Source organism: Ursus maritimus, unplaced genomic scaffold, assembly GCF_017311325.1.
Source record: "Ursus maritimus isolate PB19 unplaced genomic scaffold, ASM1731132v1 scaffold_8, whole genome shotgun sequence".
NCBI lineage: Eukaryota > Metazoa > Chordata > Mammalia > Carnivora > Ursidae > Ursus > Ursus maritimus.
This window is the reverse complement of record NW_024426996.1, coordinates 70734111-70805312: the sequence shown is the minus strand read 5'-3', so window position 1 is coordinate 70805312 and position 71202 is coordinate 70734111. Positions and strand designations below refer to the sequence as shown.

At 45.9% G+C, this 71202-nt stretch overlaps 2 protein-coding genes and 1 pseudogene across 5 annotated transcripts in view; 2 read left to right on the top strand and 1 right to left on the bottom strand.

Moving 5' to 3' along the window:
- BST1 (bone marrow stromal cell antigen 1) overlaps positions 1-18259 on the top strand; it is a 52995-nt gene extending 34736 nt beyond the window's left edge. For 2 of the 4 annotated variants that reach the window (XR_005833387.1, XR_005833386.1), the window contains one exon: positions 15483-18259. The gene's annotated coding sequence lies outside the window, so the exon portion shown is untranslated. Of the gene's footprint in view, positions 1-6807; positions 6892-15482 lie in introns of those variants that run through there. The other 2 variants (XR_005833384.1, XR_005833385.1) reach the window with 2 other exon arrangements.
- A 7093-nt stretch (positions 18260-25352) lies between these two features.
- Positions 25353-63819, top strand: CD38 (CD38 molecule). The gene is made up of 8 exons (XM_040624960.1): positions 25353-25768; positions 46501-46630; positions 48199-48334; positions 54350-54435; positions 57541-57614; positions 59092-59184; positions 59539-59625; positions 62432-63819. The coding sequence occupies exons 1-8, from the start codon at positions 25521-25523 to the stop codon at positions 62487-62489; spliced, it is 912 nt and encodes a 303-aa protein (XP_040480894.1). The 5' UTR covers positions 25353-25520; the 3' UTR covers positions 62490-63819.
- A 6750-nt stretch (positions 63820-70569) lies between these two features.
- LOC103658317 overlaps positions 70570-71202 on the bottom strand; it is a 3099-nt pseudogene continuing 2466 nt past the window's right edge.

The window sequence follows — 71202 nt, the reverse complement described above, 5'->3', positions numbered from 1 at the left end:
CCAAGAGTGACTTGACAAGTTTCAATTACATGGATCGAAAATGACGTTGCTAGAAGTATGGACTTTGATGACCTCATCAGTGAATTTCCAGAGAGGTTGAGGCATGAGTGCATTTGGGCTGTTGTAGTTGTGCCGGCCCAGACTCTGCATTCAACAGTCCTCAGGAGATCTGAGTATTTCCATTCGTCTGACGTGCAGTAACTCAGATGAATGTCCACAGGTCCCTTTGAGAACAGGTCAGGGAAATCACTATTGTTTATGCTTGCTGTGGCATGATGGGCATTTCCTCCCCCTAAAATGATTGGAAGTGGGTCTGAGATTCCGGATACAGGCCTGGGAACCAGGGGGTGGGTTGTGATCTTCCATGGCCGTAGCTGACAGCCTTTGGCTCACTTGTCTTGATCACTTTTGATGATAAAGGTCAAACACATCTTCAGTGACTGCCTGTCTCTCTTGCTGTAAGGAGCTAGAGGCTCTACTAGGCTCTGTCTCAGCTTCCTGCCTGTCAGGCTCCCATCTGCCATGTTGACTTCGTTGCCATTATGGCGATCACGTATGTCCTGCCTATGCTAATTAAGTGCTGCCTCCCAGGCTCCACTACTTCCTCTTGGCACTAGGAAGCCCTGTCTCGTAACTGTATCCCCACCATCATCCCTGGCTTTTAGCATACAACCACTTTTTTTTTTAATAGATTTTATTTATTTATTTGACAGAGAAAGACAGCCAGCGAGAGAGGGAACACAAGCAGGGGGAGTGGGAGAGGAAGAAGCAGGCTCCCAGCAGAGGAGCCTGATGTGGGGCTCGATCCCAGGGACCTGGGATCACGCCCTGAGCCAAAGGCAGACGCTTAACGACTGTGCCACCCAGGCGCCCCTAGCATACAACCACTTCTGAGCTTCTCCATGAGGCCAGTATCCTCATTACTAGCACATTCCTGACTGTTTTAATAAATCATAATAGTCATATTCTTTTGAGCAAGCCCATCTCTCTGAGCCTCTAACCCCATCCACTCTCCCCCCCCCACTTTTTTTTAACTGTTCTGACAAAGCAGAGTAGTAAATAAATTTTATTTACCTCAAGGCATCTTTTTTTCTAGTTTTCAACAAACCATCCCAACAGTTTTATTAAGACTGGCTCTAGGTGTCCTTGCTGGGTTGTTAAATTTGAGTGGTGGGACAGTGCCCCTTTATAATATATATTCTTTCTTATCCAGCCTTCTGTGTTCCGTAACACCATCCCCAGTCCTGCACCATGCTCAGGCATGTTTTCTCGGTTCCTGGCATACATATTAGGTAGATCTGTAATTTTCCTGGTTAATAATTCCTTTTCTAAATGAAGGAAAATATTTCCCCCAGGTGCATACTTGAACCTAGTTATCAATCTAGAAGCAACTAAGGAATGTAGGTCCTGAGGAGAACAAGCATCATCTTGCAATGTAAGGGCTGTGCTGGTGTCCAGGCAAAGGGAACTGCTATCTTCCAGTAAGAAGGAAGCGTAGGAATTTGGGAGGGGGGTTCATGGGAATCTGGGGGTTCAGGATTTCCAATCCCATGTACCAAATGTCCCCATCCCAAGTCTCAGGGTCCTACACCTTCCCTATCAGGGAAGGATATCTACCAGGCTATGGATTAGGACTTCTTGTCACTCTGCTCTGCTCACTCACGTGATGTTCAGCACAGTCTGTCCTGGGCTACCCTCCTGAAGGCGGTAAGGATTTCCTTAAAAGCACTGAAGAGGTCTTCTGACTTCACACCATGCCCCAAGTCAATAGCTGGCTGACCTGATTCTGTCATTTTCTTCCCTCAGTACTCTGGTGGTAGTGGAAAGCAACAACCAACTCCACATTCCCCAGAACTGCCATTTTTACTTCCCTCTCTCAGTCGCTCAGACAGTGTGTAAGTCAACGCCTCCTTCTCCCCCAGCACATCACAGTTCCCTCAATGAGCGTCTTAGTGATGTGATGCCACAGTGTACCAGGGGAGGGGAGATTGAGACCAGAGAGGAAAGAAGCCAGTGGTGGGTGGATTGCCTGGCAACATGTCACTGAGGGCAACCAGCACTTAACCCTGCAGGGGGTTGTGGGTTGACAGGGTGTACTATTTCTGAGTTATCTAGGGGAGGTATATGAGAGTTGTGGTCTTTCTCCCTCATTCCTGTCAGTCATTGGTTGAGGGCTGCTCCCAGGGAGGGTATGAATTTCTGGGCTTGTACAAGCCGCCCTGTGTGGGGGCAGAGCAGGTTTTGAAGTCAGAGAAGGCTCTCAGGCCAAGGGTTACAGGTGCTTCTTGTTGGAAGTTGGGTAGGTTTTCCCAGACATGGTTATCATCAAGGGGATAAGAATGAGGAACGAGCATTTTCTGTTATGGTCAGATTTTTTGCCACTTGATTTAATGCTTCCCAGTTAACAGTTTGGGTTTTATTAAGTTCTTTCACTTTATTCAGGGCTTCTTCTGGGATAATTTCAATTTTGCCCACCTCAAAATTCTTTCTTTTTACACTTCTGCCTAAATTCACGACAGACTTCCAACTCTATCACTAGTCTGGTCACTTCCTTATTTTTTCAAAACAAAGAATACCTTTGGAAATAACTTTCTTCAATTAGAACTAAAGAACTTCCTTGTTGGGATGCCTGGGTGGGGCTCAGTTGTTTAAGGGTCCGCCTTTGGCTCAGGTAGGATTCCAGGGTCCTGGGATTGAGTCCCACGTCGGGCTCCTTGCTCAGTGGGGAGCCTACTTCTCCCTCTGTCTGCTGCTCCCCCTGCTTGTGCTCTCTCTCTCTCTGACAAATAAATAAATGAAATCTTTAAAAAAACGAAACAAACCATATGAAGGGCACAGGGAAGTTCGTTACTGGTCTACTTCTGTGTGTGTTTTAAAACCTAACTAAAAACTGCAAAGAAGCAAACAAACTCCCTCCCACACACACAAAAAACAACCCACCAAACACCAGAGCAAAATAAAACAGCAACAACAAAACCCCAGTGGAATACTAATTACGATCCTATGACCCCCCATTGGTATAAATAAAACAGCAACAACAAAACCCCAGTGGAATACTAATTACGATCCTATGACCCCCCATTGGTATAAATAAAACAGCAACAACAAAACCCCAGTGGAATACTAATTACGATCCTATGACCCCCCATTGGTATAAAAATCCCAGCCCACGTTCTCCTCAAGGATTGAGGATGTGCGAAAAGATCACAGATGACTTGCTGATATTAGCTAGTAAGGATGGAGAATTTGCTGTGTGCCTGGGGCAGTTCTAAGTGTTTTCCATGCATTAACGTTTCTGGGCTTCACAATGCAATTTGCAAGGTAATATCCCATCCGCAGTTCCCAGGGACAAAACTCAGAGTGATAGAGCGGGAAAATAACTCAAGATACCGTAGCTTGGGACTTAACAAAGCCAGGACTCAAACCAGGAGAAATGACCCCTTAGTACTTGTACCTTAACCACGATGCTGGACCATCCACATGGTTACTGGGCCACATCATCATCATCACCATCGTCTTCTATAGGCAAGGTCTAATTACTGTATCGCCTTTAATTACAAAAAAATTAAGAAATGTATTATGTGAAATTACCTTTCCCAAACGTCATGCCCCACAAATAACTGGCCTGAATGTGGTACACAGTGTTTCAGAGGTTTTCTATTTAGGCATAGCTTATATTTCCGTGTTTATGGGTGCCAGGCAGAGTTCTAAGAGCTTTTCAGATACTCATGCATTGAATCCTCACAACTGAATCCTGATTCTAGGGGAGAAGATCACAGACTATTTCAAAACTGAGCAGTCAGCATGAATATGGCTATAAGCGTTCTGTACTGGGGCTCACGTGCTCCACAGCAGCCCTGGTGGGACACCGGGTGGGGTGGGGGCAGGGAGGACTCCCAGAGCCTCAGAAGCTCCTCCCAGAGCCCCTAGGCACCAAGCAGCCCTGTGTCCTCAGCTCTAGATTCCTGATTTCAGGCGTTTCCTTTTAAGCAGTGAGAATGTCTTAAATAAATAACTCACCAGCGTTCTGGGAGAAGCATCTGACCAGTGACAAAGACGTTCTCCTTGATCTCAACTTATTCAGGCCCCTCTAAGCCCTGAAGTCTCCATCTCACCTCCAGCTCTGTCCTTGGTGTGTTGAGTCTGGTTTTTGGAAAGGTTCTTGCTAACACAGAATCCTGCTGGTCGGGTGAGTGAAAATCTGCCACCCTTGATGTACGACTTAGTTCTTTATCCTCCACCCTCAATATCTCATCACCTTGGCCTGTGAAGGGTTGCAGAATAAATCAACCCCAAAATAAGGCTCTTTGGCATAAGGATTACTTTCAGCTAATTATTTTTGAGAAACAGAAGACACAGGAAAGAGAAGCTCTGAAAATTGGGAATTAGTTATCCTTTTTTAAGGGCAATTTACAGTTATAAATGAAATCTCCACGTGTGAGGTATCTCCCTCTTTGTACCAGGAAGGATGGTACGTATATCTTTGGTTTAAAAGAAAGAGGATAAAAAATACTTACAAAAAAAAAAAAAAAGGAGTTTAATACTGCCAGAAATATTTACTATTTACCTCAGCTGAAATCTGATGTTATTTGAAGGGTTTTTTTGTACAGATTTATTTATTTATTTGAGAAAGACAGAGAGGGTGTGAGCAGGGGAGGGGCAAAGGGAGAGGGAGAGAGAGAATCTTAAGCAGACTGACTCCCCGCTGAGCATGGAGCCTGATGCAGGGCTCGATCTCACACCCCTGAGATCATGACCTGAGCCAAAATCAAGAGCTAATCCCATAACAGATTGAGCCATCCAGGTGCCTGTGAAATAATTTTTTTTTAAGAGTTCTATGATCAGAAGTTGGCCTAATTGGAAGTTGGTACTCAGAGCCTGATAGGAACTTTTTTTTTTTTTTTTAATTTATTCGACAGAGATAGAGACAGCCAGCGAGAGAGGGAACACAAGCAGGGGGAGTGGGAGAGGAAGAAGCAGGCTCACAATGGAGGAGCCTGATGTGGGGCTCGATCCCATAACGCCGGGATCACTCCCTGAGCCAAAGGCAGACGCTTAACCGCTGCGCCACCCAGGCGCCCCTGATAGGAACTATTTTTTAATACCTGTTTTTTTTTGATCCTGTTCCTCACGTGGGGACTTCTCCGTCAACTGAAACCCCCTTCGCAAACTCCTGCTGACTCTATGCACCATCAACTCTGTCCACATCCTTGTTGGTGTGGTGTCGTTGAGGATTTCTTTGGCCTCTTTTGGAAAGTTAAGATCCCCCCAAACTGGCTCCTCCTTGTTGTTTCTGCCCCTCTTTGTCCTCGTGACCCCTTCGATCTTCCAGTTCCCGGGAATCCTTTGATCCGTCCCCCTTCAGCCCTCGCCCCCTCCATCCCTCTGTCCATCCCTTCCAGATGCTTCCCTCCCCGCTTCAGCTGCTCAGCTCTCTAGAGTCACCAAAACTTCTGGCCCCTTATCTTCCACCACGGACCCCCTAGGAACACAGGGACCTCCAAAAGGAGTTACCTGAGGCTGAAAAGAAAAAGGAGCTCTTTGGAAGCTAGGCCAGTGAAAAATCCTAAAAGTTCTTCCACAGATATTAGGAAAAGGCTTTGGCCATCTGAGCAGGTGTTCTGAACAAAAGATTTATGACAGCCATGTTTTGGTTTTGAAAAGAAAAGAAAAAGTTATTTTTATTATAGAAACCTAGTAGAAACAGAAGAGGAAAGGAATCTACACATAGATGAGGGTAAAAGTAGGCAATAAATGAGAATAAGGCAAAGTTCCATCAAATCAGGTACTGACAATGTCCAACCGCATCAGCTGGGGTGGCCCCGTGGAGACGGCCAGGCTGGAGTCCCAGTTGAGAGGCCTGGGCAGTGTCCTCCCCTCAGGTGAGACTTCCAACTGACCATCCCCATGAGGGCCATATTTATAGGACAAATGACAGGGTTTGAAGGTAAACACTTGTTCGTCTATGTGCAGTTTGGAACGAGCTGTGTTTTTATGTTACCATGTTTTTATATTTTTAAGGCCCCTGGGCTGTATCTGCCTCCCCTCCCAGATTCTATTCCGGGGGACCAGCCCAGCCTGGGGCAGGGTGGGATATGAGACAAGATTTGTAGCTCTTGGCATCCAGAACAGAAGGGCCAGTTTTGACCTGGAGGTCAGATCATATATTTCAAATAACCAGGCTCCCAAGGTTAGTCACACAGCATGAGTCCCACAAACATCATTCCTTAGGCTGCCTGCGTGTACGCAGGTCTAGGTGGTGGGTTCTGTGATTCTGGGGGACACATCACAAAGACATCTATCATATGGAACAGCAGGTAACCTTAACATACTCCATCTGTCGGAAACACCATGTGGATCCAATTGTTCTTTTATTTTTAAAAAATTTTAAAAAAGACTTTATTTATTTGAAAGAGAGCGTGAGTAAGCACGGGGCGGGGGGGCGGATAGGAGCAGAGGGAGAGAAAGAAGCAGACTCCCCGCCGAGCAGGGAGCCCAATGCAGGGCTCGACCCTGGGACCCTGGGACTCTGGGACCCTGGGACCCTGGGACCCTGGGATCCTGACCTGAGCCAAAGGCAGACACTTAACTGACTGAGCCACCCAGGCGCCCCCAACTGTTCTTTTATAAACTGATGAGCTTTGTAGTATCGTATGTGTCTCAGCTAAAATTTTAGAATGAAAGCTGTAAGATCTCTTTTTGTGTCTGTCTGTGTGGTTTATATATGTTTATATATGTATGTTATAGATGGGTGGTATTTTTCTGCCTCCGCGTGGTATTACCAGTTCTTTTTTTTTTTTTTTTAAGATTTTATTTATTTATTTGACAGAGAGAGAGACAGCCAGCGAGAGAGGGAACACAAGCCGGGGGAGTGGGAGAGGAAGAAGCAGGCTCATAGTGGAGGAGCCTGATGTGGGGCTCGATCCCACAACGCCGGGATCACGCCCTGAGCCGAAGGCAGACGCTTAACCACTGTGCCACCCAGGCGCCCCAGTATTACCAGTTCTTGTCTGTTTTGTTTTCCAGAGTTAAGGTAACATTTTCTTTTCTCTTTTCTCTCAAGCTATCTGTAACTTACCTTAAATTGGCAAATTACACCACTGTAAATAGAAACAAAGTAGAAAAGTGGTTGCCAGGGGCCGCAGGGAGAGGCTGGGAAGAGGGTATGAACTTTCAGTTTCAGGATGAATGAGGTCTGAAGATCTGATAAACAACGTGGGAGCGTATAGTCCATAACACTGTTTTGGGCAACTGAAATCCGCAGAGAGAGTAGAACTTAAATGTTTTCACACACAAAACAGGTAACTCTGTGAGGCGATGGGTGTGTTAACTCACTCCAGGGGGGAATCTTCACAATGTGTATGTGTATCAAACCACCACCTGTGTACTTTAAATGCCTTCTGATTTGTCAATTATATCTCAGTAAAGCTGAACACAAAATCGCAAGACAATCTGACCAATGGGGGGAAAACACTGACTTAAACCTGCATAGCAAACTTTGCCCTTATTTACTGTGCTTTCCCTGGTAACCTCCCATAACTGGCTTCCTCCCTCCCCTTTCCCCATTAAGATAGTATTTTATCCTGAATTCTGAGCCCCCCACCCCAGGAAGTTAATCTTTTTCCCCCTGGGTATCTCCCATGTACAAATGTGGTATACAGGTTAATACAACTGTTAATTTCTCTCTCTTTTATTACAGGGACCTCAGTCAAAAACTCAGAAAGGTAGAGGAAAATTATTTTTCCTTCACTGTACCAGCCTTTAGCAAGAACCCCAAGTTGGTTTAGCCAGAATCCCCCCTTGCCCGTGATGTCCCTCTGAGTGGTCTCCCACTCACGGACCTCCCCGCCGTTGCCCCTTGGCTATGAATCCCCCCTTGTCTGTGCTCTGTCGGGACTGGAGCTCAGGTCTCTACTCAGGGCTCCTGCTCTCCTATCGCAGTAGTTCCTGGATGAAATTTGCCATCACCTCTTTACCTGTGTCTGATTCTGGTTTTCTTTGACCCCAATAACATCTGGAAGTACTCGCTTTCCTTCTCGCCAAGATCCGCTAATCATCTTTTTTTTTTCTCCTGAATTTGCTTATTTGACTCCTTTTATTTCCTCTCACTCATTCAGCAAATGTGGTCCATTGGGAGGAAGAGAAGCAATCCCTCCGAGGGAGGGTAGCGCTGGTGCAGCAAGTGGGGGACGGTGGGCACACCGAATAATACACCCCCGTGATGCTCGCTCTGCCTTAAGCAGGTCACGCTCTTGTCCTTGTCTCTCCTTCTTCATTACAGCGCGTCCACTCTAGCATTTCTTATTTTTCTCATATCGTAACTGAGTTCCTCTTTTATAGTAATTCAATGTAATGGGGAAGTTGGCTGTGTCAGACCAGAAAGTAAATTGCTGACAGTTTGTAACTATGCTAAAGGTGCTTTAGTTTTGTCCTTAGAATATCTGGGAGCTATTGACTGAAACAGTCTGACAAGGGAGATGTGTGGTCACATTTCTGCTTCAGTCACGAAGTCATTCAGCAAATACCACGTGTCTGTGCATTCCGAGCATTGTTCTAAGCGCTGGGATTCCTACAGCCAAGGGACAAAAAGCCGTGCCTTCTTCGGGCACCCAGTCCAGTAGGTGGTGGAGAGAAGCAGTACGCGGCTCGTACGAAGTGGTAAATTGTATTTTAGGAGGTGATGCATACTATGGGGAAAATATAGCAGGGAAGCACACAGAACGTGTTGGGCAGGGCTGTGGTTCGAAAGGGTTCACAGATGACACTTGAACAAAGACACAGATGACACTTGAACAAAGATTCGAAGTTGTGGAGGGACCGAGCCACGCTGATATCTTTGGATATCAGGTATTCAGGTAGAAGGAGCAGAAGCAAAGGCCCTGGTGTGGCCACACGTCTGAGCTATTCAGCAACAGCTGGGGGCCCGGCTGGCAGGATCGCTGAGGGGAGAGAAGACTGTGGCTGAGGAGGTCAACCAAATATAAATCACCAGGAAGGTAAAGTGCCATCCTGTGAGCATCGTATCCGGCAATGGATGAAACTCTTCTATATCCAAAATATCCCACGCTGTACTCTTCTTCTAAAAGTCAGACTGTCTCTGGGGCTCAGATAAGTCTGGGTGGATGGCATGGGGGCTTCCAGAAGTCCATTTGTGGGAGGAACTGTCAAATAGCAAAGGAGGTCTAGAAAGTGGAGAAGAATGAAATGGTCGTCACATCTAGTGGAGATTGGTCTCCATGTGCGTGTGCTTGTGTGCGTATGTAAACGCCCAACTTCCTGGTCGGTGTCTTTTGCTCTGGTGTAATTATTATTAGCATCCCTCTTGTGAGAGAGGGCCCCAGGGAGAGAGAGCACTGTGAGACATGAATGGCATGGTGGAGGGACCTAGCTGTCCAAAAGTGACCTGGCCACGGCAAAGCTGAAGATTCCCAGCGAAGGTGGCCACCAAAGGCAATGATGGGACAAAATCAAACTGCTCTGCGGAAAGGACCAGTCCATATCATTTAGGGTCCTAGCAGGACACGGAGGACACACTCAGATGAGGATACTTTGAAGAGCTCTGAAGAAGGGACCCTTTGCAAAGGCGCTGAGAGTTTGCAGGAGCATACCAAGGCCTGAAGGGACAAGCAGACAGAGTGGCTATAGGCATCAAGGGTCCCATGGAGAGGCCGCCTTGAGGGGAGCAGTGCCCTATGTCGATGAACCCAGCAGGAGTGAGGCAACCAGCAGGGAGGAAGCCAGCTGGGGAAATACTATGGTCTGAGTGTTTGCGTGTGCTACCCCCAACGAATATCTTGAAATCCTAATTCTGGAAGACAGCGGTATCGGGATGTGGGCCTGTGAGAGGTGCCTCAGTCATGAGGGTGGGGCCTTACGAATGGGTCCCTCAGAGATCTCTCACCCCTTCCACCGTGTGAGCTCACAGCGAGCAGGCGCTAGCTGTGTACCAGGAGGAGGACCTTCATCAGAACATGACCGTTGCTGGTGCCTTGATCTTGGACTTCTCAGCCTCCAGAACTGTGGGAAAGAAATTTCTGTTGTTTCTAAGCCACCCAGTCTTTGGTATTTTGTGATAGTAGTCCTAATGGACCCACTGTCCTTCCTCCCTCTGGGGAAGCCTGATGGGACAGATAGCCCAATGAAGAAAAGTGAAGAATCTAGAAGGCCAGGGACGCCTGTCTGGCTCAATTGGTAAAGCATGCGACTCTCGATCTTAGGGTCATGAGTTTGAGCCCCACATTGGGTATAGAGATTACTTAAAAAAAAAAAAAAGAATCTAGAAGGCCAAATGGAAGGTGTGCAACCTGCAGTCTCTTCAGCCTAGTCACCAGCCGCTGATGGAGCAGGAAAGGAAAATCGTGGCGGACACCACAGGGCTGTGCGAGCAGAGATGAAACACGCCCCATGGGGACCTGCAGAAATAATGAAGGGGGGCTCTTTGGAAGGGGCTGATGCTCTGTCAGAGGAGTGGAGGTTCAAAAGCCTCTGAAATACAGTTTTTTGGAGTCATTGGGACCACATCGTGAAGGGCCTAAAGGGACCCAGGGAAATGGGGATGTTTAGTTGGAAACATTTCTGAATTTCCAAATAGTCTTCCCTCCAGGCATATCCATATTCATAGGTTCTCCTCTCTCTGGACCTTATGATAAAATTTTGCACTTCCTGTCTGGAGGCTGTGTTCTCAGGGCCCCTGGGGTGGCTGCCAAAGGGTCAGGGCGGGACAGAAGGATGTTGTCATTAGCTTTGTGTGGTTTTGAATCGCATGAAGAAGCGAGAAAAGACGCAGCTGCACATAGGCGGGATTCTGGTGGTTTCTCAGCTGCAGGTGTTTTGACAAGCATGGCTGATAAGCTGTGAGAACCCGGCTGCCCCTCATTGTTCAGTTTTGTAATATAAATAATTATCTTTGGTTTAGATGATATTTGGTGATGTTTATATTATTTCTGAACCATATAGACACGTGGTTCAAAACTGAAAATGATATCAAAAGCCTCCTTTCCACTGTACCATCTTTCGGTTCTTTCCCCTTCACGCTGATAACCTCTTCTTCCTTTGCAGAGATACAAATAAATGTTATGACCCCCTATCTTTCCTCACACAAAGGGGAACATTCAATACACAATACTTTGTATCTTGCTCTCTTTCTACTTACTAATATATGCTAGAGATTGCTTTATATTAACACATAGAGAGATTGTCGCCTTTTTTTTTTATAGCGACACAGTATTCCTTGGAAAGAGGCTACATCTTTACATGATTTAATCCACCCCGTCTAAAAATTCAATGCCTTCAGTTTCCCAATCTGTGCGATGAGTGTAGTACTAGTACCTGCCTCTGGGGGGTGTTTTTAGGATTTCAGAACGTGATGCGTCTAAGAGCCCAAAGGGTGTTTGGCACTTGCTTAATTATCGGTTAACCTCTCCTCTTCCCCTTTTCTTTCTCTTTCCCTTCTCCTCTACTTTCTTTTATTTATTTATTTTTTAAAGATTTTATTTATTTACTTGAGAGAGAGAGTGAGCGAGAGAGAACGCACACACGTGGGGGCAGAGGGAGAGGGAGACACAGACTCCCCACGGAGCAGGGAGCCCTACGTGGGGCTCAATCCCCAGCACCCTGGGATCATGACCTGAGCCGAAGGCAGACGTTTAATTGGCTGAGCCACCCAGGCCCCCCTTCTCTGCTTCCTTTTAATCCTCCTTTTTTCCTTTTTCCTTCCTGCCTTCTCCTCCTAACAGCAGGGAAACACAGCATATGAACAGTTCTGCCCACGGAAATAATTTTCCCTGTTTCCAGGTCCAGGAAGAGTTACGGGGTGTTGGATAGTACCAAAAAGCCACCATGGTGTTGGATAGTACCAGAAACTAATACGTGCTAAATATACCTCTTTCCCCTTGTCTCTTTTTACCCCTTGGTTTTTTCCCCAGTGGCATCAAATATGAAATGGGCTGTCTTCATATCAGATCTAGGAGAAATGGGATGGAGTAGCATTAGAGAATGTAAGCTCCGTGAGGGCAAGAATTTTATTAAAAAAAAATTTTTTTAAAGATTTTATTTACTTGAGAGAGAGAGAGAGTTAGAGAAAGAGAGCATGAGAGGGGGAGTGGGGGAGCCAGGTTGGGCAGAGTGAGAGGGAGAAGCAGACTCCCCACTGAGCAGGGCACCTGATGTGGGGCTTGATCCTGGGACCCTGAGATCAGGACCTGAGCCGGAGGCAGATGCTTAACCAACTGAGCCACCCAGGCGCCCCAAGGGCAGGAATTTTTAAAAACATTTCTATTGAGATATAATTCATGTACCATAAATTTCATCCTTTTAAAGTATATGATTCAATGGTTTTTAGTATATTCAGTTTTGTAATCACCACACAATCCAAATTTAGGACATTTGAATCAACCCAAAAAGAAACCCCATACCCATTGGTCCTCACTCCTCATTCCCCAAACATGCAGCCATAGGCAACCAGTAATCTACTTTCTGTCTCTATAGATTTGTCAGTTCTAGGCATTTCATATAAATGGAACTATATAACATATGGTCTTTTGTGGCTGATTTCACTTAGTATAATGTGTGCTAATTATTAATTTTAATATTAACAATGAATTATTAACCAACAAATTATTAATAAATCCAACCAACAAAATATCAACCATCTATTAATCAATTTAATTATTAACAATAAATGATGAATTGATGAAAGATTAGTAATTAATTAAATAATTATACTCAGTAATATAATTAATAAATTATTCATCAAATATTATTACATTATTAATACTAATGACTTTGCTTCTGAGTGATGAAGTTATGAGTAATGTAATTTTCTTCTTCATACTCTTAGTTTTCTTTTTTTTTAATTGAGAGAGAGAGAGAGAAAGTGTGTGCATTGGGGCGGGGTGGGGTGTGTGGGGTGGGGTGAGGGAGGGTGGAAGGGAAGAGGGAGAGGGAGAATCTTAAACAGATTCCCTACTCAGGGCAGAGCCAATCTCCAAGCTCCATCTCATGACCCTGAGATTATGACCCAAACCTAAATCAAGAGTTAGACACTTAATCCACTGACCCACCCAGGCGCCCCTATACTCTTAATGTTCAAAATTTCATCTGAGCACGTGATTGATATTATAACTTGAAAAAATTACGTGTAGAGCTGTTACTTCGCAAGAAGGGATATCTTTCTGAAATAAATGTTTGAATTTCACTTTGACTACTAATTTGACTACTAATCACTTAGTAAAATTAGCAGAATTTTAAAACTCATGTTGAAAAAAATGTAGTTTCAGAAAACACAACAAAAAACCCAAAATGTCCTGTAGTGAGTGAATGGATAAGTAAACTTTAGTACATCCAGACAATGGACTATTATTCAGTGCTAAAAAGAAATGAGCTCTTGAGCCGTGAAAAGGCATGGTGGAAACTTAGATACATATTACTGAGTGAAGGAAACCGATCTGAAAGTCTGCACGCTGTACGATATTAACTATATGACATCTTAGAAAAGGCAAAATCATGGAGACAGTATAAAGATCAGTGGTGGCCAGAAGTTAGGGGGAAAGGAGGGATAAACAGAGGGGCACAGAGGATTTTTTGGGCAGTGAAACTATTCTATGCGATACTGTAATGGTGGGTATGTATTACGTTCATCAAAACCCACGCAATGTACAACACTAAGGGTGAACTCTAGGTAAACTATGGGCTTTGGGTGATAATGATGTCAGTGTCAGTGCATCTGTTGTAACAAGTGTACCAGTTCGGTGGGGGGGTGTTGATAGTGGGGAGGCTGTGCACGTTGGGGGGAAGTGGGCCTACGGTCCCTTTGCATTTTCTGCTTAATTTTGTTGTGAACCTAAAACTGCTCTAAAAATTAAGTTTATTAAAAAAACAAATCAAAATATAAAAGGCAGTGAATGATATTCAGCACCCTTACTCTCAATGCATTTCATTTGGGGCTTTGAGCTTTTTGTTCGTTTCGTTTTGAGCCTGCTCCGAAGAACACGGTTGAGAACACATTGCACAGTTGCCTCTCAGATATTCAAGAATGTGTTCCTCCTCCCAGCTGAGATATTTGACCTTTAGCCTCTTTGTGTTGGAATTTAAGAATGGAGAACAGAAACAGGAAATCAAGAAACATCTTACAAGAAAATCTGTTGAGAAAGTTTTGGCGTGAATTCTGGGTGTTCCGGGTGGTTTGAAAAGCATATGTGACTCATCTATAAACTGACCACGTTGTTAGGAGTGGGCTACGTCTGACATCGGTCAGTGCGCTCTGCTTGTTGTTTTTGAAATTTGGCCTCTTTTCACTCTTCTTCTGGTGAGATACCCTGACTTTCCTCTGGGGAACTTGCCCTGCTCTGCTCTCAGCCCAAGTGGGGCTGCACCCCCACTCAGGTCAGGCAGGGGGAGACTCAAACTTAATCGAATCAGAGCTGGCCAAGCCACAGGCGACGGTGATTGGCTCAGCGCTAAAAGCAATGATTTTCTTAAGTGACTGGCCTGATGTGGGGTGTGTGTTTGCTTGGCTAACAAGCAGCCCAGTGTAGCGGAGTAGGTGTTCTGGAGCTCACTGCGCAGGTTTAAATCCCAGCTCCCCGGCCCTACCACGGGCTAGCCGGTCACCTTGGGTTAAGTCGCTCATCCTCCATGAGCCTCAGCTTTACCCTGTAAAATGGGACCAAGTATACTCCCTCCCTTGCTGTTATGGGGATTGCGGGAGTACTCGCTGTAAGACCCAGCCCAATCTTTGCCTCCCCATTTTCACCGGGGTGTGCGGTAGGCATCTCAGATTTAACGTGCCCCAAATGAATTATCTTTCATTGTCTCTTCCTCAACTCAGCTAATGACAACTCCCTCCTTCTGGTTGTCTCAAGTCCACACCCTTGGAGTTGCCTTTGACCTCTCTTATTGTCTCTTTATAAACAAATTCTCCCAGTTCTACCTTTCAAATACATCCAGAATTCCACCACACCCACCGATGCCAACCCGGTCCCAGGCTCTGTCATCTCTTGTCCGGATTATGGCACCATGGCCTCCTGAGGGGTCTCCGTGCTTCCGCCTTTGCCCTACGTCAGTTTCTTCTCAACAAGGAGCCAGAGCGAGTCTGAGAAAAGGCAAGTCAGAAAATGCCGTCTCCTGCTGCCCGCGCATGCGCACTGCTGCCTCTGTGCTCAGCTCCTACCTCCTTCCTCCTTGCTCCTTCTGCACCATGCCTCCCTCTTTGACCTTTGCTCTTCTTTCAACACACCAGATGTTCAGCACTTGCTCGTTTCCCTCCTCTCTGCTGGAATTATGACCCCAGATGTCATACAGTTACCTCACCTTCCTCAGATCTTTCCTCAGATGTCACCTTCTCAGTGAGAACATCCTGGCCCTCCATCCGATGTCGTAACCCTCCCCCCAGTCCTGATCCCATTTCCCCCTGTTTCATTTCTTAGCTCTCAGCACTGCATGGCATACACTATGATTTACTTCTTTTATCTTGTCTATTACAGGTCTGTTACCCGCCCCCCATATAAGCTCCATAAGGACTGAAATTTTTTTTTAAGTTTATTCATTTTATGTAGTCATCTCTACAGCCAACGTGGGACTCAAACCCACGACCCCGAGATCAAGAGTCACTCTTCCAACTGAGCCAGATGGTTCCAAGACTGAATTTTTGTAAATTGTTGTATCTCAGTACCTAACACAGAAGGTGCTTAGTGAGCATGTGACACCTGAATGGAAGAATAAGTGAATGAAAGGAAAAGATTTGCGTTAAAGTCTGATATTCATCAGCACACAGTTCTGCAGGGTCTCCTGGGTACCAGGGACTTGCTAGTCAGTCATACTCAAGAAAAAGACTGTTTCAGAGTCCACTTACAGTCTGTGCGGAGCAAAAGGAGTTGAGGAAACTATCCAGATCCAAAAATAAAATCAGGAAGTATAGGGTGTATGAAAACCTTAGGAAGGACAACAGTGAGAGAGCTTATAAAAGTGTCCAAGGCGTGGGGTATCTAAGCTGTGCCCTGGAAGTTCAGGAAGAGCAAGTAAAGGTGAAGAGGTGAAGAGTGACGTGGGGGGAGGGTGGAGAGAGCCAAGAAGTCACTGAATCTGTGAGGCTGAGGTTAGCCCGAACCGAGGGAGTGGCTGACAAGTTGACTTCTGCGCTCAAACCTCTACCCAGATTAACTAAACAAACAAGCCAGTGATGACCAGTGACGCCCAAGTGAATGAAAAGCATTTCAAGGCATTCTGCACAGTCCTACTAATTCTTGTGTCATTGAAAATGTAGAATAAAGAATGAATACAAGATTCAGCTCTGCTCAGTTTCTGGAAGTAGGAGGAGAAATCATGCAGCTTTCCTTTTCACAAGACTCCTAGAAGAAAACAGATCACGGGCTACGTCAATGAGTGTGCCTTTCTGTTGTTTTTGATATTCAGCAACGAATCACCATTTTTCTGGTGAAAGTTCTCTAATTTGAGGAGGTACAAAACACGTTGAGAAGATAAACACCCTTCTGGGAGAACAGGTCCACTCCAAGCTTTTCAGTGATGCTCAGAGCCTCATGGCTGCCACTGACCCATGCCCAAGGCCATGTTTCCAGAAATTCCCACTGTAGATCACATATCCACCTCCAGAACAGGTCGAGTCTGCCAACTCTGAGCCAGCTCATCGTGGGTGTCCATTACCTAACTGTTGCCTAATTACGTAGAGGTAGTGTTGCCTGGACAGACTTGAAATGAGATTATCTGGGTTCAAAACCCTTCTTGACTAACTGAATTTTGTCCAAATTGCTTACCTTTCTAAGCCTCTGGTTCCTTGTTTGTAATACAGAAATGAGAAACTCTTTCTATGATGGCGATGTTACAGGGCATTTGTCAAATACTTTGTCAAACCCTCAGTGTTGTTAGCAATTATTGTTGAAGGAGGGAAAAGAAGAATTATGTGATTAATCAGAGCCTTTCCCCTTTCTCCCCTCAACACTGAGCTTCGCTACTCCACAGATGAACAACAGATGCCGATGGATGGGTTTTAGCTGGTGAATCTGTTGAAGACCCTGGACCTATTGGTTTCTCCATCTGTGGTGGGTGATGAGTCTGTTGTCACTGGGCTCGTGGGAGAGGGAGTTCTGCAGGCATTGCTTAAGTGCCAACTGCATACTAGGCATTGTTATGGTGGTAGGGGCTCAGTGGTGGAGAGAGATGGGGATTGGCCCTGTTCTCATGGAGCCGACCTTCCATCGGGAAGTGTGAGGAGAGGAAGAAGCATCATTACTAAAAGGTTGTGCCAGGGCTGTTCTTTAGTGGTTCTTACAGGCAGCCTGAGACACAGGGATTTACAGGACAAGATACTCAGCTCAAATCTACCAAAGGGTACAGAGTTGGGATTTGAGCCCAACTCAGTGTTTTGGGAGAGGAGACATGACCTGGCAGGAACCATGTATGTACAGTGAAGTGGAAAGAGCAGAGATTTAAAAATGTATATATGTATATATAAAATATTAAATAGTATGGAGTATAACTACTTTTAAAGCCGTCAAAGATTAGAATAAAGGCTGGAAGGAAAGATAGCAAATTGTTAGGTAAATGGGTTAGGGGTTGAAATGGGGGGCGGGGCATTTTCTTCTTTTCTTGTTCCAATTTGTAAAACGTGATTGTATTACTTGAGTGATTTAAAGATGGCAAAGGAAGTTGACCAAGGAAAGAAGAGAGCTCGAAACCCACATGCTAGGACCCGCACTTCCATGAACCAGCTATGTGGCCCAGAGGTAGCCATTCCTCTGGTGCCCCAGACATTCCAGTATCCACCCTGCAGTGCTCCCTACAGTTCTGTTTGAATGCCTTTCCCCCCCTTTTTGCTTGCCCTTCAACAGCTTGATCTAGTGTCACTGTCTTCTAAAGCCTTTCTAGAATCTACTGACTCATTGGGATCTCTCCAAGTCTGCACGTAGCCATCGCAGTACTAGTCCTGCGGTCCCCACTTATCCAGTTTTACTTTCCATAGTTTCAATGACCTGTGGTCAACCATGGTCTGGAGGCAGATGCTCCTCCTGTGACAGGTCGCCAGAAGGTCAATAGTAGGCTAGGGCTACGTCACAATGCCTGCATCATTCACCTGCCTTCATCTCTGATCTCAAGGCATTTAATCACCTGATATCATCATCACAAGAAGAAGGGTAAGGTCAACATAATCAGATATTTTGAGAGAGCTAGATCAAATTCACATGACTTGTATTACAGTATATCATTGTATTGTTCTATTTTATTATTAATTATTGTTGCTAATCTCTGACTGTGCCTGATTTATAAATTAAACTTCATCATAGGTCTGTATGTATAGGAAGAAACACAGTATATACAGGGTTTGGTGCTAACGGCATCTGCTGCGGGTCTTGGAAAGTATACCCTGTGGTTAAGGGGGGACCACTTAGCTGAGTGTCTGGGGGGCCAGACACTCAACTAAATGTCATCGGATTCAATCTTCAAAATAATTCAATGATGCCCGCAGGTATTTTCCAACCCACTCTACAGAAAAGGAACTTGTCCTTCAGAGAAGTTTTGTTACTTGCCCAAGTGGCCCAGCCCACTCAGGTCTGCCCAACCAGAAAGGCTATGTCCTGACTGCTCTACCCAGGGATTCCTCAGGGTCAGCTTATTTCTGCGCCTTCAGCAAGCTACCATGGTGCCTGGCACGTGGCCATTAATATTGGCTGAATGAATGAATGTCAGAATATGCCATTTTTGGAGTTTCAGTGCATTGGAACAACGCTCAAATAAGTTCACAACAACATTACCATGTGTTGAGTGCCTGTCCTGTCTTAGGTGTGTCTGTTATCCCAGTTAATCCCCATTTTAACCTGACAAATAGGCATTACATTGTGCCCATTTTACAGAGGAGGAAACTGAGATTCAAAAGTGCAACTTGCCCCGGGGTGCCTAGGTGGATTAGTAGGTTAAGTGTCTGACTTCGGCTGAGGTCATGATCTCAGGGTCCTGGGATCCAGCCCCATGTCCGGCTCTGTGCTCAGTGGGGAGTCTGCTTGTCCCTCTCCCTTTGCCTCCCTCCCTGATCATGCTCTTTCTCTCTCTCGAATAAATACATAAAATCCTTAAAAAAAAAAAGTGCATCTTGCCCCAAATCATACCACATTTAGATGGTGTACTGGGAGGGTGGTCACTTTTTTGGGCATTTGTGATCTTCCCCAAGGGCATACCAGAATGTCTGATGTTTGTAGCCGAACATCTTACTTGCAGAAAAAGAAATACAAAGTGAGAGAGTACACAAACCAAATGACTTTGCAGAAACAAAGGATTACAGGGTCCTTTTAGATTTTATTTTCCAAGGGTACATTACACTTAACAGATGGAGAAACTAAAAGCTGAAGGTCTCCCAAGTCAGCCCTGATTTATAATTAGAAATTAAGACAAAGCAGATCTGAAAGTGTAAATGCGTGGATGTGAAAAAACCCCACATTCTCGGGGACTGTTGTGTAAGTGCCAATTGGTACAACCTCTCTGATTGAGAGTATCTAGCGAAATTCTAAATGTCTGGGCCCTTTGACCCAGGAAACCTACTTTTAGGGGTGTATGTACTTGGATATGTGAAAAAATTTGCTGACACAAGAATATTTATTCCAAAATTTAATGTCAAACCAAGGAATAGAAAATCTAAGTGCCCATCAGTATAGGTCTAATTAAACAAACTTTAGTAGGCTATACAATGAAATACTAGAGGTCATTTAATAGAATTAAGTAGAGCAATGTGTGGTGATGGAGAATGTCTTCAACATATCTTACGATGTGAAGGAAGCCAGCTGTACAACAGGGCATGCAGGATGCTGTAATTTCTATGAAACAGTGAAAACTTACTTCTCTGTATCTGTGTATAAGTATGAATGCTGCCTGCTCCTTACCATAGTAGGAGGAAAGTCCAGGGAAGGAGAAAGAATGATTTTCTACACGTAGCACATTGTTCTATACTTATTGTATTTTTATTATCAATAAACAAATACCCCTTTTAAAGGGGTTGTTTTATGGCTGGTCTTTGATGTTTTACAAGTCAGAATAATACCAGTCTGTTCAGCTGAGTGAGGAATGCATGCCAAGCTCTGTTACACATTAGGTGATTTTGGACCTTGCACAACATCCAATATAAGAGAAAGTTCGTGCCCAGGATGAGGGGGTGGAGATGGACGCAGCAAGTTGAGAGAGCAGATAAATGAACCCCCGGCAAAACCAGAGTCTCTCATCCCACTTCCACATAATTTTGTTTAGATCTGGGATTGTGAGAATAAGTCTGTGAATTCAGTTTGGAAAGGGTGGAATTATGGGTGCCAGAAATAAAACTTTGGTTATCATTCATTCATTTATTCATTTGACAACCACTTGTGGATGCCACTTTGAGTCCTGGGCTACTAAGAGAATAAACTTCAATTCCTGCCAACCTCGCCCTGAGCAAACTCCTAGTCTAGTTGGGAGAGGACATCTAGAAAAAATTTTTAGAGGATGTGTTCCAGGACTGGGCTGGCCGGACCAGAGCTTTTGAGATCTGTATTGTCCCAGCAGGATTACTGGCATCTGCCTTACTCTGCTAGCAAAGTGTTCCATGTGGAGATTGACCCCAGTTTGGTAGCTACATGGGATCAGAAAAGGCTTCTTTCCTGAGGACATCCCATAGAAGGAGACCTCTAGGAGTTTGGAGGAAGAGAGAATGACATCTCTGAAGGCCTTGTGCCAGGGAAGAGTTTGGGCTGGTTGGGGACAGAGAGAAGGCCAGCAGGTGTGGAGTGCTTTACGGTTGGAGAGAGACATGGGCTGGGGGAGTAACCAGGGGCTTACATGCTTGCTTGCTATGTCTTGAGCAAGTAGAGAGGGGAGGTAATCAGAATTATATTTCAAAAGTTGCTTCTTTACAAAGGTCGGTTTACAAGGAAACTACCACCCTGTCTGTGGTGGAGAGAATGGATGGGGGAGGTAGGGAGGTGGATTTGGGGAGAATGGTTGGAAGCTCTTCGTAGGTGAAAAAGAGCATAGACTTCCTCTTGGACTAAGCCAGTGGTAGTAGAGATGAACAAAGTGGATACTTGATAAATAATTTTTAGGCAGAAGGAACAACTTCTAGGTGGATGTGTGGGACAAAGGCAGGGGAAGGAGCACAGAAGACTTGGGACATTTCTAGGTTGAGCAATGGGAAGGGGATGTCAGTTCTTTTTACCAGATTTCAAAAGATCAGAAAAGAAGGGGTCCCTGGCTGGCTCTGTCAGTACAGCATGAGACTTTTGATGTCAGGGTCATGAGTTCCAGCCCCACATTGGACACAGAGTTTACTAAAACAAATGAACAAACAGAAAAGAAGCTGGTTTGAAGGAGGAAGATTAATAGTTGAGTTTTGGATGGACTGGTGTGTAAGCAGCGATGTTCCCTCCTCTAGCAACACTCTGCTGAGATTGACTCTCATCTTTTCAGCATCTCGGATCTTCCTTCTGCCCTTCAGTTTGTGGGGGACTTCGGTGTGATGGCCCATTATTAAAATCCCATCTTTGCTTCCTTCTTTCCTTTTCTCTTCCTCCATGTACTTACCTGGTGTGATGGGCTGAACGGTGCTGTCCCCATTCATATGTTGGAGTCCTCACCCCCGGTACCTCAGAATGTGACCGAATTTGGAGGCAGGGCCTTTAAAGAGGTAATTAAGTTATAGTGAGGTCATTAGGGTGAGCCCTAATCTGATAAAGCTGATGTCCTTGTAAGAAGAAGAAATTGGAATGGAGAGGGGCACGTGGGTGGCTCAGTTGGTTAAGCGTCCAACTCCTGATCTCGTCTCAGATCATGATCTCAGGGTTGTGAGATCGAGACTGAGACCTGTGTTGGGCTCTGCGACGGGTGTGGAGCCTGCTTAAGATTCTCTCTCTCCCTCTTCCTCCGCCCTTCTCCCCCCAACCCACTAAAAAAAATAAAAAGCATAAAAAAAAAGAAATTGGAATGGAGATATGGGGACACACAAAGGGAAGGCCATGTGAGGACACAGCGAGAAGTCATGTTGGGGTTAACGTAGAGCATGAAATCAGCCATAATACCCGGCTCGCTAAAAAATGTAACACAGAGGCCGCTGAGGGCAGGGAAGGTTTCGGAGAAGGGGTAGGCCTTTGGAAGGCCGACGCCTACGTGACCACTGTGCCTTTGGAATGCCACGGGGAGTTGCCTTCCCGAAGCTTTCCCAGCCCAAACAGTTGCCCAGTGGTCTAAGACATGTAGGCATTGTCCCTTAGGCTATGTTTAGCAGAACTCCTAGACTACGCCCAAATGAGCATATCGTATCTTCCGGGTAAACAGATCCTCCCAGTTTCAGTAAGACCCCTCTTCACACATCACGTGCTTGAGGAACAGTGATAAAGGATTTGTGATTATCTTGAAGGACCGATAAAAGTGGGAGCAAGAAGAGCAAAAGGTCTTCCCCTCTGAGCGTTGACCCCCTTGCCCTTCTCCTCTCTTCACGGCAAAGTTTGGCGTAATCTTTTGTCCCTCGGTACAGAGATTGCTGGCCATTCCCGGCAAAGGCAGCCATCCACAAGCCTAGGAGAAAGGCCTCAGAGGAAATCAGCCCTGTGGATATCTTGATGTCAGCTTCCAGAACAGAGAGACAATAAATTCCTGTTGGTTGAACCACAAAAGACTGTGTGGCTTTGTTATGTTGGCCCTGGCGAATCCAGCAAACCCCAACCTCCTCAAATCCCACTCTGCCTACTTTTGCCCTTTCTCCTAGGCCGTTCTCCCAGCCCTCATTCACTCTCTGTAAATGGATGACCTCATTTCACCGAGGAGCAGTCCAAAGAGGATGTCCACATGTCACTGTCCACCCACTAACCTAACCCCAAATTCATGGTCTCCACCTTCCTTCCGTGAGGCAGTAGCACTTGCACACCCATGCCCCTGTGCCCCGGGTTCCTCTCACCTACACGTGAGCTTTTCACAAATTTTAAGCTTTTTCCAGCAATTTCCCCCTTTTCTGTATTATCGGCTGTTGCCTGTCTCTTGGGCTATCCAGTCATCCTGCAGACATAACGCTATAGGTCTCTCCTCAGAGAGGTGAGACTGCATGGTGTCCTCTTGCTATATCTTCATTTCTCTACTCTTTTGACAGAGAATCTCCAAAACAAGTCATCTTGCTCACTGAGACTACATTATCTTCACACACACTCTCACGAATCGACGCCACATTCCTTGTCAAGAGCACCAATAACTCCCTGTCTGGTCCCAGCCTCTTGTCTCAGGCGTCACTCTTGTCAGCTCCCTTTGCTGGAGCTCTTCTCATCGCTCTGACCTCTGCTACAGGCACACTCCCTGTTTGAGTCTCTGAAACTGCTGTTTCTGCACACATTCTCTGTGCGATCTTAGTGATCCACTTGGCTTTAAAAACACCCTGCGTGATAAAGCCCCCATATTTATGTTTCCAGCACTGACCCCCTTGAATTCCAGATCTTTATACCCAAGTAGCTGCTTGATGTCTTCTCCTGGGGTCTAATAGGCATCTTAAACTTACCTCCAAAACCAAATTTTTGTTTGGTGCCTTTTCCCCTAAACCAAATCTCCTTCACCCCCAGTTTTCCCGTCACTATACATGGCAATGCTGTCCTTCCTTCCTTTGGTCAGTTACTCAGACCAAAATTCTTGAGTCCTCTTCGACTTCTCTTTCTGGCAAACCCTGCATCCAACTCATCAGCAAATCCCGTTGCTTCTACTTTCAAAATACACCCAAACCGGACTGCTTGTTTTCTTTGTCACTTTTGTTATGTCTTCCCTGGTCAAAGTCAGCATAACTGGTCTCCGCCTTTCCATCCTTACTTTCCTACAATTTATTCTCAATGCAGAAGCCAGATTGAGCCTTTAAAATGTCATGCCTGGGGCGCCTGGGTGGCACAGCGGTTAAGCGTCTGCCTTCGGCTCAGGGCGTGATCCTGGCCTTCCAGGATCGAGCCCCACATCAGGTTCCTCTGCTGGGAGCCTGCTTCTTCCTCTCCCACTCCCCCTGCTTGTGTTCCCTCTCTCGCTGGCTGTCTCTCTCTCTCTGTCAAATAAATAAATAAAATCTTTAAAAAAAAATAAAATAAAAAAATAAAATGTCATGCCTGATCAAGTCACCCAGTGACCTCGAATGGGTTAAAAACATAATTCCCTGTCCAAAAAGTCCTTATCCTGTCCTACAGGGCTATTAGTGATCTGGCCCTCTGCTACCCTCTGAACTTCTTTCCTGTTCTGCCCGCCTTAACCATGCATTCCAGCCCAATGGCCTCCCTGCTGCTTCTGGAACAGGCCAAGGGCCGGTTTGTCTGTCTTTCTTTCTTTCTTTCTTTCTTTCTTTCTTTCTTTCTTTCTTTCTTTTTCTTTCTTTCTCTCTCTCTCTCTCTTTCTCTCTCTCTCTCTCTCTCCCTCCCTCCCTCTCTCTCTTTCTTTCTTTCTCTCTCTCTCTCTCTCTCTCTCTCCTCAGAGAGGTTTTGTTTTGTTTTGTTTTTTTTGCCTCAGCCATGATTTCTGCTATTCTCTCCATTTGGAAAACTTTTGCCCCAGGAAGTCCTGTGGCTTGATTTTTCACTTTCCTTAGGTCTCTGCTGAATGTCACAGATGGTCCCAGTGCTAAGGACCCTTGAGAGAGGACAGGCAGGGGATGTCTGAGACCAGCCACTGGATTACTTATTGAACCACCAGTTAGAGCACTTGCTGCAAAGCAGACACCTCTCCAAGCACAGCCCATGGATTCTAGAATTCGCCGTGGCCTCACAGAGCAGGTAGTAATAGCTAATATATATTGAGTACTTATTATGTGCCAGGCATTGTGCTAAACACATTGTAAATATGATCTCTCTTAATCCTCATCGTACCCCATGAAGTAGGTACTGTTATTATCCCTGCTTTATATCTGAAGCACAGAGAGGTCAAGTAACCTGCCTCATGTCACTCCAGCAGTGGGTAGCGGAGCTGGGTTTGAACCCAGGCTTAACTACTGATGTCACCTGAGTTAAGGGGTGAGGGGTGAAGCTTGAGTGGAGCTTCTGAAGGGGGTTGAGCAGGCATTTGTCCAGGCTAAGAAGTACAGTTAGCGCACCCTCTCCCAGGTTCAGACATTGCCCGCAGGCAGGTGCCGAGGCGGGCCGCTAGACTCGACACTTTCCAGGATCAGGTGTGGATAGAGTGTAAAGGGCAAGGCTGGTAAAGGGAGCCCGCGGAGAAGTATAAAGAAATACTGTCTGTTTTTCTGACACCTGCAGAGAAAGCTTAAGGCCGGCAGCTTTTCCTTAGAAACGCTTCCGCTTCAGGAGTCTGGAAGTGAGTGGCTGCAGTGGTAGAGGTCTTTCAAGTTCTTTTAAGTTCTTATTGGTCCGCCCCGGCCACGAAACTTTGGAGGAGAGGGTGGGGGGTGGGAAAGGAAACAGAAAAGACAAGCGTAAGATAAGGGGGAGGTGCAGTTTCAGAATCGGGCTAGCTCTCTCCTCTCTTCCTGACCGGCCTCTGGCGGGTCTCTCCTCCAACTTCGCCCCGCCGACCCTCAGTGGACCCCAATGGCCAGCCACAGATTGTCTTCCGTGTCCGAGGAGGAACCCTGCTGCGACATTTCCAGGAAAACCAAGATCTGTCTCTGCGTCTTTTTTGGTCTCCTGATCGCGGTGGTCATCGCGGTGCCCGTCGGGATCCTGATGTGGCCCCGTCCGCACAAGGAGTGGAAGGGGGAGGGCACCACAGCCCATTTTTACGAGATCCTCCTGGGACGGTGCTACACCTACACACAGATCGTGCGACCTGAGCTGGGGTGAGTGGGCGTCCGTGGCGCGCGGCTGGGCACGGCTGGGCACAGCTGGGCACAGCTGGGCACCGCGCGCGAAACAAAGCATCTTCTATTGGGGGTCAGCAGGGAGCCGGCTGGCCAGTGCTGCGTAGCGAGCGCTGGCCTTGCGATTCCGCGCCACTCGCAAGAGCGCCTGGCGTGGGCACCGAGCGTGCGGACGCGGAGCGCGGGGCTCGCTGGCGCAGCCGGCTCAGCGGCCGAAGCCCCGGCGGAGATGCCCGGCTTCTGCGCGAGGTGCACGTAGCCGCGCAGGGCTGCTAGCTGTCGCGCTGCTGGAGCGACGGTAACGGGGAGGGGTGTGTGGGGTGGAGCAGGGAGGATCGCTGGCGTTTTCTACTTTGAACGGGATTTCTGTTCGCTGTCTCTGGCCCAGAAGTGCCTAGGCAATTAGAGTGACCCCTGGTTAGGTGGCTTGCGGAGCCTGCAGGGTGTGGGGGAGCATCAGAGGGGCCAGACCACTAAAGGGACTTTTTTTTTTCCCATGAATATAAAACAGCACTTCTTGCGCGCCCGGAGATGGAGGGGACCAGAGAACTCAATAACAAAACCAAATCCTAACAACTTTTAAAATTGAGATAAAACTTACACTGTGAGGTGCATCCGTTTGATGAATCTGTACAGACCGTGAAAACAACCCCACATCGGTCTCTGGAACCTTTCTGGACGGTTCCTCGTGCTTCCTGCCGGCTAGTTCCTATCTCCCCGAAAGGGAAACGCTCGCTTTCTTGACTTCCATTCCGAGGGTTTGATTTCACCCAGAGAACTCCTTTTTGAAGTTGTACATAAACTGGAACCAGCCGGATGTAAAAAGCGGTCCCCCAGGCTGCCCAAGGCGAGCACCGGGAGCCAGGGTTTCTGCTCTGAGTTTGAGACAGCACAATTCATTCCGCCAACTCGGGGAGCTGAGCGGTAAAATCCGCTTCGCAACCCCCCACCCCGCCCGCCTCCCCGCGCGTTCAGCCCATCGACTCTGCTGCAGATCCCGGAGGTTTCAGTTCCACAGTTTGCAAGGCCGGGGATGGCCAGGGTCCCTTAAGTGCTGTGTTTCCAAGTCATTACGTAGTTTGAGAAACCAGTTGAGGCGTTCCTTCGGGTCACACTTAAAGGCACTAAGATCAAGCGCTGTCCAGTCTGACACGGTAATGATAAAAGCGGTCTTCTAACTTTCATCTGAGTGTAACCGTTTTAAAATTTTTGTTGTTGCCCCATCGTCTTTGGTAAATTCACACTATTGGTTAGATCATCACCACCGAATAGCAAGCAAGGTGCATTACAGAAACCACGTGGCTTTCTAATGCTTGTTAGGGCACTTGCTCAGTATTAAGCACACACACACACACACACACACACACACACACTATAGAAATAGGTTAGTAATTAATATGGTCCTACATGCCAGGCACTTAAGAAATATCAAATCATTGAGTCCTTCCACAACTATATGAGGCACTACGACTGCCATCGCCATTTACATATGAACAAACTGAAGGAGAGAGTTTGAGTTAATTGCCCACATTTTGGTTCCAGAAACTGAACTCAGCCGCTACACTATGCCTATGCTGCTTGTATACGTGCTGTAGGTAGAGTGACCATAAAATGTATTCACCATTTGTGGGACTTTTTGAAAAGAAAGGGGATGCTGTTAATAATTACGCGGAGTGAAGAGACTTTACACCAGGACATGCGGTGGGTTTATCCTTGGGTGGTTTAGGAGCACAAAGTCTGGAGTCGCACTGGTTGGGTTTAAATCTTGGCTCTGTCACAGTGTAATTTTGGGAAAATGACTTCCTTTCGCTGTGCTGCGGTACTCTCAGCTGTAAAATGGGATGATGGTACCCACCACATATGGAAATTCTGAGGAACAATCCTGATGTGTAACTGAGTGCTCACAGTGCTATTGTTTTCTGAATCGCAGTATCACGGACATCGTTCAACAATAATAAATACAGATCAAGGCCAACATCAAAATGGATACCTAGTATTCAATTTATTTAAATCCCAATCCAGTAAATCAGTCCTCCGATGATGGAATTTATGTTGTTCCTAATTTTTTTTTACCGCCCTTGTTTTTTATTTTTTATTTTTATTTTATTTATTTATTTTTTAAAGATTTTATTTATTTATTTGACAGAGATAGAGACAGCCAGCGAGAGAGGGAACACAAGCAGGGGGAGTGGGAGAGGAAGAAGCAGGCTCCCAGTGGAGGAGCCCGATGTGGGGCTCGATCCCATAACGCTGGGATTACACCCTGAGCCGAAGGCAGATGCTTAACCGCTGTGCCACCCAGGCGCCCCGCCCTTGTTTTTTAAATTAAACACATGGCCTTGGAGATCTTTCAGTGTTAGTACAGGTAGATTTACCACATTCTTTTTAACGCTCATGGTATTCCACAGGGTAGAGGTAGCTATTTGGACAGAAAATGAGTTGCCGATTTTCAGTCCCGGTCATTCGTCCCGCGGTACTCACTGAGCATCTGCCGCCGTCCACGATCTACTATTGACGGCACAGGAGTGGATGACGGACGAACTTCCTACTCTTAAACGGAACTTGCGTCCTGGTTGGGAGTCACATGCTTCAACGTCTTTGTACATATATTTTTGTGCGCTTACAGGAGTGTTTTTGTAGGATGGTTTTCTGGCGGTGGAATTGCTGGATCAAAAGGAGGATCACACATATTTTAAATTTTGATAAGAATTTCTAAATTCCCTCCGAAATAACAGTACCGTTTTAGGCTCCCATTACCATCACAGGACACAGTTTCCATTGCTCAGCAGTACCAACTTTTTTTTTTTTTTTTTTTACTTATGAGAAAAATAGCACCTAATTGTTTTCTGATTATCAGAGGGTCTTAGTATGTTATATCTATTTACTGGTCATTTATATTTTTATCTGTGAATTTTCTGTTCAGATCCTTGCTAATTTCCACTGAGTTGCTTATTTCTTTTCTTTCTTTCCTTTTTTTCCCCAAGATTTTATTTATTTATTTGACAGAGCGAGAGAGCAGAAGCACGGTGAGCAGGGGGAGCAGTAGAGGGAAAGGGAGAAGCAGGCTCCCCGCTGAGCAGGGAACCGGATGCAGGGCTTAGTCCCAGGATCCTGAGATCATGACCTGAGCCGAAGGCAGATGCTTAACCATCTGAGCCACCCAGGTGCCCCTGAGTTGCTTCTTTCTTTCTTTTTAGGGGGATTCTTTATATATTGTAGATCCTATATATGGCATTTTCTTTCTGTCTGCTCATTGTCCTTGGAACCCTTGTCATTTCTGTTGCCCCCCCCCCCAAGACTTTAACTTCAAGGTTATGACTCTTTGATCAATAATCTCTTTCTTTCTATGTTGCTGCAAGTCTGGCATGCTGGCTGGCTCTCTTCTAGTCACACCCTCCTAGCATCAGAGATCTTTTCCCCGGGGCACCTGGGTGGCTCAGTTGGTTAAGCCTCCCACTCTTGGTTTCCTCTCAGGTCACGATCTCAGGGTCCTGGGATGAGCCTCCTGAGTCGGGCTCCACGCTCAGCAGGGAGTCTGCTTGAGTTGCTCTCTCTCCGTCTGCCCCCCTCCCTGCACCTGCCCCCCCGCCCCTCCTCCTCCATCCACATGCCCTCTCAAACAAACAAACAAACAAACAAACAAATATCTTGAAAAAAAGAAAAATATTTTCCCTGACGAACTCTGAAATCATTCCTGTGATCCTCTTCTCACATCCATCCCTTGCTGGGTCACTGTCTCCGGCTTTGGCCTTTTGCATGGGGCCAAAGCATTCAGTTATGTCAATTACTCAACCCTGTAATTCCACTTTGACCTGGTATTTCCAGTTCTTCTTACCTCTGTAAGTCTTCATTACAGCTCCATATTGACACGCACGAATTTGACATGTTATGTGATACCAGGCCAAACAAAACCAGTACAAATAACTACGCATATAGTAATTGTAATGATGCAAAACTAAATATAAGTGAAAAGAGGTAGTGAAATGTGGCACTGCGGGGGTAATGGAATCATTAACCACTGATGATGATTCTTCCATCCCTGATTTTAGGCCATCAATGAGTTTATTGTAGATTTCTTTCCTTATTCTTTCCTTGTTAGTCTTCAGTTTCCAATGATCTACGATTGGCATTTTGCGCATCTGTTACTACATCATAAACCACCCTAAACCCTAGTGGTTTAAAACATAAAACCATTTTGTTACTTTACTTGACTCTGTGGATTGATTGAGCTTAGCTGGGTGGTTCTTCTGCTCCTTGTGATACGGGCTGGGGTCACTGGGGGCTCAACTAAGCTGGAGTATCCGCACTGGATGGGACGTCACACCACAAGAACGGCACTGAGGTCAGCTGAAAGGCTGCCATCACCTGGGACGCTGGAAGGGCTGAGTATCTCAATTTTTCTGTGCCGTCTCAGAGCCTCGGAGTCATAGGCCTGAGGTCTTGACCCTCTGAGCACCTTTTACAGGCAGCACCCTGGATATGATCATTGCCTTGAGACCATTTCTTACTTTGATTACCGGGAAAGACTAGGAACGAAAAGCAGTTTTATTTTCCAACCCAGCCAATCCTGACCTGGAAATGTGTGCTCATGGTTCTGCCTAAAAAATGAATCCGTACCTCATCGTACACGGCTAAAAGAGACGAGCTGCGCTTCCGACATTCTGCCTGGAGATCTCCTTAGTCAAATTCCCAAATTCTTCTGGTAATTCTATTACTGCAGGGGACAGTGTTACCCCCACCACATATCCTGGGTCGCCTTTTCCCTAGGCTCCAGTAACAACGTCCTCCATGCCTGTCCGGCCTTCACGAACAGTCTCCTTGAGGTGTTTCTCACCTCAGCCTGCCACTCACTCCCACTGCTGATGCCACACTGGGTAGTCAGGGCTCTCCAGGGGGAGAGAGGGGTGGGGAAGGGCAGACATGGGGGAAGAGGAGATGTTTCTTTTAAGACATTGGCTCACATGCTTGGTTCAGAATCTGAAGCTGGGCAGACAGGCTAGAGACGTAGGGGAGAGTGGATATTGTAGCTTCTGTCTGAAAGTTATTTGCAGGCAGAAGTCTCTTCCCTGGGAGAGGGCAGTCTTTGCTTAAAGGCATTCAGCTGACGAATGGGGCCCGTCCACATTGCGGAGGGTGATCTGTCTTACTCAGAGTCCATCCATTTAAACACGCCATGCACATGTGTCGGTGACCACATATCTGGGTACCGTGGTCTGGGCACGTTGACATGGAGAATGAACCCTCATACACATGTTTGAGGTTCCAGCGACAAAGCACCTCACTTCCCAGTACCACTTTCTGTGTGGGTTCCCTAGTGCTGATAGACGACCCTAACCCGCAGTGATGGAAAACAACAGCCAGTTAATCCCTTTTACTATTCGGTGTCCTGTCTAAGTTCAGTTGTATGGTCTGCTTCACTGATGCCAGCTGGGGCTGGAGTCATCTGGGGGTTTGACTTGACTGGAACCCCCCAAACATTGTACTGACATGATGGGGCCACGGTGCCTGGGCTGCTTTTTTTCTCTGTGCCCTCGGAGGGCCTCTCCTCGATTTCTTCAGAGTTCCTAAACTCTTTAAAGTGGAGTCTGGCAGGCCTTTTTTTTTTTTTTTAAATTAAAGTCAATTAATTAGGGGCACCTGTGGCGTGGTCGTTGGGCGTCTGCCTTCGGCTCAGGGTGTGATCCCAGCGTTCTGGGATGGAGCCCCACATCGGGCTTCTCCGCTAGGAGCCTGCTTCTTCCTCTCCCACTCCCCCTGCTTGTGTTCCCTCTCTCGCTGGCTGTCTCTCTCTGTCAAATAAATAAATAAAATCTTTAAAAAAAGTCAATTAATTAACATATAATGTATTATTGGTATCAAAGGTAGAGGTCAGTGATTCATCAGCCTTATATCATACCCAGTGCTCATTACATTCCATGCCCTCCTTAATGTCCAGCATCCAGTGACCCCATCCCCCCACCTCCCTCCCCTCCAGCAACCCTCAGTGTGTTTCCTGTGATTAAGAGTCTCATGGTTTGTCTCCCTCTCTGATTTTGTCTTGTTTTATCTTTTCCTCTCTACCCCTATGATCCTCTGTTTTGTTTCTTAAATTCCACATATGAGTGAGATCACATGATAATTGTCTTTCTCTGATGCTGGAGGGCTTTCTTAAGGTTTTAGACCCGTAACTAGCACAGTGTCCCTTCCCCCACATTCTACGGGTAAAATAGTCAACAGGCCTGTCCAGCTTCAAGAGAGAAAACAAGCTCTACCCTGTGATGAGAAGAGTAACACAAATTTTATGGACAGTCTTAACCCTTCGTGTATCTTTACCTTAGCTTATATATGTTTATTTTCTTCTTGTCTGTTTTGTTTTTCTGTTACATCTATTGCTCTTTATACATTATTACCTTTTATTAGCTAGATTTAATAATGATAAAAATCTGATACATGCCTCCTGGAATATAAGCTCATTGAGTCTAGGGACTTTTTGTGGAGTGATATATATCGAGGACCTAAAATAGTGCCTGCAAATATAATAAACAAAAATAGATAGTTGAATTAAATGAATGGTATAGAAGCCAGTACGTTACAAGCAATAAAAACAAACAAAGCTTTAATACATACACCTCTCCAACAAACTTTTCCATACCGTTACTCCCAAATCCATCAATCACTATCTTGGGCTTATAGGGTGCTGATTTTTCTCTTATGTAAATAGCTTCTCAGTATTTCTTTGTAGATCTTAGGACTTTATGTTCTTTATATATTCCTTTTCCTTTGTTTTCCTTTTCCAAAATCTCTTACCCCCATAGAAGTTACTTTTGCCAGTCTTTGAGTGTAGGTAGGCGAGCACTGAAACTTGTCCCTGCGTATCAAGCTGGCACATTCTGAAGTTCAGCCAGGAGCTCTCCCAAACAGATGACACCTGGTTCTGCTGTCTGCTGGGTCGAGATCACATCCAGGAGCTGCACTGGGTCGTAAGATGGCCCTGGGCTTGGGAGACCTGAGGGACATGTGGCCAAGACTCACCAGAGTGTCAGCAGATGGTTAGTGCTGTTGATACTGTGGGAGAGGGTCATCTGTCCGGGCAATATTCAGGAGCAAGGGAATGTGGGAAGGCAGAGCAGAGCTGCAGGAGGAAATGGAGAGCCACCGCATCCAGGGTAAGATGGGGCTCCAGAGATTCACCGGAAGTATGTTAAACAGTTCCAGGAAGCTTCTAGCGTTGGGGAAAACCAGCCTTCCATTTTGGCCATGCATGATAGCTGCTGGCTGTTTAGGGACAGGAGTGGGCACTCCTCTGACCAGTCTCTCCATCCCTGCCCTATACAAGCTGGTTTTCCCAAAGAGAGAGACTGTTTTATTCACCCCTGCACCCTCTGTCGTCCAGCACATGGTCCCTTAGCAGATGCTTGCTGAGTTGAGCTCAGTGAAGTCCACTGTGTCATGCTGGTGGAAACATAAACATCCACAGTGAGAGTTAATAGAGAACATTCCTCATCTGTCGTTCTCCTTGTGCTGCTGACCACAGGCAGCTGGGTCATCTGCCCTGGGGCACGACCGATGGCTGTTTCTGATTCCTTTTTCTTCATTTCTCATTTTCCTTTTGCTTCTCCTTCCTCTTCAAAATTTCTAGCAAGATTCCTAGGGGCCAGTTCTTCATTTTTACTTCCTCAGGCCAATGACTTTAGCATTTCAGTCACTTCTACACAGTAAAATTCATGAGTTCAAAATGTACAACAGCAAATTCCTACAAACACATAGTGAAGAGACTTCGTGCGCCCGCTGCTCCGGCTGCTGGGGGGTGGGAGCGGGGGCGGGGCGCTTCAGAGAGGAAGAAAACGCCAGTCCTGCTGTCCAGGGTCCTGCGGGGAGATCTGGGAGAACTGGCCCGGAGACAGCGGGGCAGGGCAGTGTCATCTGTAACAGCACATGGCTGAGTTCATGGGCAAGAGGGGCCCCCACTGAGGGTCGGGTGTTTCCGTTCTCTAAGCCCTTTGCCAGATTCCGTAGGGGGGTGTAAGATGTACTCAGGTACCTAACAAGAAAAGATGGGAATCGCTGTGAGCAAGGTTCCTGCACCATGCTGCAGATTCAGAAACGAGCGCCACCCCCCTGATGGAGCAGAGTCAGGAAGGACTCCATGAGAGAAGCAGCATGTGAGGCCTTCCCTTTGACCACAGAATTTCAGCAAAGGGTGTTCTGAACAGTGTGTGTTAACCTGTTGAATGAATCTGGGAGACAGGTAAGATGCTACTCCTAGGGGAAGACTGGCCAGTCTTCAAGATCAAAACTCTTTAAAGGGTGTGGGACCTTGGCAGGACCCCGCTGGCCCACCCACAACCTGAACCTTCTCAGTGTGTGAGAGAGTGTGAACGTGACCGTATTTGGACAGGACAGAATTCTAGCTGTTTTCCCTGTGGGTGGTGGAATGACCATTTACTCAACATCTGTATTCCCAATGAGACCCTGAACCTCATTAGAGCAGTCAGATTGATGGCCTCACATTCACCTGTGTGTCCTCAATGCTTAGTACTATGATTATCAGGCTTTAACCCCATCTTTCATGCTGGGCTCCAAGGTAGACCAGTGGCCAGAGTCTTTGATGCAACTGACTGAATATGGAGGATGAAATAGGGTAAGTGAAACTGGTTTCCCAAGCGTGGAACCTGGGTGCAGCTGTGATTACAAATGGGGAAGTTGGGCCATGGAGCTGAGTTATCTTTGGAAGGAAGGGTGGAGCTCACATGTAAGTCAATGGTGTTTGGGAACTGCTAAGCTTGAGGTGCTACCAGGACGCCTGAGAGAATGTGGCTCTGAGGTAGACTCTTCTAGAAGCAGAGGCTACTTGAGATCCCTGGGAGCACCTCATATGGCTGAGTGGGGGAAGGCAGAGATAAGAGGAGAGGGAAAAGGAGAGATGCTACTTCTGAATTTCGCTTCAGAAGTTCCTAGAAAGGTCGAGTGCTCAGTGCTGATGTCCTGCCAATGCTTCTTGTTCTGGTATCATTAACAGCTGAGGGAAGTGGTGGTGTTCCGCCCGGAAAAAACCTTTGTTCTCTTGCACAATGAGCACTCATGACTTTCCTGCTTCCCCCTTTCCTCTTTGGAGAGAAAGCCCTTGGAAAACGGTTGCCAAAAGTCCATTTAGAAATACTGAAGAGAGACAGGTTGGAAATCAATGCTTATGGGTTGTCTGCAATGAACTCAGAACTTTATATAGTTGGCTCTTTCATCAGAATCCTGTCAGAAGAGTCTCTGGACACATCCTGTGGTGGAGGAAATGAAGCCTGAGAGAGGTTAAATAATTTGGCTTATCCTACAGTCAGTCAGAGCAGGCTGGGTAATCTGTGGGGCCCAGTGCAAGATGAAAATGTGGGACTCTTTGTTCAAAAAGCAGGAGAAAGCATTTACTTTCCTCTGAGGTCTTGTCACCAGCTGGCTGGTTTTTACTTGTATTTACTGTTGAGTCCCTTTGGGCACCGGGATTCTTGCAGGGACAAAGCTGACCCTCACAAGTGCCTGGGGCCACCTCCACGACTTGGCACGTGGACAGGTGCACCCGATCTCATCACCTGCACTCACGTGCCTGCTGGGGGCGGAGTGTGGTGTGGCAGCCTGAGAACCCACCCCAGGGAGGTGTGAGCCAAGGCTTCAAGCCCCCAGTGCAGGCTCCAGTGTCCCATTGGCCTCTCACAGGACACAAAGCAAAGATAAAATTATGAAGAATTTCCAGACAGCAGCTGCAGAGCATTAAACTCCAAGCGTGGAAACTGAGCCCAGCCCCCCCCCCCCCAGCTTCCAGAATAACCCATCCTCCTGCTTTTTGTCCCACATTCCAGTCTTTGTTGGTTTTTTCCTCCCAGCGTCTTCTGTTGGATTGCCTCAAGGCTAAATCCTTGGTTGTCTTCTGTTCTTTGTCTTTTGGAGCTGATCTCAGATCGGTTCTTGGCTTTATTTCTCCTGAACTTCAGACTCATACACCCCCCCTGATTATTCCACAGCTTCACTGGGTGTCTTATAGAAATTTCAAATCTGGAGTGTTCAGAGCAGAGCTGATCAGTGCCACCTCCACCCAAGCCTTGTCCCATCCCAGGCCTGGGCAACTCCATCCTTCCAGGGGCTCAGGCTACAAACCTTGGAATTACGATCAGCTCCTTATTTCTCTAACACCACACATCTCATCCATTAGGATAGGCAAGGCAAATCAGAAGCTATCACTTCTCACCATTTTCATTGCTACCAGCCCGGTGCGGATCGCCACGGCACTTGCCCAGATTACTGGTCTACCTGCTTCTGCTCTTTCCTTCCTTCAGACTAAACTCAGTGAGGCGGTCAGAGAAATCCTTTGAAACCTAAGTAATATCGGGTGCTTCTTGAGCTCCGGATCCTCTACGGCTCCTCAGTTCTCCATGTGTAGAAGCTAAATTCCCGACAAGGGCTTGGGAAGCTCCCCCAGTCTGCCTTCACCTCCATCTGCTATCCCCCTGGCTTTCTCTGCTCCAGCCACCAGCCGCACTGGCTTCTTTGCCGTTTCTTGAATCCGTCAGGCATTAGGGCCAAATTAATGGGATTAATGACTTTTTGATATTCTTGATCCCGACTCTGAGATCACGAGACCTGTGCTCTACCCACTGAGCCAGCCAGGTGCCCCAAGAGTCTTAAGCCTTTAAGACCCTACTTGGAAAATCCTGACTTCCTTAAAGAATCTTGCCAGTTGCTCTCTTTGCCCACAAGGTGGCAGTCTTCACCTTCAATATAGGCTCCTCCAGCCTTAAATTTGAGAAGGAACCCCTGACTTAACCCACTGTTTTCCTTGGGCCCAGACACAATGCCCTGCAGGACCTGACAGCACGAAAAGTCATAGAATGAGTGTAATTACCCCTCAGGGTCTAAGTGCTTTTAGGGATGAGAATTTAGGGTGTGAGAGCTTTCCCTGGGGGAGCAACGCATTAGGAAGGTGATGTTGCTTTACAGAGGTGGGGGGGGGGGACACTTGGAAATAAAACTTATTCATGGGAAGGGTGACAACACATCCTGAGAGGTGGCAGCACAGAGTTAGGTAGCGTGAAGTAGGCTGAGAACATATGGATATAACCACCAAATCTACCTGGTTTTCACCTTGGCATAGGACTTTAACTCTATGCCCATCCCCTGGACCCCACTGGTTCTGTCCCATCAACTGGGAAACATATGCCTTGTTCTGGTCTTCAGCTTCTCATGGGATCTAGGGAAAGGACAACCCCTCTGGGGTCTTAGGTCCCCACTTCTGTTAGAAACAACTTCGTTTCCTGTGGGAGGCAGCATTGTTCCAGAGGCAGAGCCTCGTTTGGAATGTCAGGGGCTCTGCCCCTCCCTAATCCTTTGGTTTTAGTCCTTACTAAACTCTGAGCTTCAGTAGTTCTTTTTTTAAATGATTTTTTATTATATTATGTTAGTCACCATACAGTACATCCCCCGTTTCCGATGTAAGGCTCGATGATTCATTAGTTGTGTAAGAGCTTCAGTAGTTCTAAAAGAGGGATAATGACAGAATTTAAGTAGCTTTTATTTTTTATTTTATTTTATTTTTTAAAGATTTTATTTATTTATTTGACAGAGATAGAGACAGCCAGTGAGAGAGGGAACACAAGCAGGGGGAGTGGGAGAGGAAGAAGCAGGCTCATTGCGGAGGAGCCTGATGTGGGGCTCGATCCCAGAACGCCGGGATCACGCCCTGAGCCGAAGGCAGACACTTAACCGCTGTGCCACCCAGGTGCCCCAGAATTTAAGTAGCTTTTAAACAGATACAATGACAGTTTCAGTAGCTCTAAAGCACAGATAATGATAGGACACTCCTCCTGGGGCTAGTGGGAGATGTAAATAGGATAAGTATGAGATAAGGACTAGACATGGTGTCCAGCACGTGGGGAGCCCCCTGTGGTGGTCATGCCCTTTCCCTTCCTCCTTCTAGTGCTCCCTCCTGCCTCTGGGCTCCTGGAGGCCACTGCCTGGGTAGGTGAGAGGTAAGGAGAAAGGGTGAGACGTGAGTAAGTGGGATTGACTCATGGGGGATAGGGCAACTGAGGAACCATCTGGTCTACTGGAAGGAGCAGAGTGGTAGGACGGGGAAGGACGTGCCGTTGACCTTGAATCCTGACGTTTGTGCCCAGCCTAGACTGCACTGAGCCTCCAGGTCACCAATTAAGGAGGCAAGCAGAGAAATACTGTCATGGCTAAGACGCCAGCTCAACGTGCAGACTTTCTTACTAGCAAATCTTAAGCATAAACACTGCTTAAGGCATGCTGGTTTTCCCAGGGCTTTTGATTCTTTAATATCCCCCTCAAGACTGCAGGTTACTGCCAATGTCCCTCAGCCCAAGACCACCAGGAACACACAGCAGTTGAACGAGATGGGTTTCATGGCTCTTTGCAAGAGTGAGCGCTCCCTGCGGGACCCACGGGGGCAGGGGAGCATTCAGTGCGAGGATGTTAGGAAGGATTTATAGGACTGGAGCTTGTTTCATGAGTTTCGCAGCAAGCATCGAGGAGGCTGGCTTTGCCTGAATGCTGCCCTGAAGCGCAGGGAATGGGGGTCATTCTTCCAGAGGGTATGTTCATTTTACCTGTCAGCTGGAAGAATGAAGCAAAGCTGAAGCTGTCCCTGGTAAAGAAGGAGCAGTCACTGACGTTTCAGACGATACAAGGACATTTGGTCTTTGTGTGTGTGTATTGACTGGAACTCCAGGTAGATAGACTAAACATTCTTGCTAGAATGGAGAGAACTATCTCCCGAATGCCCTTAACAGGATGTCCTTAGTTAAAGGATTACTTAGAGAAAGTAAGTTCCTAATCTGTGAGGCACGAGTCCCTGGAAAATCCTGTAAGCTGTGGAGCTCTCTGGGGAGTAAGACGGAGGTGTTTGTCACTTCAGTCCTTCCAGTTCTGTGACGGACCCTGCAGAACCCAAAAGGTCACTCAGTGGCATGATCCATGATTTGGGGTGAGAAAGCATGTGTCCCATGCAGGAAGGCAGGCAGGGCCTAGGGGCGAGGCAGGAAGTGCCCTCCTCCCCTTGCTCTGTTTGAGCCTCCCAGTTACTTGCCTCCTTGATATTATTCATAAACATTCACTCTTGGTATGAACTGTGATTAAGAGTGATTTGACAACCCAGTCTTGCTTAAGGATGCAGGGAATTCTTAAAAGTGGAGAGAAACCTCCATTGGAAAAAGTCTGTGGCCCTAATCCCTACCCCTCCTCATGTATCACCTCACTGGGCCTCGAGAAGTGGGGCTGGGGCACTGGGTCTTGCCTGGTTATGTGCTTTTGTCTTTTTTAATTATTTTTTAGAAGATTGATATATCCGAAAGAGAGAGAGAGAGAAAGAGTTGGGGGGGAGGGGCAGAGGGAGAGAGCATCTCCAGCAGACTCCCTGCTGAGCAGGGAGCCCAACTCCGGCTCGATCTCATGACCCTGAAATCATGACCTGAGTCAAAACCAAGAGCCGGACACTTAACTGACTGAGCGACCCAGGTGCCCCTCAGTCTTTAACTGGAGGAGAGATGAGAAAAAACAGCGTAGCGGGGAGAAAAGAAGGAGGTACAAAAATGACGGGTGGTGACCGAGTGGTGGTCCACGTCCATCTCTGTGGGAATTCCTAAAGCCATGTGTTTTCTTTCAACCCAGGTCCTAAGACTTCCCAATTAGACCAATTAGACCAAATGTTTGGTCTCATTGCTCAAGTGACTCCGAAAAGAAAACGAAAGTTTTATTATGACCTCCATTGTAATATATGTTTATTATAGGAAAATTCGAAGTATAAGGAAGGGAAGATGGCAAAAGAACCCTTATACTCCTTGCAACCCGATAGAACTATTTTTATTTATTTTATTTTATTTTTTGTTTTTTTATTTTTTTATTTTTTTAAGATTTTATTTATTTATTCGACAGAGATAGAGACAGCCAGTGAGAGAGGGAACACAAGCAGGGGGAGTGGGAGAGGAAGAAGCAGGCTCATAGCGGAGGAGCCTGATGTGGGGCTCGATCCCATAACGCCGGGATCACGCCCTGAGCCGAAGGCAAACGCCCAACCGCTGTACCACCCAGGCGCCCCAATAGAACTATTTTTAAAACATGGTTTGATTATTGTGAGGTTTTTTTTCCCCCTCAGATTCTAAAAATTAGTTGTGATTGTACTGTAGCACTGAATAAAAAAAAATTGACTCCCACTCCCTCCTTTTTATTTTATTTATTTATTGTTTATTATTTATTTAAAGTCAAGTTAGTTAACATATAGTGTATTATTAGGTTCAGGGTAGAGTTTAGTGATTGATCAGTGCATGTAACACCCAGTGCCCATTACATCATGTGCCATCCTCACTGCCCACCACCCAGTTACCCTTATCCCCCCATGCAACTCCCCTCCAGCAACCCTCAGTCTGTTCCCTAAAGTTAAGGTCTCTTATGGTTTGCCTTTTTTTCTGTTTTTTTTTTTTTAAAGATTTTATTTATTTATTGTTTATTATTTATTTAAAGTCAAGTTAGTTAACATATAGTGTATTATTAGGTTCAGGGTAGAGTTTAGTGATTGATCAGTGCATGTAACACCCAGTGCCCATTACATCATGTGCCATCCTCACTGCCCACCACCCAGTTACCCTTATCCCCCCATGCAACTCCCCTCCAGCAACCCTCAGTCTGTTCCCTAAAGTTAAGGTCTCTTATGGTTTGCCTTTTTTTCTGTTTTTATCTTATTTTATTTTTTCTTCCCTTCCCGTGTTCATCTGTTTTGTTTCCTAAATTCGACACGAGTGAAATCATATGGTAATTGTCTTTCTCCGACTGTTTATTTCGCTTAGCGTGACACCCTCTAGGTCCATCCACACTGTTGCAAATGGCAAGATTTCATCCTTTCTGATGGCTGAGTAATATTCCATTGTGTATGTGTATAGAGACCACATCTTCTTTAGACATTCATCCATCGACGGACGTCCGGGCTCTTGCCATATTTTGGCTATTGTGGACATTGCTGCTCTAAACATTGGGGTGCACGTGCCCCTTCGAGTCACTATGTTTGTATCCTTTGGATAAACACCTAGCAGTGCAATTGCTGGGTCATAGGGTAGCTCTATTTTTAACTTCTTGAGGAATCTCCATACTGTTTTCCAGAGTGGCTGCACCCGTTTGCATTTCCGCCAACAGTGTAAGAGGGTTCTAACCCCCTTCCCGTTTTTAGATGGCTTGGATAATACATGAATCCCTTTTTACTGTAAGCCAACAATACAGACAAATATGGGGAGAAAGTGGAAAGTCGCCTTTATTTTTCTTCCGAGAGACAAACCTAGTTACTAGTTTGGTGTGCGTCTTTTTCTGTTTCCTGCCTGGTGAGGTCTACTTTCATCACTTAATGTAAAATAAACGCCCCCCAAGTGATTCCATCTCGGTATAAATACACTGCTCAAAGGCTGCTTTAAATTCCACTGAGCAGACACCTTTTGAAACCGTCCCCTCCTGTGGCCTGCACATCTCTGATCTCTCTGGAACCCATCAAAGGAAGCCGAGCCGAATGCAGGCAAAGAGGAGACCCGCAGCGGTTATAAACACACATGTTTCATGTCAGAACACAAAGAAAAGTCATTTTCAAAATGAGGATACTGACTAATATTTAATCAAGGAGTGCTTGGTTTTTGTTTTTAATTCTGTTTCTACCTTCTGTACTAAAAATTAGTACATTAGAGAACGTTCTACTGTTTATTGTGTTTTCAAGTTTTAGTGCCTTGGGCAAGTCACCAGCGCTCTGATTGTAATTAGTTCTGTTCCTTCTGTGCCTTCAACTATAATACGAGTGCCCTGAGGACGGCTCCGTGCCTGTCGGGAGGCTCTTGGTAGGACCTAGGTGAGAATTTGTGGAAGGAAAGAGTAGGTGGGAGAGCAGCCCACGTGTCCACGGTGGATGAATGGATACACAGAATGAGGGGTAAACCTGCCACGGAATGTTATTTAGTCTTAAAGGGGCAGGGATTCTGATACCTGCTACAACGCGGATGAGCTGTGAGGACAAGTGTGCTGAGAGAAATCAGCCAGCGAGGGAAACACAAACTGTATGATTCGACTTACACAGTTTCCACTTCACTGGGATGGAAAGTGGGAGGGCAGTTTCCAGGGGCTGGGAGGAGCGGGGAATAGGAAGCTTTTGAAAAATTCTTGGTTCAGCTTTTTCCACTTTTCCCATTCTGACTTGGTTGGCCTGGAGTCAGGCACTGTATCTTTTCCAAAACTCTGGAAGCTCTGGTCACTGGAACAGTGGTCAAGGGTGGCCAGAGCTGAGAGCCACAGGACCAGATGACTTCCAACAGCCAGTCTGGTTTGAGCACAGACAGCTCTCGGGAACAGCCCCAGAGCTTACAATCGCCACCTCCCAGTCTCTATCACAAGCAGCAGGTTTGCCTGGAAGGATCACCATTTTGGGACAGAGGAGCCATTTTTAATGAAAACAATTTTTTGAACTTCCAGAAATGGCTTGTATTCCTTCCTGTTGCTTCTTTAGTCGGAGGTCTACACCTGTCTCCGCTGGTCACAGGAATTCCTGAGCCCTTCTGTTTCTCTACACCAGTCACTGATTCAGAACAGCTTTCCTTGGCTGCTGTCTGATCTGCTGAAACTATGCTCTACCCCGGGGGACAAAGGCGAAGACTGGGGACTTTTGCAAAGAAGCCACACTGGTGAATTTGAGGCTCCTTTCTGTGATGACGTGTATAAATGAGTTCTGCAGACATCTCTGGACGATGCCATCCTAATGCCTTTTTATTTCTCTATATTTATGCCAATAAACATGCTGATTTTCCCATCCAGGGTGAAATGTTTACTTTTGAATTTAAGGGTCAAAGGTAGCTTCATAAAGCCTGCCCCCCAGACTTCTCTCTGCCCCTCCCCATTTTTCTCTAACTTGGAGGCACTTGGAGGCTGTGGTCTCTCAGACAGAGAAAGGGAAGGCAGCGGAGCCCTAAACTCTCCCAAGGTCTGTTTCAACTCTAATGTTCTGTCACTCTGCCTCTTCTAAGCAAGGAGCTCTGTGAAATTTTTAACCCAGGGATTCTTGAGCCCAGCACGTAACGTTTCCTGAACTGGGTCTATATACCTAAAAAACAAAAATAATTGTGGAGGTTTGTGAGTTCTGTATTAGACCCCATCGAATCTTTGTTGATTACATGAGAATACTGAAAACATCTGGTATATGGTGGGGACTCAGCGCGAGTTCCTTTCTCTTCCTGCCGGAGTTTTTGTACTGGAAAATTCTCTTGCTCTTCATCTCAGGGACACATCTCTCCCCCTTCAGCCTTTGTCTGCCTCAAGTCCTGCAGATGCTGCTAGGGCCAGAGGTAGAAGAATTTTACGAGGGGGGCGCCTGGGTGGCTCAGCCCTTAAGCGTCTGCCTTCCACTCGGGTCATGATCCCGGGGCGTGGGATCGATCCCCGCATCAGGCTCCCTGCTGGGGGGGGGGAGCCTGCTTCTCCCTCTCACACTCCCCTCCTTGTGTTCCCTCTCTCACTGTCTCTCTGTGTCAAATAAATAAATAAAATCCTTAAAGAAAAGAAAAATAAGAATTTTACAAGGGAGTTGGAATCTGGAACAGCCCGCGTTTGAGGTGGCCACTGCATTAAATTAATGGAATTAAAGCACGACCCCCATAAACACCATCAGGCACCCCATAAACTTTGATTGACGTTGAAGTACATAATGCAATAACCTTTTTTCCTTTAAACGTATAACGTATGGAGAAAGCCAGGTGCAAAATGGAGTCCTGGCACAGCTTTGGAAGGCAAGCTGTGATGCGTGTGAAATGTCCTGTGCAGGGGAACGGAGGGACCTCGGCACGAGACCCCCCCCCCCGACGCCCCCTGCCAGAAGCCAGGCGCATGTCGCCGTATGTTAGCTCATGGAATCCTCACGAGCCTTCATGAGTGAAGTGTTCCCTTTCACAGATGGGGAAGCTGAGGCTGGAGCACTTCACTGTAGCCGTGTGGTGGGAGTCTGACCTTCAGGCTCACGCAGACTGGGGACCCATCCTGCTTCCCTGTGACCTCGGATGCTTGGCTTTAAGTTCATAGCCATCAAATGTCCTCATCCATAAAATGGGACAATGGTGGTTTCTCCCTGGGACAGAGGCCCTTTCCTCTCCGGAATTGAAACAGTGATACTAAACGTGCAGCGCCATCAAGGTTAAAGATCGCGTTTCTCACCTCCCCTGGCAGCTAGGTGTGGCTTGTGACAACATTTTAGCAAATGAAAGGAGAGCAGATAGAATGTCTTCTAAGTACCTGTCCTTAGGATGCAGCCCACATGCCCATTGATGCTTGCTGCTTTCCCGTCCTCTTCCTCCTTTTTCTTCCTCTTTCTTTTCCCTGGTCTTTCGTGCTGGCTGGAATGTAGTCTTGAGGGCTGGAACTGAAGCAGCCATATTGGACTGAGCAGATGGGTCTCTGACATGTGGAGTGTCATAGAAATCCCAGATACTGGCCTTGAGATTGAGATCTGGGCAAGAAATAGTTTTCTCTTAAGTGCCTGCAATTTTAGATCTTATTAAATCAAATCCTGATAGATTTGCTAATAGAAGTGTTATGAGGTTAACTGAGATACATATGTTATGAGGTTAACTGAGATACTCCAGTAAGTGCTACCTTTTGTTGTTACTGCTTTATTATCATTATTACTATTATTATTACCTCAGCCCATCCGGCTGCTAGATGACTGATGTGGAATTCTGTCCTGTGGTTGTTTTACATCAAAGCCATTGTATAATTTTATAGGCTGATTCTTACTAGGGTGAGGGTGGATGCCTGTGCAAAGCTAAGAGTAAGGAGACAATCATATTGCCTGCGGACAAGGGGATATAGGCTGTGGTTTTACCCTCTGGCTTGTGTTTGCACCCTAGATCTGATTCCTCATAGTTGGGTGTTCTCACCACCCCAGGCATGGACATACTGACTCTGTGTGCCCTTCCAGGCCCTGGGAGGATGAGCCCCATTCCTAAGTTAGCCCAGGAGTTATGGGCCACACCTGCTTCTGTTGGCTGCAGCCAGGAAGGTCTGAGCAAGGGGCAGGATAAGAAAGATAAGAAATACATTGTTGATGTGGAGTGAGCTCTTATTCTGTGCTGAGCACTGTTCTGGAAGGATTTACCATGTGCTTTATTTAAGCCCAGAACATCTGTGTTAGGTAGATACTTTACAGATGAGGAAACAGGCAGAGAGTGGCCAAGTGACTTTCCCAAGGACACAGAAGATAACTGGCAGAACCAGAGAGTTCAGGCAGGCAGCCTAACTCAAGGGCTTTCCTCCTTGCCCTAAACAAAGGGACTTTCCAACGTTTCCTGTTCCAAAAAGAAAGGTGGTCAGGGCGACTTCTATGTCAAAAGACCATTGCCATACTCATATTCTCTGATATCTTGGCTTATCAGGGGGAAGCCAGTCTGAGCTGGGAAGGCAGAAGACCTTCTGGAGGGCATGGGGAAGAAGCTCAGAAGGGAAGGGAAAACTAGGGGTCTTTATTTCCCCTGGCTCAAGTTGCCTGACTTGGTAGCCTACCTAGGATCCCCATTGCAAAGGCTGGAGTTTATGCCAGTGATGATAACTGAGTGCTCCCAGGGGAGCGCTCCCACTTCTTTGTCCCCGGGAAATGACAGGTTTCTGTGCACCTGTTACCAGAAACGCAAAGAGAATTCCAATTGCTGTCTTCTCCAGCACCCCTCGGTCCCCTCGTCCCTCCATCCCTACTTCCCTGCCAGCCTTCTTCCTGCCATGGGTGGTCTAGAGGGGACATGGACTTGGAATTCGGTTTCAGAGACTTTTCTCCTTCTTTGGGCCAGCTTAGAATTTTTCAGTGATGGCTCAAAAAAAAAAAAAAACCCAAAAAAACAAACAAACAACAAAATCAGATGAGAACACTTCTTTTTAAAGATTTTATTTATTTATTTGAGAGAGAGGGAGCACGAGTGGGGGAGAGGGGCAGAGGGAGAGGGAGAAGCAGACTCCCCACTGAGCAGGGAGCCTGATGCAGGGCTCAATCCCAGGACTCCTGGGATCATGACCTGAGTTGAAGGCAGACTCTTAACCTACTAAGCCACCCAGGTGCCCCTAGATGAGACCACTTACGCTTAAAACCATCCAATGTCTTCCCACTATAATTAGAGTAAAATTTGAAGTCATTTCTTTGGTTCAAAGGGCCTAAGTGATCTACCGCCTGATTATTTTTTCTGACCTGATTTCTTAACCCATCTCCCACTTGTTTTCCCTCTGCTTCATCTATGCTGTGTGCCTCAGGGCCTTTGCACCTGCAGTACCCTTTGTCTGGAATGCTCTCCTTCTCATCATTCAGTCTCAGCTTAAATGACCTCTCAGAGACACCTCTCCCGACCAGCCTCCCCAGCTGGTCATTGCTTCAGTAAGCAATGCCGCCCCTCCCCATTGATTTTGTGAATACTTAGAAAAATTCGTACTTATTTTGTTAACTGATTTGCTTGTTTGCATACTATCTGTCTAACCAGAGTGAGCTCCGGGAGGGGAAGGGGCCTTGCAGGGTAGGGAGGGCATTGCTCATCGCACATCCCTGGATGGGGGACGGTGTGCCTGAAACTGCTTGGCCCACAGTCAGTGCTTCCCAAGCGACATTTTTCTGGGTAATTATGCTCCAAAAATATGTTCGAAATCTAACCTTTCCTGCTTTATTTTGTTTTCCATGTTTTATCTCGCAGACATAAAGACTGCCAAAAGATAGGGAAGGCATTCACAGGTGCATTTCTTTCGAAGGACCCTTGCAGCAGCACGGAGCAGGACTACAAGCCGCTGATGGAGCTAACCGATCAAGCTGTCCCTTGCGACAAGGTAACAGGGGCGCAGACTATTGATTTGATAAAACAGAGCATCAAAGCCAAAGGAAGAGGTCACGGGACCACGTTTTGCCCAGAATGAGGGAAGAGGACAATCTGGATGTTTGAATGTATGTGTGGTTGGCTGAGATGGAGTTTGTGTGACTTTTGGGGGGACCAGGATCTCATCAGGATTTAGGACGTTGGGGGAAGGATGTTAAGAGAGAGAAATGGCAACAGGGAAAGAGGANGGAGACGTGGCCAAAAATCAGGGGAAGTGAGCCTACCTGAGACCCAACCCAACCACACCCAAACAGAAACGACCCAGACTTCCATCATTGCCAAACTGTCCCCGGACCTCCGCTGGTGACGATGTTAATCATAACTCAGTCACCCTGTAAAATAAACAGGTCAAGAATCAGCACCCCCATTGTACCAGTGAGAAAACCCAGGCTTGGTGAGGTGAGGGGCCAGTGACGGCTCAAGTCTGATGGCCTTGAAAGTGACCAGCTGAAATGTTCACAGAACAAGATTAGGAGCCAAAGAGACCTGGGTTTTATACACTGATTGTCCCAGAAAAGTTGTGTAATGGGTACATCTTTCCTAAAGTCTGCATTTAAGGTGAAAGTGCAGTGTATCCCCGGTCATCTCTGTTGACGCCCCCCAAGCCAGCCGCACGTTACAGCCGCTCATCCCAGCGGTGGAGAGCTGGGGGTACGACAGCTCCTTCACAGAGGGGCTGCTTGGTAAATGACCCCCAGTGACAAATGTCGAGGCCACAGACACGGGACTAAGCACTCTATTTGCAGTTGTCTCACTGCATCTCCTCACATCCCTGAGCTCCTTGCAGTTATTACCTGTACCATTTTACGATGGGGTAGTGAGGCTTTGGCTGCCCGAGGTCAGACAGCCGCAAGGACTGACACGGGCTTCGCAGGCCTGGGGCCCTGGGCCTCCGGGGCCCACGCTTCCAGCCACACCTTCCTCCGCCTCTTGCAAGAAGGAATAGACCCATGGGCTCAAGATCCTTCTGAAATTTGACCTTCTGTACCTTTCTTTACAAGGGACCCTGAAAAAATTCACTGCATTTTTTTTTCATTCTTTCTTTTCTCTTTGTGGGGATAGGAGAGAGTTGAGGAAAGAAGCAGAGGTTATGGAGCCTGTGAAGAATCAAAGAGCACTTTTCCCAGAACATAGCACGTACACAGAATGGTTTTGCAGACAACGTTAGGAATTTCCTAATGCCTGCCCCAGATGTGTTCTGGTTCTGTGTGTGTTGTGAGATTTCGATCAGTGGCTTTCAGATTTTTTTTTACTGCCACCAAAAATAATAAAGCATTTTATATTATGACCTAGAAGACACACACACACACACACACACACTGGCGCGCACACACCCTCGACCCGTCCGTCAGGCGCACACGCAGAAAACAGTGGTGCACTCATAATACTCACCATTACTCCGGATGATTTACTCTGGTATTTTGTTTTTCTTTCATTTAAAAAAGATGTGGATTTGTTTTTTGTTTTGTTTTGTGACTTACTGACTTGGTCTCGATGACAGGTAGTGTTCTTCTTTCCTAGACCCTCCTCTGGAGCAAATCCAGCCAGCTGGCGCATGACTACACGCGGGTCCGGCAGGCTATGTTCACGCTGGAGGACACGCTGCTGGGTTACATGGCCGATGGCCTCAGGTGGTGTGGAGACTCAGGCTCTTCGGGTGAGGATCCCCGCCTTTTGGGGTTGCCCGGGGACGTGTCCGGCAGAGGAGCCCCGGGTCCTGCCAGGGGCCTTGGCATATCAGTGTGGAAGAAGGTCCTGCCCTGATGCCATCTCCACCCCTAATGACAATCGAGGCTCCGTAAAATAGCGTTCTTCAGATCAACTGAGTTTTCTAGAAAAACCGACTTCAGAGTTTGGGGTCGTCCGTGTTTCCTGATTCCCTCCTTCCCGAGAACCAGTGTAGCTGCTTCCGGATTGGAGGTGTTTTGCTCTCTATGAGGCCGTTGTTCAGAACTAAACGCTAGAGCCAGATGCGGCCTGAGAGGGAGCCAGGCCAAAGGCCTTGCTATGCAGCGCTGTCACAGCCACGGCCACGGCCATGGCCACAGCAGCAGACGGCTGGGCTCCTCTGTGTCTCAGGCCTGCATGGGGCTTTGCTGTCATTTTTCAAAGGCCGCCATATCTTGTCCAGAAAGACCCCGAACACTGCACTGTGGGAAGATGCTTTCTACTCAGAAAACTCTATTGAGCCTGTTTTCACCGCTTTTCTTTCTTTTTTTATTTATACTGCGCACACTTGCACTTTATATTGTTTTATTCTTACTTTCATTGCTTTTGGCTGTTTTTAAATTTTTATTTATTTTCATTTTTTTTAAGATTTTATTTATTTATTTGACAGAGAGAGAGGCAGCGAGAGAGGGAACACAAGCAGGGGGAGTGGGAGAGGGAGAAGCAGGCTTCCCTCTGAGCGGGGAGCCCGATGTGGGGCTTGATCCCACAACGCTGGGATCATGACCTGACCCGAAGGCAGACGCTTAACCATTGAGCCACCCAGGCGCCCCGCTATTTTTTTTAAAAGATTTATTTATCAGAGAGCGAGCAGGAGGGGGAGGAGCAGAGAGAGGGAGATAGAACCCTCAAGCAGACTCCCTACTAAGAGTGGAGCCCAGGTCAGGGCTTGATCCCAGGACCCCGAGATCATGACCTGCATTGAAATCAAGAGCCAGACACTTAACTGACTGAGGCACCCTGGAGCCCCACTTTTGACTGTTTTAAAAAATTTCTTATATGTGCTGCCGAAGGGAGCACTTAAAAAACTTATTACAAAACTTCTTCATCACAGGCTTACATTATTTCCAATTACAAAAATGATGCATGCTTATTTGCAAAGTACTTGCATGTTATGCAAACATATAAAAGTAAATAATGAAGGGCACCCTGCACCTTCCCCACTCCTCAGTTTCCATATCATTTCTCAAAAGGGGACTGTCGCCAACAATTAGGCGCGAATCCTTCCACACATAGCCCCATGATCACATAAACACGTATATTAAAATGTACACATACTATTCTGAACTTTGCTTTATTCATTTAGAATTGGTAGATAGAAATACAGCCATATTGGGGCGCCTGGGTGGCCCAGTCAGTTGAGTGCCGGACTCTTGGTTTTGGCTCAGGTCATGATCTGAGATTTGTGAGATCGAGCCCTGGGTCAGGCTCCACGCTGAGTGTGGAGTCTGCTTGGGTTTCTCTTTGCCTCTCCCCTGCCCCTCCCCTCTGTGTTCTCTCACTCTCCCTCTCTCTAAAATAAACAAAACCTTTCAAAAAAAAAAAAAAAGAAATAAAGCCATGTATTTTTTAAAGCCCTCATTTATCTCCTCTAAGGACGTTATGATAATTTATTTAACCAATACCCTTGATGGACATCTAGGTGGTTTGAGATGTTGCTGTTGCAACTGTTGCAAGGAGCATTTGTACACACAACACACCCTTCCCCCACACGCACACCAGGGGCACACGTATATCTGCCTGCTTGGGGAAGTACTTTGAAAAGATAAATTTCTACAAATGAAATTCAGTGCAAAACAAATTACAGTAGAAACTGATACACTGTCATTCAAAAGGTGGTAACCATTTATACTCTCATCAGAATATAGGAGTTACTTACTTGCCCAGACTCTCACCAACACTGGTTCATACCCAAAAATGGCTTTGCCAATTTGATAAAGAAATAATACCTTGACTTGGTTTGCTTTGCTCTGATTGTGAGACTGATCATATTTATATATTTAATGGTAGATATTTCTATTTCTTTTAGGAACTATCCGTTTGTATATCTCAGCTATTTTTTGGGGATGCCTGTTATTTTCTTATTTACAGAGGTTCTGTGTAAATTCATATTAGTAGGTAATACTTACTGCTCACTTACAAAATCCCAGCCGTTAGGGGCTCCTGCGTGGCTCAGTCTGTAAGGTGACCAGCTCTTGATTTTGGCTCAGGTCATGATCTCAGGGCCCTGCAATCGAGCCCTGCGATCGAGGCTTGCATTGGGTTCCATGCTTAGCGTGAAGTCGGCTTGTCCCTCTCCCTCTGCTCCTCTCCCCGTTCACGCTCTCTCTCTCAAATAAATAAATAAAATCTTAAAAAAGAAAAGAGAGTCACATGCCCTATCAACTGAACCAGCCAGGAGCCCCTAAATTTTATAGTTTTTGCCATGTTTCCTGCTTTCCTTTTTGAATTTCCCATTTTGCAAGTCAGCTTTTCTTAGTCATTCCTTTAATTCTTTTAGGTTTTAAATTTGTTTACCATAAAACTTTCTCTCTTTTGGCTTTATTTTTTAATTCACACCTTAATTCTTTCCTTGAATAAAATGAAGATATATAAAATAAAGTCAAATTATTATCTACTTCTATTTTAGAGTTCTTTAATTTTGCCTGCTTTTTAGTTGAATCCTGTATAGGTTTTTATTTTGTCAGCTTCATTCTTTTTTGGCCTCAATTTTTATTAATTTTAACTTTTTCTCCCTATTTCATTTGCTGTATTTCCTGATTTTATGTTTTCATTGTTATATATTCTGGTGTCCACATTTTTTTATACCTTGGTTTTAAGTTGTTGTTTTGTTTTACTATGAAAGTTTTACTTTTTTTTAATTTAAATTTTTATTTTAAGTAGGCTCCGCGCCCAACGTGGGGCTTGACCTCATGACCCGGAGATTAAGGGTCCCATGCTCTACTAATTGAGCCAGTGAAGTGCCCCTGAAAGTTCCAATTTTTGTTAAAACCTATTAATCTCTTTTTTTAAACTTCTTATTCTGATTTTTTTATGTACTTAATTTAATTTCTCTTACTTTGTTGTAAAATTTCCCTCCTACCTTTTTAGCTCTGACTTTAAAATTTTATTGAAGGTATGTTTGCATAATGGCAGACAGCAAGGGGGGGAGACACCGTTATGTGGAGAGAGGTGACAAATCGGGGTACTTCTTTCCACATGTGGGTGTGAAGACAAAAAAAATTATGTTCTTGAAAACCTATGAACAGTAGCTGCTCCTTAGAAAATGTATGTCCCATCACTGTCAACATTTTGGCCTCTGTTGCAAGATGACTCAGATTTATCTTTTGACTGTACAGTAATTACATCTGTGCACGGAAATGTTTCTTTTTTTGTTTGTGCGATTTTGTTTTTAGCATTTAATTAATATTAAAAAAACTCCCAGAATTACTTCCTCATCCTGGAAAGGGTTTCTGGTCTAGGATCTTCTTTTCCTGTCACTGGCAGTCAAGCCCCTGTCTGTGGATTGTAAGTGTATCGTTCCCAGTGGCTGCTGTTAGGAAGTACCAGAAACTGGATGGCGTAAAACACTGGAAATATACTCTCTGAAGGTCTAGAAGCTAGAAGTCCAAGGTCAAGGTGTCAGCTGCGCTACGCTGCCTCTGAATGCTTGGGGGAGAATTCTTTGCCTCTTCTAGCTTCTGGTGTTTGCTGGCAACACTCGGTGTTCTTGGCTTCTAGATGCATCAGTCCAGACTCTGTGTCTTCATGTGGTTGTCGTCTTCTGTGTCTTTATAGCATCCCCCAGCCCCCCTTTGTGCATATCTATCTCTGACCATATTCTTCTAAAAAGGATACCACCCCTATTGGATTAGGACCCACCCACACTAATGACCTTATTTTAATCGATTATGTCATCAAAGACCCTTTTGCCAAATAAGGTCACATTCCCAGGTACTTTAAAATATCTTCCGAAGGAACAAAATTCAACCCATAACAAGGAAGAAATAGAAAGATGGGTGCTTCCCTAGGGTCAGCTGTCCACATACCCACAGAGGAAGTGGTAGCTGCCACATGCCTGACTTCTGGGACATGAGAAAGTTCCAGGACTTCTCTTCATGCACTTGCCCTACCCGCTTGATGATTCAGAGTTAGAAGTAAGACGTCCCCAGATTCTGCCTCATTCTTACCCTGCCCTCCTCCCCCATATCCAACCAGTCACCCACATAATCTGTTTCCGTTTCCTGTCCCTCTTGCCACTGCCTGAGTCCAGACCGTGAACACACCCCGCTCTCTTGTGGGGACCTTTGTAAGGTTCTTACTGCTCCCTCCTTACCTCTCTAGGTTGGCCTCCATCTGCCCACCACAGTGGGATGGTTTCTGTCTTTTACCTAAAGCCTAAATTTTGCCTCCAGGATAAACTCTAAATTCCTCAGCGTGGCCTGGCCTCTGCCTTTTATAAGTCTTGTCATGCGGCTTTCCCTTCTCGTCTTTTCGGCTGTGGTGGTATCAGTCGAAACCCGCTGTGCCTTTGCTTGTGTCCTCTCTGCCTTGAGCCCTGTCTCTGTCTCGTCGGTCTGAAGACCATTCATCCTTCAAAACCGAGTGCGACGTCAGCCTTCCCTAATGGTGCTGCTCATACCCCCAAATCTTTCCCTGATTTATTTGATGGGAGTAGATCGCGTAGTCTCTGAAAGCGGGGCTTCTCTCTAATTCATCTCTTTCCCCCCAGGACCTGACACTCAATTAATGTTTGTGTAGTCCAGTGCAATGGGTAAAAAAACCCGAAGAGTATGTACACATACACACACACACACATCTATACACATATAATGGAATATTATTCATTCTTTTTTAAAAAAGAAAATCCTGCCATTTGCAACGATACAGATAAATCTGAGAGCATTGTGCAAAGTGAAATAAGCCAGACAGAGAAAGACAAGTACTGCAGGGTATCGCTTCTATGTGGAAAAAAAAAAAAAAAAAAAAAGTCAGACTCCTAGAAACAGAGGGGAAAGTGGTTGCCAGGGGCTGGGAGGTGTGGGAACGAGGGAGAGGTCGGTAAGAGGATACAAACTCGCAGTTAGAAGATGAATAAGGTCTGAGGTTCAGAAGTACAGCATGGTGATTATAGTGCTAACACTGTATTCTGTAATTGAAATTCGCTGAGAGTAGAACTTAAATGTTCTCTCTTACACATAAGAAGATCACTATGGGAGACAATAAATGTGTTAAATTAACTCCATGTGGGGGAATCTTTGCACAATCTCTCTCTCTCTTTCATATTTATACATACACATACATATATATATATATATAAATCCTTATGTTGTACACTTTAACTATCTGACAGTTTTATTTGTCAATTACATCTCAAAAATATTTTCAGCAGTTTTTGTGCATTAGGCGGATTTGCTTGGAAGCAGTCCCACGGCAATGACGTACGTACGCTCTTATGCCTGCTGAGTCTCACTGACTCCTGAGCCTGTCTTGTTGGGGGAGAGCGAGCATAGAAGGACTCAGAGGCTCTCTGAGCCTGGGGGTGTGGGGACTGGGGCAGGTCGGGGAGGAAAGCTGTGAGCAAGAGAGAGTTGTCAGGGAACAGAGGAGTAGTTGGCAAGAGGGGCCCTGAGGGCCCAGTTTCATCTCTCGTTTTTCCTGGACGGGGGGATAATGTCGAGGGCTTGTTTCTGGCAGATGAACTTTTGCTGCAGTTTCCCAGAATGATGACTCAAAGCTGGTCTCTGTTCCTGTCTGGCATTGGGGGGGTAAGGTAAGGACTTGGAAGGGATTCAGGGGGCATTTAGTTAAACTGGGTCCAGATGAGTCCACTCTCCATCCTTCATCCTGGCAGTGATGCTGTCGGACTATGGCTGTGCTGTGATCGAGCAGTCCGGGAAAAACAGAGCTTAATTACACCCTTACTTTTCTACTTTAATTATTTTCTAAAAACTATGTCTTTTAGACATGAACTATAAATCTTGTCCAAACTGGAGGGAAGACTGCAGCAACAACTCTTTTTCTGTATTCTGGAACACGGTGTCCAAAAGGGTAAGTACCAAAAGGGAAATTTTAGAATTTTGGAGACCAAAGAACTTAAGAGGTCATCCAGTCAGTGGTTGGTTTTAATTCTTTTTGGACCACAGATCCTTTTAGGGAAAAAAAAAAGAAGTTGAGGATTCTTTCTTGAGAATAATGTACCTAAGCACATAACGGAAGATTTTCACATATAATTTTAGGGCATTCACGGAGGGTCCATGGGCTCTAGTTGGTGAATCCTTGCTCTTACCCAGGTTTTGGCTTGGGTTGCCGGGAATCTCCAGCTGGGTTTAACCTCTGATCTAGGCGTTGGCCAAACTTACATCGCTGATCGATCTGAATAATCAACATTTGCACACTGCTTACTATGCGCAGGTAGAGGCCTCACGTTTTTATATGGATTAAAAGCTTCCATCCTCACAAGAATCCTATGAAGTGGGTCCCATGTGTTTTGTACCCATTTTACAGATGACAGAACAGATTACACCGTCTACTAAACATAGTAAGTGGCAGATCTGGGAGTTTATCCCCAATTCTCTGACTCCAGATCCAGAATTCCGGCTGGGGATTACTTCCATCATCCTTCCCCTCATCGCTCTCTGTTTCTGATTTACGCTAAGCTGCCTTGGTGTACATTCATTTTTCTTATGAGTTGCTTCTCTGCAAGTGGACTAAGGAAAAAAAGGAAAGAAAGGAAGAAAGAAAGAAGTGGAGGAGAGAAAACCAGGGAGAAAGTAAAACGATACTATTTTTAATTCTCCAGAATTGAGTCCAGACATGGGAGGGGTGGAGGCAAGTGAAACTCATATTTGCTAAGTGCATATTCATGGCAAGTCCTGGGCCAGGTGCCGGGTCCCTGTCGTCCCAATTAGTCCTCACAGTAAGGGCTGTGGGAAGGTGCAGACTCAGAGGTTAAGTGACTCATCCAAGGTCAACAGGCTAGTTGGTAGAGGAGCTGAGAGCCTTACCATCCTTAAGGAGATTCAGGTAAACTCCTATGGTAGAGAGGAGGGGGGTGGCCTGGGATTTGAGGTAAGGAGACCATTTAAATGTGGATTCTTTAAGCGTTCTGACCTTCAGATTCCCCATTTGTCAAATAGGAATGAGAATAATGCTTGTCCTGGGGCTCCTGAGTGGCTCACTCTGTGAAGCGTCAGACTCTTGATTTCGGCTTAGGTCATGATATCGGGGAGGGGGGTTGTGAGTTTGAGCCCCGTGTCAGGCTCTCTGCTCAGCAGGGAGTCTGCTTGAAGACTAGCTCCCTTTTTCCCTCTCCCAATTCTCTTTCTCTCTCTCAAATAAATAAATCTTAAAAAAAAAAAAAAAAGAATGCTTGTCCCATGGAGTTCCTGGCATATTTAAACAAGATGCTACTACCCCACTAACTAACTCAGAATGCATTCCTTTAACGAATATGTTGAGTCCCTGCTAAGTGCTGCATAATTATACAGAGGCCCTGTGTAATTTGTTGTTGCTTGCTCGCTTGCTGTTTCTGGGAAAGGTTCCTACTTACTTTCTCACTCTCTGATATGTTTTGGGGTAGTGCTATGGCGAACAGCTTCTAAAGCCAAGCCACATTTCCTATGCGTCAGGCACCAACCTGGGAGCACTGTGGTGAAGGGGATGGAAGGCGCCCCCCCATGGTGGGCTACCTGGGACTGCAGCTTTATTTTGGCTAAATGCTTACAGATGTACCGAGAGGACCTTGTTTAATCAGATGAGATCCTTCCTTTTTCTGACAGGGGAGGCAGAAATACTTGGGGTTTGAATCCCCCTTGCACTTCTTTTCAAGTGATGTGACCTTGGGGCAAAGTGACCCAATGCTTATTTCCTAGGGGCTCTTGGGAATCCTAGATGGCAGGCGCAGTGCTTGGCCTCTGGAAGCACTCTGTTGACTTAGCACTTGTGCTTGGTAGAAATCGGGCCCCGGTCCTCTGTTCATCACCCGCAGCAGAAAAACACAAGCTGCCCTGGGTTCTTACAATTTGGTTTGAGATGGTTCAGTGGTGTTTCATTCCCTGCAGCATAAAGGCCAGATTCCTTGGCCAAGCAGTCACAGCCCTCCGTGAACTCACTTGTCTGCCCAACTTCTGCATCCGCTGAGGTTTTCACCCAAACCACTGTTTTCTCCAACCCCTAGGCCTTTTGTTTGCCCCTGCCTCAGCCTTTCCCAGGTGAGATCCTATCTGTCCTGCAGGACCTAGCTTTTGTTGCCCTCTGCCATGCCTTCCCTATTTCTTTCCTAATTTCCATCACTGAGTATTTCAGCTTCTGGTTTCTCTTTCCCTCCCCGTCTCCTTCCCTCATTTCCTTCCGTAGATTTTCTCTGGGTGCCCACCCTGTGTCAGGCACTGGCTCCAAGCTCCGGGGCTTTGGTGGCAGGCAGGACAGCCAGGCTCACAGCTCTCAAAGAGCACTCAGTACTGGCAACGACACCTGCAATGAGCTCATCTTCACAGTACGAGGTAGTAGTGAACCTAAGCTGGTCCCAGGGGTCTGGGGGGACCTCTTGGAGGGAACATGTAGATGGCTTTGCTTTGTTCATTTTGTTTTTCCCAGCGCCTAGCAAAGATTCTAGCTGAATGTTCGTTGCACGCATGAAACTCCTTGCCCAATGATTCATTCATTCATTCATTCATTCATTCATTATTTCCCTTTGTGCCTGTGCAAACCTGTGTCCCTTTCTCTCCTCAGTTTCCCCTTTCTTCGTGTCCCTGTTCTCTTGCCCTCGCATTGTCCACCCTGCTCCCGCTGAATGACATGTCTGCAGCGCGTGACACCAAGAAAGCGCTTCTATCTTCCTCCTCCAGCAATGTTTCTCTTACTCCCTGGACTTCCAGCTTCTGAACCATCAGTGTAACAAACCTGTGAACGATGGTGTTGACCTTCGTTGTCCAAACAGATTAGAGCAACCGCTTCCAGAATTCTCATGTGGGGCATAATCCTGCCAGTGGCTTAGGATGCAGATTACACACACCTGGCATTACTGAGGGAGAACCACGCAGGCGGTTCCCTCCTTAACCAACCAACACTAAGAGTTGTTCTGGAAGGAGCTGCTGGGGTGTGTCAATTAAATTTGCATGCTGAAGAATGGTGGGCTTTTTTTTTTCCTTTAAGTTTGCAGAAGATGCCTGTGGCGTGGTCCATGTGGTGCTCAATGGGTCCATCAGTAACACCTTTGATGAAAGAAGGTACTCGTTTCTTTGCATCCTATTTGCAAGTGTTAGTACAGCCTCCTATTAAATATTTCATCCCTAGAAGAATAGGCTTTTCATGGTTAAGTCAGTACTGAAGATTTGGGTTAAAGAAGTAAAATGTTGGTTTTCTATGGAGAGATTTGTCTAAGTTAATGCTTTTGTCTGGTGTCTCCTTTGTGTGAAGTCCTCTAAATGTTCCATCGGCCCTTGTTCCGCGGCCAGCTCCTCCTCTTGGGTTTTCAAGGCCTGGTGTAATTTTCGGAGCTCTCCCAACTTCCCTCCTTTGTTTGTGCTGTTCCCCCTGCCCGGCCCCCCTCCCTGCTCCCACTTGTTTAATCCTCACCATCCACGAAGATCTGGCCCGGCTCCTGTGTCCCCCGTGAAGTGTGTGCATCCCAGTTAAGCAGTCAGACCACTACTGTGCTGGGCTCTTGGCCTTCACTGTCTCTTTCTAGGCATTGCCCATAATTTATCGTAGTGGTTGAAAGCAGGGGCTCCAGTCATTACCTATGACCTGTGTGACCATCGGCTGGGCACCTAGCCTCTGGGAGCCCCTGTACTAGGCACCAGGAGAGGGGGTGGTGCTGACTGGAAGATTAACTGAGATAATGTCTGACAAGTGCTGAGCTCTGTGCTTCACGACAGAGAGAGGGGTCCGTGAGTATCAGCTGTCATTCCTCATTTAATCCACAGCGCCCAACCTGGCCGCACCAATGCCTTTCTTCTCTGACCTCCTTCTGTACTTAGTTTTTACCACATTGGATACTTCCCCAGCCTTTGTTCTCCAGTCTTACCCTGGAAAAGGCTGGATTGAGAAGAGAGGCAGCTACTGGTGGGCTGCTCCAGGCTCTCTGGATACCCCAAAAGAATTTTCCTTCTCTCCTGTTTTCCTATTTAAGTCTGCAAAGAAGCATTTGTCCTTTTGTCGTCTTCTGATCCTAAGTTTGCAGGCTTTTGGGTGAAAGTGTTAACATCGCAGGATTTCATAGTCTGCGGTTTGGTGTCCAGCTACGTGCAAGAGGAGTGGTGGCTGTCAGAGACCAGCAGGGAGGAGTTTGGGGCTGGGGTCCGAGCAGGGCAGCAGGGGCTCTCAGAGCAGCGCCTCTCGAACCTCACCGAAGGTGGGTCATCTAGGGACAGTTCGGCTGCCGATTCTGCTTCCGCAGGTGCTGGGCGCCTGAGATTCTGCAGGTCCAACTAGCTCCCAGGCAATGCCCGTCATGTCAGTGCAAGGCCCCCTCTTTGAATAGCAAGTATTTAAAGTACCACCATCAAGGGACCGATTAAAAATCTTATTCTGAGAATCGTATTCAATGAGGGTCCCACTGAATGAGATTGACTGTTTCTAGTTAAAATCACCGGTCAATCCCAAAGGGCAGTGGTTCCCTGCCTGCTGGCTCTTGACAAGGCCTGGGGATGGCTGAACGATTCAGTTGGAGGTGAACAATATTCTCTGCGTCTTCTCTTGTAGCACTTTTGGACGCGTGGAAGTCTTTAATCTGCGTCCAGAGAAGGTTCATAGACTACAGGCCTGGGTGATGCATGACATCGGAAGTGCTCGCAGGTACGCGTTCCTACTTTGTGTGTGTACATTGTCAGGGTGATTTTCGGAATCAGTCCATGGAAGAAGCCATAATCACAAGAATGCATTGAGAACAGAGTGACTCAGGAAATGACTGGGGCCTCTCCCTGGACATTCAGCCCATCCCAATAAGTTTCATGTGCTCTCAGTTTCATATCCACTGTAAGTATGTATGCAGTTCACGCCCTCAGCCCCTGCTGCCCTGTGAGGTCTTAAAAACAACTTCTGCTCCAGTTTATCCCAGGGCCTGGCCCAGGGCTTGCTACCTAGAAGAAACTGAGATCAGGAAATGTTTGCAAGAACCTTGTCACTTAACTCTCTTTCTTTCTTTCCCAGTGACTCATGCTCGAGTTCCTCCATAAATGTTCTGAAACGGATTCTAAAGGAAAGGAGTATTGCATTTTCTTGCGAGAATAATTACGGGTAATTGATTTCTTGAAAAAGAAATGCCTGTCTTGCCATCTGTAGGTATTTTCCTCTCCTTGGCCGCCTCTGAGCCGGGAGGGCTGTGGGAATCCCTCTTGGGCCTTGTTGGGTGAGCTGGGACGGTGACTTGTGGTGGGCGTCCCTTCCCCTGGCCCAGTCTCCAAGCTGTTTCCAGCCAGTGGCCTTCCTTTGGCCACCTTTCCCCCATCTTCCTCTTCCTTTCTTCTCCACCTGTCCGCGATCATTGGTTTGCCCCTGAAGCTGACCCAGCTTTTGAGAACATATTTCCTGGTTTCTCACAGGAGTCACCCGACCCAGGGCTTGCAAACCTACTAGCTTTCAGGGGAGCGGAAGCACATTTTGTCCAATGCAAAGGATTTGTAAAATCCTTGTGACATGGCAGTATTTTGCATGTGAAGTTTCTTTAGTTGGACCTCAGTGTAGACGCCTAACACTTGATAAGTTGCCACATGGATGTCTACCAAATTTTATCTTTTGTAAATTAGAAAATGTAAAATCTTAATTTTTTTTACCAGTAATACATGTTTATTGGGAAAAAGTTTAAAATTACAGATAGTATATATTTTTAAAGTCATCTGCAACTCTGTTATCCAAACTGGGACCCTCGCTCATTTTTAAGTAGTTGTGGCAGGGACTCCTTGCTAGAAGCATCTTTGAAGATTTGCCCATAAGTGATGACTTAGATTGATGTGGAGTGAACAATTTTCTCAAAGAACACAGAGGCTGGAATTCAAGAATCCTTTTCCTGTCTCCTTCTGTCACCACCTTCTCCCACCAACCCTATCGGAAAGGCAGGAGGACAGATTCCAGGAACATTCACTGAGGGCTTTTGTCTCAAAATGACCTGAATTCCCCCTCAGTCAGCTGGCTCCTCTCTGGAAACTGCCAGAAAATAACACAAGCTTTCTACCGCAGTTAGATGGGAAAACAAGCCGAACAAAGGAGCAAGATCAACTATAAAAGGAGCATTGCAGACATCTGACCATCTAAGTTATTCAAAGATATCTCGTGTTGGGAAAATAGAACACTATAAACACCTAGGAGAAGACTGGGGAAGGTACATGGGTCTTATTCTCAACAGCCCCCCTTTTTTCTCATTTTAATCATCCCCCTTTCTTTCATTAATGGCCATCCGTCAGCCTCATTCATGCCCACTGCAGGCTCTGGGGGAGCTCACTCATTCGCGAGCTAGGAGGAACGGAAAAGCGTACCTTCCACCTGGGCTTGAACCGGGGCCCACATCAGAGGAAGTGATCTGTAAGCCAACACCTGTCATTCTGAGCCTCAGCTCATGTAACCTTAAATTTGGGGATCATATTTGAAGTCACTAGACCTTTTCTCCAGCTATGAGGTTGCGATAGAGTCAACATGATTCTTTAAATTACCAACTCCTCAGGGCCCCTTGTTGTATCTTAAGAGTTCTGTGGCTTTGCAAGAAAGCTGCTTGAGCCCACGGGGGCCTAAAGTGAATGTCAGGGATATAGACATAGACTGAAGTTGAAATCACTGCATGCCAAACACACTTTCCAATTTAGCAAACTGTTGTCCAGCTGTTTTGGTGTGATTGTTTAATAGGCACACGAGAAGTGTAAGTACATTCATATGGGTTAGACCTCCTGCTGATTCTGCTGTTACCCCCTTATAAATCCCGCCCGGAGACAAATGCTATTAACATTTGGCTGTATATCCTTCAGGTCCTTTCCTTTTCCCCATACACACACTCACACTCCCGATGAAATTATACAGAATTTCTTCACATACGTTCTAACCAGTGGAGTGAACAGAGTAACAGTTCTTTTTGGATGACCTTAAAAGTGTCAGCATGCTCTTTTCTGGTTAGTGCTCCCTTGTGACGTATTTATTAAAATCCTAAAGGGTGCACTTCTTCCTCTATGTTGTTAATAATTACTTTCCCCTGGAAAGTATTCATGTGGGGGATCCGAGGCTACCATATTGGTGAGGATGGAGTGACTCTACACTTAGAACCGCTGTGCCCAGCTGGTCATGATAGTTGGCTAGAAATGAGCCTGAGATGGCCCATTCCTGAAGCCCAGGGGTGCTTGTAGCTGCTTCTAAGGATCTCTCTCTACCTTGACTCACATTTAGCAAAATCCGATTCAGCTACAATTTGGTGAACCACATTCCTTACTATTCACCCTTCTCCGCAGTCCAGCCACTCCCGCTGGACCCTGTTGCTTTCTGATCTCATTTTTATGAAATAGAGAGACACTCACCAGCTAGATTCTTATCTAGGATTTGTTCTGTGCAAAGGATGTGTGGTCTTCCTGCTGATGGCCGCCGGTCTTCCCCCAGAGAGTCTCTACCCTGTCTTCTGCCCCGACCCTATGGCTCAACCCTTGCTCAGGAAGCTTCTGAAGAGAAGAAAGCAGGTCATCCACAGACAATACTGAGGTCCCCCATCTCAGGTTGCTGCCTCTGTTGTGTCTTGATCATCAGCTGACATTCATACATGTGTCTGTGATGTCAGTTTTGAGCCAGACATATGTTTTCATCTCCACACATTATCGTCTGACGTCCCATCTCAGTATTTATTTCTGTGGCTTTACAAGTGACATGAAACCAAATCGGGCCATTTGACCTTTCTCTGTGTTGTCACTGCAGGAGAGGAAGCGATGTGGATGCGGAGTGGTCCCTGCATACTTCTGTTGCTAACGAAGGGGCTACTTGCCTTGGGGAATTGAACCATAGATGTACCGACTGCTGATTGATCTTTCTTTCTGTTTTTTTTTTTTTTTTTTTGGTCTTATCTTTCTTGTCAAAGGCCTATCAGGCTTCTTCAGTGTGTGAAAAATCCTGATCATCCATCTTGCAGATTTTAAAGATGAGCCAATCAGCATGGTCGTTTCAGATCTTTGAGCCTTGCAGTAGACATTGGCACGCGTGGCTGAGGAGACACTGCTGGGAAGCTGAGGACTTGAGGGGGTTCTTCCGTCATGATGCCAACACTAGAGTCGGAAGCCTTTCCCCCAAAGTTTTAAAATAACATATTATTGGTATAGTTTTTATTTCGATTGCCTAATACTCATGAAGAATTTATGGTATACAATTACAATGGAAATTTTACATTATTTCATTTTAATTTTCATAGGTGCTTTGATATGTTTACAGGTTGGTAGCATCCTTTCTGTTGAAAATGACCATACCAAAATCTGTCTTACTGGTGCAGGTAATTAAGAGAAGGTAAATGCCCATGCTTTTCAGAACTGTTACATTTCTGAATGAATGACCTTGTCTCAGGATATATTTTTGTACCCTTTCTACAAATAGTTAAAGTATGGGTCATGTTGTGACCCATGGTGGTTATGGGTCATGTTGGGAAAAGAATTCTGTACAATGTAAGCTACCCAGGTGCTTTACCTCCCACTCTTCCAATAGCCCTACGAGGTTGGTACTGTTAACTCGCATTTGTCAGATGAGAAGTGGAAGTTCAGAGAGGTTATATAATTTGCCTGAAGTCATACATTTAGTTCAAGGTAGAGGTTGAATTTCAACTCAGCTCTGTCTGACTCCAAAGTAGATATGCTCCCTTTCTAGGCCTGTAATCTAACTATGGTTTTTCTGGGTAGCTTCAAAAACAGATACTTTTCTTCCTGTCTTCCTCCTCTTCCTCCTCCTCATGCCCAGTGTCTTACGTATATGATAGGCAGTTAAAATATGTATTTGTTCCCGAAACTAGCAGTTTGTTCTCCCTTTTTTTCTTGATTAGGCTTGCTTGGGGATTTATCACTTTTATTACTCTTTCAGAGAACTAACCTTTAGCTTTGTTTTCTCTATCTATTTAATTGGTTTTCACTCTTCTCTTTATTATTAGGAATATAAAAATTCCTTCTAACTTCCTTGGGTTTCCTATTTAGCGTCTTAAGATGGGAGCTTAGATCACTGATTTTTCAGCACACTTTCTTTTTTTATAGATTACTTAGTACTATAAGTTTTCCTCTGGGTGCTGCTTTAGCTGCAGATCTTAAGTTTGGTATGTCTCTTTTTATTTATATTTTCTAATTTAATTGTTATTTAGAAATGTGTTGCCTAGGGCAACCCCCTCAAGTTCCCTCCCTCTTTGGGAGCTTTGTACTATCATTCCATAAACTTTGCTATCATTCCATAAACTTGCTTTGCTGCAAAAACAAAAACAAAAACAAAAAAACAAAAGAAAGAAAAAGAAAGAAAAAAAATGTGTTGCCTAATTTTCAAACACCTGGAGATTTTCTAGTTTTTTTTTTTTAAATGTAGGTTTGTTGAAGAATAAACTAATTTGAGGATATTTCAGAGAATCCATTAGGTTTGTTGAAAACAGCATAAATTTTGAAGTCAGATGTTTCTGGATTCATTATTTGGGCATTGCTCTGTAATCTTGAATGAAATACTTAACCTTTTTGAACTTTCCCTTCCTTGCCACTCAAATAAGGATTATTATTTACCACCACCACCCCCCCCCCCCAAGGTGTGGTGGGACTAAAAGATCACAACAATCAACAGGGTAGCACGGTGCCTTACAGATAAGCTAGCATTCCACCAAGGCTGGCCCCTTTCTGCGGGCCCCTGGGGGGCAATCCAGGTTCCTTCAGGAGCCACGGCAGCTGTAGCCACTGTGGGCAGTCCACAGATTATTCACTGGCCCCCGTGTCCATGTAGGCACATCATCACAGGCTTTAGTTTGGGCTCGATGTGAAGATGGATGCTCAGGACCAGTTCTGATTAAAGCTCAGGCTTGCCCCAGGGTTCAGTGAACTCTGCCTGCAGAATGCCTTCAATGATAGGGCCCTGCTAACCCCCTACGTGACCTGGCTGTTTTCCTCTCAGGACCTTTTCTGCCTTACTGTGGGGCTTGCTTGCTGATTTCTGGACTCTCTAATGTATCTTCCTTCTTCAGCAGGAGACCCCTTGAAGTGTCAGAAAAATTTTGTTCTTTACATGCCCTTCCACAGATGAAACAGAGTAGCAGTCAGTTTCTAAGAGTCTTGGGAAGACTCATTTGAGTGTTCAGGTTCAAAGCTGGTAGAGACTAGGAAGAGGCTGGTCCCAAGGTTTTCACACTGTGCGCAGAGCACCCCAGCGAGCTCTGGGGGTGTTGGGGGGCTGGGTCACTCTTTCCTTGTATGCCATCTTTGTAGCTTCATTCCCATGATACCCATCCCTACCTCCTGTCTCTCTGCGTTTCCAGCTTTGGGTATCTTTGCATGACCGTGACCAGGACCATGCAGCCATCTCTAGTCTAAGGACTTTCTGGCCTACGTATATATGAATACATCCTTCATATCCCTCTTCTTAGAAGTGACATCCTCACTGCGTTACTGACTACTCATAGCCTCATACCTTACTCATCAACCCGCCACCTCCCTGTCTCCCAACTCCATTCATTCTTTCTCTAGAATATGCTCTTCCCATCCCAGCTCGTACCCACCATCATACTTAACCCGAAGGTTGTGACCCAGGACCTAAGTCCCCCTTTCTCACTCCTGAAGGCTCAGTGTTTTCCTTCTGTAGTGCTTCTTGACCTTATAATAGTTGAGACAATCTTAGAAATACAGTTATGAAATTTTAGGTTGAGTACTTGAAAGAAGACACACACACACACACACACACACACACACACACACACAGCTCTTGTTGGAAACAAGCTCAGCCCATGTCTGCACACTCCCTGATAACAAAGGACCCAGCAGGAGCAGCGTCGATTTGCTTCCTGGCATCTCATTTCTCCTTAAAACAATTCCCAAGACTGTGACTTGAGTTTCTCAGAATCCATACTACACAGAAGGTTGGTTTTTTTTTTTTTTTACAAGGCAAGGATAAATGTTACATACAGCGAATTAATATTGCGTGAAGTAATGTTGAAGTAAACCCAGAGTGTGCTACAACTTGGAAAGGCATTATGTGAATGCAGTGATAACCCAGGCATTTTCCCACAGTTGTTTTTTTTTAAATAATGAAACAGTTAATTTATTTATACTATGAAGAGTTGTCATTTTTAGCATGTATGTTTTTAACAATTCATCAGGAACTCAGTAGCTGGGTGTGCTGCCCTGAGAGGCAGTGGTTTGCTGACTTTCAGCTCATACTCACAAATCACAGAAGGCTTTGAACTGGTCCCTGACAGGGCATTTATCCTTGAACTTGATTCACAGAGATGCAGCAAGAATCTCAGCTTTGAGAAACACCTTTGTTCTCTACGAAGACGACTCACCTTGAGACCTCCCTAGAGTTGAATGTGATAACGTAGCGCTATGTGTGATTCTTTTTTTATTTTTTAAGATTTTATTTATTTTTATTTGACAGAAATAGAGACAGCCAGTGAGAGAGGGAACACAAGCAGGGGGAGTGGGAGAGGAAGAAGCAGGCTCCTAGCGGAGGAGCCTGATGTGGGGCTCGATCCCATAACGCCGGGATCACGCCCTGAGCCGAAGGCAGTCGCTTAACTGCTGTGCCACCCAGGCGCCCCACTATGTGTGATTCTTAATAAGGTACATAAGTGTGAAACAGCATTTGGAGGTCTGACGCACAGTGCAGACCTGCAGAGAAGGGGAAACTCATGTGTGATGTATCAGGCACTTCCCATTTTGTATCAGCCAGCGATCTCAGCCACAACAGCAGAATGCAGCTCTGGCTGGAAATGTATTTCTAGACAATATCAACATCTTACAGATCCTCCAGGAGGGCAAGAAAACAGTTTGGAAGCCTCTTAGCCAAGAACAACACCCAAAATTACTCCACAGACTGGTCAGATGGAGGTGTCATTCTTGCCCTGAGGACACTTGGCTGTCACTTTGTCATTGCCAGATGTGGCCACCACTGTTTCTGGGAGTAGAAGTACAGTAGTCTCCCCACTCTTCTCTGTGAGGGATATGTTCCAAGAGCCCCGGTGGATGCCTGAGACTGCGGAAAATACTGAGCCCTATGTATATTAGGTTTTTTCTTATACATAACCTATGGTAAAGTTTATAAATTAAGTGCAGTAAGAGATTAACAGCAATAACTATGAATAAAATAGAATAATTATAACAATATACTGTAATGAAAGTTTGTGAATGTGGTCTCTCTCTGAAAATACCTTCCTGTATTGTACTCGCCCCTCTTGTGATGATGTGAGATGACAAAATGCCTGCGTGCTGAGATGAAGTGAGGTGAATGATGCTGGCATTGTGACCTAGTGTTAGTCTACTGTTGACCTTCTGACAGTTGGTCTGAAAGAGGATCATGTGCTTCTGGGTTGTCATCAACCCTGAGTGACTGAAACCACGGATAAGGGGGGACTGCTGTAACCAAAGTGTGTGTGGGATGTCTCGTCAAGATGGCGCCTGCCTCCTTGGCTCACTAGACTCAGATTCATGGCTGTGTAGATCCTTCTGTTGTATGGGTCTGATAATGTAAAATGCTTAGAACAGAGCTCAGTGTCTCTGCCTATAAAATGAGGTATTAGGAGTGCCTCCCTCTTTGGGTTGTTCTGAGCATTGAACGAAATGATAGATGTACAATTCTTAAAATAGTGCTTAACGCATGGTTGGAGCTCTATTACGGTTAGTTTCTTTTAATTAAAAAAAAGGTTGGAACTTTTTTTTATGGAGGAAATTCCTTGATAAGCCTACCTGGTTTAGAAGCTGAGACCCTGGGGGCAATGGAGAGGCGGGTAGGGATGGCCCTCTTGCCAACCAGCAGGGTTGTCCCATCCCAAGCTGATGTTGATGAACAATATCAACAGAACCCCCAACCTCCAACCTCCGCACTGCCCCAAGTCTAAGAATTTGACATTCGTAACTCATTTTTCAAGCCGACCAGGAGTTCAACAGCCTCCCCGTGGCATTGCCAACCCAACCCCTGCTCTCTGGTGATAATAAAGGTGTAAGCTCTCTTTGGTAGATGAAATCAGAAGGAAAAAGCTCCTGGAAGTAGATACTGTCTCCTGTGTAATGAGCAAGCAGAACACTGGAAAAGGGTAAGACTGAGAAGAAATGGGATAGCCAACCCAAGCCTTCACTTGGAACCGAATAAATCTCCCTTTGTGAATGACACAATAATCAGTCCAGTTTCCTCAGAGCTGCCTTGCAGGAACTTCCCTGAATGGGTAGAATAATAAGATCCACATTGGCTGATGGAGGGAGAAAAGCCCCTTTGGGAGCCAGTAAGTCTCAGATTACTCTCTGCTGCTCAGTCTTACGATTTTGTCTGGCTCACGGCCATGGAAGTTGGGAGCTTTTCCAGGCACAACTTGGTTGGACTGGTGAGGTGGGAAGAAGGAAACTCTGTGCGGTGGTGGTAGGCGTCCTTTCTGCTGTCAAGCTTTCTGGAACATGGGAATGAGTCATGGAGTCTGTGCTGTCAGATGGGTAATTGTAAAGATGGGTTATTTTTTCAGTGTCACCCATGACCATTACCATGTCAAATACTTTCAAAATAAAAGTAACAAAGTAGACGTTTCTGTAATAACTTATTACGGAATCATGAAAGAATGATGGAACATTATGGCTGCAGAGAAGTGACTCCACTCCTTCACTTGGTAAACGAGAAAACAGTCCTCCTCCTGGGAGTCATGGAGGCTGGGTGTTGAGTTGTAGGCAGTAGCCTAGGAGTCAAGGTTGTCCCCCCTTGACATCTCCTTTTCTTCTCACAAAGACGAAGAACCCATAAATGGGAATGTTGGAGATTGCTGGCTGTTGCCTAGTGTCCATTATTTCCTCCTCTTCTTAAATAGTATTCTCCCACCCCCAATTTTAACTGGGAACATGGATTCCCAACCACGGAATACATTCCCCGCTGGGTCTGGGTCTGACCACTGGGATGTAAACAGACATGATTAATGCAATTGCCTGGCTGTCTTAGAGACAAAGCCATTTGCCCCAGATTTCATTTTCCCCCCTTCCCTTTGCTGAAAAACACTGAAACTCCAGTAGCAGCCTTAGACCTAGAGATGGAAGCCATAGGCAGAGGACAGCAAGTCCCTTCCCTCATTCTCATCCATGTTCACCCTGAATCTCATCCCAGGATGCAAGACTTGGTTTGCTTTATCCTCAACCCTGGACACATCATAGAATCTCGGAAAGTATTCACTCCCATCTCCATGGTACCCTGTTTGATTCTTGCCTCTGCATCTCCGTTCCCTCTTCCAGACTTGGCTTTGCTGGCTGCTTCAGCCTCACTATTAAATAATTGATTTACTGTTTATTCATTCAGTCACCACTATCAGTCGATCATTTTCCTGGTGTCAGGTGCTAGTGACAGAATATTGATAGAAACAGACACGGAGCTTATGGCCTACTCCCTATGGGTTCAAGGGGGAAGCTCTTCGCTGCCGCTTGGGCCTAGAAGTCCTGCTTCACAGTTGCCCACTGTGTAGACTGGGAAACCGGTTTTTCAAGAGAGCCGAGGATGACATGGTTAGGACTGTCGAGGACCCAGATGTGCTCTGTGAGCAGAAAAGACATTGCTGGATGGCAGGAAGCAGAGGATGAACGCTTCCCCAGTGAGGGGGATTGATTAGTTTTCCATCAAAATGGTTTTATTAGGGGCATCTGGGTGGCTCAATCGGTTAAGTGTCCAACTCTTGATTTCGGCTCAGATCGTGATCTTGGGGTTCTGGGATTGAGCCCTGTGTTGGGCTGCTCACTCAGCGGGGAGTCTGCTTGAGGATTCTCTCCCTATCCCTCTGCCCCCCCCCCCGCACCCCCCATGCGTGCGCACTCTCTCTAAGATAAATATTTAAAAATATAAAATAAAATGGTTTTATTGGCCAAGCTGCCATTTTTTCAATGTAAAGCAATACAGATAATAAAAAACAAAAATAACATAATTGATAATCTTACCACCCAGAGGTCAGTACTCTTAACATTTGTGTATATATTACACACTTTCCATGTAAATCATATTTTTCATATAACTCATATGTGCATAGCTAAGAAAGTTTTTTCCCCCACATTTTAGGATTTCTGAAATCAGGATACGTCTTAGAATCAGTGTATTTAGAAAGCAACATGTCATGGTTTAATTGGCAGTCTCTTTCTTCTTAGTGATGAGTAAATTAATAGCCCATCTTACAACTGATGACATCTGAGATCTAATGAAATGGATACATGTTTAGAGAAATGCTATCACCTTAGAGTGACCTGAATTTTTCAATTAATATGTTGCAAACCTCACCCTAAGTTTAAATAGAGTTTTACATTGTCATTTTTAATTGGCAAAAAATATTCCACCATGTAATTGTACCATAATTTGCTTATCCATCCCCTATTTTGCTACATTTATTTTATTTCCATTAAAAACATAACCACAGTAAGGGTGCCTGAGTGGCTCAGTTGGTTAAGCTTCCGACTCCTGGTTTCAGCTCAGGTTGTGATCTCAGGGTCCTGAGATCGAGCCTTGCATGGTGTTCTGCACTCAGCACAGACTCTGCTTGGGACTTTCCCTCTCCCCCTGCCCCTACCCTGCGCTCATGCATGTGCGCTCTCTCTCACGTAAATAAATAAATCTTGAAAAGTAACCATAGTAGAAGAGGCTATATGCAGTGGGAGGCCGTGTGTGTTTGGAGATAGATGTGTTTGGATCACAGATGTCTGTTACCATTCTTATTGTCCATCTGTGTACACTTTGCTTGTCTGAGGACTCAGGAGAAAGACTGTCAGTGCTGATATTCCTGGCACTCCACTGTTCTGATCCCTGGAAGTCAGGAGCAATCTTGTCAGAGCAATCTTGTCATCCACATGTTCGAAATTATCAGAAGAGATAAAAAAAATTGCGTTATTTCTATAAACTGGGACATAGTGGTGTAGACAGGTCTTCGGTCTTTGTGGTTTAAAATAGAATCTAGGGGCGCCTGGGTGGCTCAGTCGTTAAGCATCTGCCTTCAGCTCAGGTCATGATCCCAGCATTCTGGAATCGAGCCCCGCGTCGGGCTCCCCGCTCAGAGGGAAGCCTGCTTCTCCCTCTCCTACTCCCCCTGCTGGTGTTCTCTCTCTCGCTGTGTCTCTCTCTGTCCAATAAATAAATAAAATCTTTAAAAAAAAGTAAAATAGAATCTAATCTTCAAATTGAATAGAAATGTCAATATGTAGTTTAAAAAACAGCTGATAGAAATGTATCTTATCTGAATGAATTATGTATGGAAGAAAAAAAACGTTGATAGAACTAGATGGAAATCTTCATAAATGACAAAGTGTTTGAAAATATAGATATCAACATGGGGTTTTCATCTTGACTTAATTTAACCCAAGTGAGACATGAAATTCATGCAACGTTACCAAACTGGACATGCACACGTATGTTTTCAATCAGAAACTTAAAAACGAATAGGACACTTCGGAGCCAGGTAAAGAGTCTTATCCATGTCTGTTCTACTTGGCAGAGTCAGGAGGAGCGTGCATTAAAACGTCACCAAGGACACAGAATTTTGAGAGGTGTCACTCTCTGGGCCGTGCAATTCCCTAGGTGTCACATACACCCCACCTCGTCCTGTCCCTGACATTCAATGTGTAGCTTATCAATGGACAGCCTAAAGAAAAAAAAAGTGGTTTTTTGTTGTTGTTGATTTAAGAGGCGGTCTGT

Excerpts from the sequence above, each read along its gene's own strand:
- CD38 (XM_040624960.1), top strand. The coding sequence starts at position 25,521 with ATGGCCAGCCACAGATTGTCTTCCGTGTCCGAGGAGGAACCCTGCTGC. Across the intron at positions 57,615-59,091 it reads AACACCTTTGATGAAAGAAG|CACTTTTGGACGCGTGGAAG; the intron begins GTACTCGTTTCT and ends CTTCTCTTGTAG. Across the intron at positions 59,626-62,431 it reads TCTTGCGAGAATAATTACGG|GCCTATCAGGCTTCTTCAGT; the intron begins GTAATTGATTTC and ends TTCTTGTCAAAG.